Source organism: Mercenaria mercenaria, chromosome 15 (assembly GCF_021730395.1).
Source record: "Mercenaria mercenaria strain notata chromosome 15, MADL_Memer_1, whole genome shotgun sequence".
Lineage (NCBI taxonomy): Eukaryota > Metazoa > Mollusca > Bivalvia > Venerida > Veneridae > Mercenaria > Mercenaria mercenaria.
This window is the reverse complement of record NC_069375.1, coordinates 42,355,262-42,413,735: the sequence shown is the minus strand read 5'-3', so window position 1 is coordinate 42,413,735 and position 58,474 is coordinate 42,355,262. Positions and strand designations below refer to the sequence as shown.

Below are 58,474 nucleotides of genomic sequence, written 5' to 3'. Positions count from 1 at the left end.
GGTCAGAGGTCACGGACAGGAGTCACCCCGCCTAAATGTATGTGCGTGGATTTCTTTTATTTTTGTGCTAATGGGGTCACTTTTCAGCACTTTGTAACGATTTGAAAATACCTAGGCTTAAGCACGACATGTCAGCGTTTCATCTACGAAAATATATTTGAACTCATAATAAACGCAAATCCCTCAGGGGTCCGTAACGCAGCAAAGGTATATGGTAAGTTTTTGAACTTCGTCACATCGTTCAAAATATCCTTTTTGATGTTGTCTAAAAGTGTCAGTATATGCCTCGAATGTCAGATATTTCCGTATTGAAAAGCTGCAAACCTAGACATTTCAGAAGTAGTTTCAAAATAATTTTCTTATAATATATGTTGATTCTACGGAAGCGTGAATGTGCCACCAGACGCGAATACGTTTTTTTTTACAATTGTTTTAAATTATAATATTCAGAAAGCAGTAAAATAAAACTTTAGAAGAGTGAATGTCACATTTCTCTAAAATATACAGATTTCCTAAAATGCATTGTTATAGCTATTTTTGTCTCTAACGTCTGTTTTCGTACAAACGTGTTAAAATGTTGAAAATACACTCATTTTATGAAAAAATCCTAATATCCTTGATAATGAAATATATTTGAACTCGGAATAAACACAAATCCCTCAGTGGTCCGTAACGAAGCAAATGTATATGAAAATTTTTGGAACTTCGTCACATCGTTCAAAATATTCTTTTTTTTTATATATTTGAACTCGTAATAAACGCAAATCCCTCAGGGGTCCGTAACGCAGCAAAGGTATATGGTAATTTTTGGAACTGTTTTACTAGAGGGGAAACGCTTTCAAATTCTTGTCAGAAGAGTTTAGAAATACAGAAAATACACTGGTCTTTTGTTCTACGTTTAACGGAACTTCTAAGGCTCCTTCGATATACTGGCAATATTTTTTTCATATTATTTTTTTCATATTACTTTTTATCATTTACATTATTACAAGAAATGTATGACATCAGTATCGCGTAAGCTATTCGGTCTGTATTTCGAGAACAGAAGTCGCGAAATTTGGTTCTCTTGTATATTTTTGGTAAAATACTTTTAACAAACTTCTCCCATGGGATATATTATCTCGATATGGATATCTTATACAAGGGTCACATAAGAACAATAGAAAAGTACAAATGTTTCAATAACTATATATTAACGGGAGGGTCATAAGGCCTTTGATTAAAATGTGGCTGTCACGTTTTTTGTTATGAACATAACATATACTATTTTCTTGTTAAGTCCCATGTTCGATAGGTGTTTTCTTATGTATTTGTCAAAGTTTTGACTATTCTTGTATGATTAACTATAAACTGCGTTGCTTTGATTATCTCTATAATGACTTTGACTCCATAATTTCATATGTAGTTTTGATAATTATTGATTTCTCGTCGGAACCCGAACGTCAGTTGTCAGGACCGGTGTTATTTTACAGAACGGTTACATAATCGTTGATTGATACCAGGGATTCATAGGTAGGTGCTAATTTAAAAGCTAAATCGACTATTGTTTTCTAGTGTCAGTTTCACTGTTTCACGTCTTCTTATTTTAATGGTAGAACTGGACTTTTAGGACACGCTGACATTGTTATAAAATGCGTTTTATGATTGTCACCTATGCTCAACACATGTTTAAATGCTAAAAAATACTCGCTAAACTTAACCAGGGACGGAGGAGAGTGGGCTGTGTTGTGGGGAGTGGGGTGTGTATTTGTCCTGACCCCAAGTGTCTGTGGTACTGAAGCAGTATTTCTTTTTTTGGCCTTTGACAAAAATGTTAAGTTATCGAAGTCACTGATATACATTAGGTAATTAATGCGAATAATTTATCTTGAGATATCACACTGAATGTAGCACGTACTCTACGACAATGTTTACTCGTCGCATAAATTAATATCCATGTTGATTCATCCTCAAAAGTTTAATTCTAACTGATTTCTTAAAAGAATAATTATGATTTCTTGGTATTTACTCATCCTCATAACACTGGATTAAAACAAGCAAAAAAATCAATATAAAAGTGTGGAAAGATCGTTCGCTATCACCACTTTATGTATGCCCGTGGCATTTAGAAACCATAGCATCCCTAATGTGGACTAATTTCCCTTTTTGAATTTATGATTTGTGTAATAAAACAATCTATGTTTGAACTACCAGCATTTCACTGGTTTTACGTCTGACTGAACAGACAAGGCTTTAATCGGTACTTAATTACTGCCAATCATTTAAAATATTTTATTTCAAATTTGATATTTCAGTTTAAACTTTTGAATAGTGAGCAAAATTTCTACAGCATAAAATTTGATGATTACTTATTTACAGCATCTGGAAAGTTTCTGTTGAATAGCGAAGTTAAACAACATTAAGTTTCATTTAAGTCCTGTAGAAATTAAAAATAAAATGAAGAAAAAAGCATTACCAAAATAAAATAATGTTCATCTTCATTGTTTATCAAGATATGTTTATTTACAAATATATGATAATCCAAGTATTAAATAATATCTCTATGAGTGGTATTCACCAATGTCTAGTCTCTATATACAATATGTAAACAAATAATTGACTGATGTCAGTTAAGTCTATATAATGTGGTCACTTATTTTAACAGAATGAGATCATAGTTACTATATTATGTCATACACTCTAATTTCATTCTCAGATCTGCCTAAAACCATCCTTGACGTTTGCTGATTGCAACAAATGGCCTGATAACGGGCATCATCATCGAATTTCACAACCTCACCTATCAGTTTACCGTCAAGTCCAAACTGGAGCACATTGTTGGAGTTTCTTCCACACACAAACAGACTTCCACTTCCTGTAAGATAACTGCAATAGGCATAATCTAACTGTGGACCATCAAATAATCCAACAACCTTTCCATTATTGTCCAGTATAATCAGTCCATCATAACTATCAGCAACATAAATCCTTGAACCATCCTCACTGACAGCCAGACTACTGATGTCAGAGAACAGTTCCTTTCCTGATTGGTCCTTACTGAACTGCTTCAGCTTTCTTCCGGATACACTGTATATATAAACTGATGTATGCAAGTCTGAAATATACAGATTGTCATTAGCATATGCTAGACCACTACAGTAAAAATCAGTTGTTATCTTGTTTGTTAATGTCATTCTGTTTGACAGTGAAATAAAGTGAACTTCTAGCTGGTTTGGCAAACATACAGCAGCTTGGTATTTATTGATGGAACAAACTTGCCATGGTCTCACAGGCAGATCACAGTAGTCTATGACTGTGTATGAGGAACTGTCTAAACGTTTAAGCTTGTAGTTTCTGAAATCAGACAGTAGTATCGTTCCATCCTCCAGAGTACAGGCACTGACAATATTACATACAAATGTATCTGATCGAACTTCAACATGATATGTCATGTTGCCTTTTACCTTAAGTAAAGCCTCCTGTTCAGTGTTATTAACATTATAAAAGTTTGAATTTTCATTTTTCTGACCTGAAACTTGTTGTTTAACAGTTGTAGCTTGTTCAATCTTAATAGTTTCTCTCTGTTTAACATTTCCAAGGGCAGGTAATTCCTGTAACAAAGCAGATATTCTTAGATCTGGTCTAAAATCAATATCTTCTGTCGGAAGTTGTGATTTGCTTACTTCAATGCATTCTTCGGCCTTGATAGCTATATTTTTACCTTTAGTATCATTCACAAAGTTTTGTGAAACGTTATTGTCAACAGATACAAGCTTGTCTCTTGCGGATTGTATGTTGGCTCTGTTTATCTCTAATATTTCCATTTCTTCCTCTAACTTGCTTATTAAGGCTTTGTATCTCACTTCTGTGTCAGTTACAGTGTTCTTCTCTAGTTCGTCAAGTCTCTCATTAATTTCCTTTCTAAACTTTAGGATATCTCCTAGTGTTGAAGCTCTTCTTTTCACAAGCTTTTGTTTTCCACGTTGGAATTTTTCATAATGAGCTTTGAGCGTTGTCGCAATTGATTCTAATTTCTTCAATGTAGTCTTCGCAGGAGATATCCTTGTGTTATTTTGAAGAAATTCTGGTATATAAAAGATATCTTGGCATGACCTGAAAAATATATAAAACAAGTGTAGCTATTTGCATTGTATTGATATACTGTATTTGATCTCTGCGTTTTATCAGTCCGTTTCCCTGTCTTTTCATTGAAACATGCATTGTATGCCCTCCTAATATTTGTCAATGCTCAATTTTTCTGAGTAAAAAATGGAATAAATTTTAAAGTTCTGTATTCTCGTCTGACTATGAGATAGATTTTCTTTAAAAGGACCCTTATAAATGATTTACTCACATAAATAATATTTTATGAAATGTACTGAATGTTCAGATTTTATCCTACATCACCTTATATGTACCAAAACCAACATTTTCATGGCTTTGACAGTACATGTCTATATAGTGGTGACTGTATCTTACCTGTGATCTGCTGCAATACATATACCGTACCCATTATTATCATTGTTTTGAAACTACATGTCTACATAGTGGAGTGTATCTTTCCTATGTTTTACTTTCATACGTGTTCCGGATCGATAGTCATCATGGTTTGACAATACATACTCGGGGTGTTGAATTCTTCATGTGAGGAAGCCATCCAGCTGGCGTACGGAAGGTCGGTGGCTACCCAGGTGCCCGCTCCTCTAATTATGCACGGAGGGGCACCTGGGGTCTTCCTCCGACATCAAACCTGGAATGTCGCCATATGACCAATAATTGTGTCGGTGCGAAATTAAACCCAACAAAATAAATAAATAAATTGACAGTACATGTCTATATAGTGGTGACTGTATCTTATCTATGATCTATAGTCATACATGTACCTTACACACTATCATCAAGGTTTTGGCAGTACATGTCTATATAGTGGTGACTGTACTTTACCAGCGATGTACTATCGTACATGTAGCACAAACAACATCATCAAGGTTTTGACAAGACATATCTGTATAGTGGTAACTGTATCTTACCGGTGATCTACTGCGATACACGTACCAAATGCACATGTCTAAAAGTGATGAGTGTATCTTACCTGTGATCTAGTACCACACCCAACCTCATCATGGTTTTGAGAAGACATGTCTACAGAGTGGTGACTGTATCTGAACTGTGATCTACTGCCGTACATTTAGCGCAAACAACATCATCTTCATGGCTTTGACTGTACATGTCATATAATGGTGACTGTATGTTACGTGTGTTCTACTGCAATACAGCTACCACACCAAACCTCATCATGGTTTTGACTGTACATATCTATATAGAGGTGAGTTTATCTTACATGTGATCTACTGCAATACATGTACCATACCCAACGACACCATGGCTTTGACTGCACATGTCTGTAAAGTATCTAGCCAATGATCTACTGCTGTACATGTACCACATCCAATATCATCATGGTTTTGACTGTACATGTCTATATAGTCCAGTCAAAATTTCAAAAAACGTACGAGTATATTGTCATAATCTTGAAATGGTGACGTTGGCCGTCTGACCATGTACTTTCAAAATTGACAGTAACATGGACGGTAAACGCGCAATCCATTTCTTGCTTGGAATACGCTAAAAATAGGTTGCGCGACTTCCGGTGCTGGTGTTTCGCATCAGTTTATACAATATCGGGGTAGGTCGGTTTTTGTTTTCGTTGGTAAAGACATATGTACAAAATGATTTCGAAAAAAGCAAAATACTAAGTGTGAAATATCTGCTTTGTAATTAACGTACCTACAATTCATACAGACATACATTTTTATATAGTAGTTCTGACATTTAGATTGTCAATGAATTGTTTTTTATGATTTGATGTAGTGAGCTGGTTTTTGACCTTCGGTAATCTATTATTTTTTCTCACAAGCTAAAAAAGACAATCTTTCGGAAGACTGCAACGCTTAACTATTAAACAGACAAAAATAAATTAGTGGTTCACAACCTTTTGCGAAACCAGTCAAGCTAGTCAGCCGTAGTTCCGTTATCTAAAATGGCCGAGTGAAATACCTTATATTTATATCTACCCTTAGACTATGATTTTTAAGAATCTTTAAAAAGGGAATTCCCGACATATTGTTTAGTTTTTCATACTCAGAGAGTGCTACATCAGAGGTTAAAAGCAGCAAACATTTAGTACTTGTCCATTAATGTAAAACTACCATCAGTGCAACCAAGTGCCCGTGGAAAGAAACACAACGTAAACAATGTTTTGCGACCGTTGAAGATGGTGTCACGGACACTTTTATTGAAGAAAATAAAAACAAAAACACATCATACAAAACAGGAAGTGATTTGAAAATATTCAGGGACTGGGCTCAAAGTGTTGGAGAACATAGGCCTGTGGAGACCATCCCGATGAAAGAACTTGATAGTCTACTTGGGTAGGATTTTGTATCAAGCATTTCACTGTTTTACAGTACAGTCAAACCTGTCTATAAAGACCACCCGTGGGAGAGCCAAAATGTGGTCTTTATTTGGAGGTGGTCTTTATTCACATGTTAAAATACACTGTAAATGTTAAAATGGGAAAGAAAACATGTGGTCTTTAGAGCCAGGTCGTCTCTCTTCAGAGGTGGTCTTTAACACAGGTTTGACTGTAATATAATTAACTTCATTTGTGAAATGATAGAAGAATATATAAATAGTCTACCTACAAAATCATAAAGAGCATGCATTGCACTACACCTAAAGTGCCAGATGAATTGGACCATCCTTTTCTTTTTGCAGATTTTCGGGTTGGGTGGAATTCATCATACACCTATGTAGTACACCTTGTTACGGTAGTTCTGCACGTTTGAAAAAAAGTATCCGGAAAACGTAAAATAAAGCCTGGACTCGACATACGGAAAGGAACATCATTTTATGAATTAATGGCAATCCGTAGGTAAAGTTATTACTACAACTACGTTACTATCTGTCTAAAGATAGAATATGATATTAAAACGTCTGGCATGTTAAAATCATTCCAAATAATGTCTTAAACTTAGCTTGAAATGTGCAGATGTCATTCATCTTGAGCAAATATCACAAAAAGTAGCACACGGACCTATACATTTTATTTCATCATATTACAGGCCATATGTTTATTTACGACATTGTAGAAAAAAAATTATTCGCGAAAATTTTAACATAATTGTGATTTTCCCATTGATTCCAATTATGAAAACTTGTGTGAAGTCCACAATTTTCAAATAAATCTAGCAAAAAATCAAGCACACGACCCTATCTTTTTTATTTGCGTAATTTTATCAGTATATTCTGAAGTTTTGAAAAACCAGGGATTAATCAAATTCTACATTGTAGATTTTTTTTATTCGAACGTGCAGAACTAACTTAAAATATGAAAGAAATCTGAAAGTATGAGAAAATCAGCTTTTTTCAATATGAACATTGTGACATCATGGTTTTTGTGAGAGACCTTGCCCATTGAATGTGAGTCGTCACATTGCGTGATTAATCTAGCATTATGTGGTAAGAACTATTTAAGAATACTAACCAGAACCACATTTTATAATTAAGATAAAAAAAATGATTTTATTTTACACGGAAACATAAAAATATCCTTTATACATTTATCATTCATGCTTTTTTCAGCTATACGTAAACGTGACGGCTCGGAGTATAAACTCGACACGATTCAGAATAGCCTTGACAGACACTTGAAAGAGAACACGATCAAGTACAGCATCAAGAGAGACGAAGGTTTTAGCCATTAATCGTGTCCTAGAATCGAATAGAAAGGATCTTAAATCACAGGGGAAGGGAAACAAAAACTCCGTGCTGGTCCATTAACCACAGAGGAGATAGAAATGCTACAAAAGCAGAACCTTCTTGGCAGTGGTATGTAAATAATATTTTAAATAACAATATGTCATTTCAGTAAATAGAGGTTGGACTGTTTTAAAATTTAAATTATAGTATCAACTTAATATGTTAAGATTGGTTTTATATAGAGGACATTTTAAAAAAATATCTTTCAATGAGTGATCATAGACTAGACACAATGTTTTCATGATTGATTTAGCTCTCCGATGTAAGAACTTTCTCGAGTGAAATAATTTTACTACTAAGCATTTTAAGCAAACCAATTTTCTTTACAATTCATGTATATTCAATGATTTTGACCAAATGTTACATACTTTTATCTACGAAAATATTAAATGTATTTCAAGTTTTATTTTTAGTTATTCACTGCAAAACATGTAATAAAATGTCGTTCATGGCATATGCATGATTTTAGAGAATTCTAATGTTATTTTAATCAGTCTCAAAAAATAAGTTTATATGTTACAGCTACACCAGAGAGTCTCCTTCATACAGTATGGATAAACAATGGTGTCTTTTTCGGTCTGCGTTGGCGTTAGGACCATACAAATCTGCTCTGGGGAGACATTGAACTAAAAGTAACCAGTAGTGGCAGAGAATACCTAGAATTCAATGGTATTACTTGTTCTAAAATTCCATAATGCCTTTTAGTGTATGTTAAACATTTTCAAAGAGATGAAGTATCTACTCCCACTGTGAGTGATAATAACCGCTACCATAATCAAATACGCCAAAGGATATCAACCAGTAGTTTTGATTACTGGTTGGCAAGTCATTCTTTAGGTGCTTCAATACATAAATCAAACATAAATGTTCTTATCTTTTCTTCCACGTTTTTACTAGCGTTGAACTACTGACAGTGAAAAGATGGACCAGTGATTTGTATAAAGAGTTGTGTAATAATATACACTTATTGAATGGCTTGCTGGTCAATAGTCAAAACTACTGCCCAAGTTTTGAAAGACCGAGGTCAAATAGTTTTGACTTTTGGCCAGTAAACCATTCAATATGTGTTTTATTACATGGCATTAGAAATAAGTTTCATAGGATTGTTTCTCAAAATTTGACTTTAGCATAACAAATGAAGTGTTACTTCCCTCTTCTGAAAAAGAGAACCATGACCAAGTACAATTGAATTCTATAAACAATGAAATGAATTACTGCAATAAGAGAAGTTCAAATCTGTATGCGTTTATATGTGGTGCAACCATATCTGGTGGAACATTTAATTATATCAATATTTTCTCCGGTAAAAGGAAACAGTATTGTTCTTCTGAAGATTCTCAGGAGCACTGATCTTACCCTCTTGAAATAGATTGAACATATATAGATATTGTGATTCTGAATAAAGGCATTATAGTATAACAACTACTGAGAGAGTGAATAGTTGGAAAAACGTTTAAACTGCAGATATTGCCTACAGACAATATAAAGAGTTTTAACAGTAACACATTTTCAAATAGAACATTACATTTTATTTCAGTTGATATGCGGACATTTTTAGACTCGTACTGATATCTTTTTTTACTAAGTTGAATACAAATAAAATTGTTATTGTTACAAGTACATTTATATTCTTGTTTATTCAGCCAATATTGTAAAGTTGAATGATAAAATTATCATTAATCAAGTGATTTCATATTGGCCTTGGGCAAATACGACCATTCTTGGACAAATGACAAGGCCAATATGAAATCACTTGATTAGTAACATTATCATTTTTATATCCATTGAAATAATACAGTTGTAAGTATCTTTGTAGGCGGAAACTGGTTTCGCAGTCTCATACGTGACAAGAAAGTTTAACATTTTGACATTCAAATGTATACGAGCAACTTCATTCCCGAAGCGCAACCCCATTCCCGATGATGTTTTAGTGAATAATGTCTCCACAAGCAGGATTTGAAGCAAATAAATAGAGAATAACAGATTATTGTCGTTTGAGAAAGGGTTTCTCAGACGAGGCTAGATATGGTCCTGGAAGGAGCGAGGCTAGCCGGGCATTTTTTGTTGATTTCATACTTTTTTCACGCTTAGTGTCGCCAGTTTTTGTGATAATAGGGCCGAATCATAAATTACAATCCAGATAATTCACATGCATGATGTTTGACCATATTTGTGTCGAACAGCATTTTACTGTTTTCTAAAACATTTATAATTGTGTCATACTGAGCAAACTATACCTTCACCTACCTAAATTTAGTCCTTCTTACGCGCAACACCAACACTGGACGTCGCGCAACCCATTTCAAGCGTATTCCCAGCGGGAATTGGATTGCAAGTTTACCACCCGTGCAGGAACCTGTACTGTAAATTGCCATGTACATGTACTGGCAAACTAACGAGTACCGTTTACTGTCAGGTACTATGTGCATGTACCATCAAGTCGAAATAAACAGTACCATGGACATTAATCTATAAACTGTGCCACGTAATCAGGAAAGGTAACATGTTCGATGCCAAGTCGAGGTGAATTCTTACAGAAGACAGTGTGTCATTCGTACTCAACCTTTGTATGATGTTGAGAACGTGTCAGTCTTTTGTGAAGAACAGGTCAGTACTGTTGCGAAATCCAAAGCACTTATTAACTGACCTCCGTTGTATAAATATAAAACTCTCCCAATCAAACAAACAACCGATTGAACAGATATAAGGCTTGCCACATTTCCAGAGCGGGCCATATTTTACCGGTGTTTTTTTTTTCGTTCTCTTTTTGTTTATATGTTTAAAAATTGGATGGAATATTGTATTACACCCAATATTCCGAGTGAATTCAAATTTGGATTAATCAGTGTGTATTCACAAAATTGGATTTAAAATATTTTAATTATTCTGAAATTTTCCTTTCACATATCATTTGATAACATTTAAGTTTAAGAAATATGAAATGCTGTGCCAAATTAAAGTTGTAAATTGCTAAGTTTAAATGATTATAAATCACTACTGCATGCACTTGCAATTAAAAGGGTAATGAAATTGGCCTTATTTTTTTTCAAACGTTTTTAACAGAGTTTTAACAGGTCACCATTAAAATTCACCCATTAGTTCTTACTATTTAATAGGATTGTCAGGACCATAGTTTTAGTGCCATACATTAAAAATCCATGAAATATGTATATTACAACCCTGGTAAAATATACCTTGTTAAAATGACTTTGATGGCCATGAAAATCTGCTTAAAATAAACCATTAAAATAAGATAGCAGGCTCCTTAAAACTCCGTGAAAATTTTTAATTGGCATGAAATTTATGTGCCATTAAAAATACCCCTTAATTCCCCATTAATTAGTAAGAACTAATGGGGCCATTAATTCTTTTAATACTCTGTTAACATCTTAAGATAATCAACTTCATATTATCTTTGTCGTATTGATTTAAACTACGTATTACTACACGTGTAATAGTATCTATACATATGTACTGTTTTGTAAAATGCTAGAAGAATTTTTGTTTCTTTTTTTTCTCTCATTATTTTGTAAACACATGTAACAGCCTTGTACATATTATCATGTTGTATCCTTAATCTGTCATATGTTCATATGAACTGAGAAAATAAATGGACTTTGTATTCTATTGTTTTGTACTGAGAAAGGTTTACAGGTTTAATAGATCAAGTGACCATGTGGGTAGTTTTAACTATTCAACATTATAATATTGACCAACATTCTGACCAAGTTTTTATTGGTACAGATATTAGGCATCAGGTGTATTCAAAAAGCAACTGTTGATGACAATATCAGCGCACAATGGGCAATAACAACTTAGCTCTACTGCAGTACTTTGTGCTCAGGTGCATGCACTTAAACAGCTAAGAACAAATGTTTGAGGGATTGCATCACAACTTCCCCCCTCCCAAATCAAGCTTACCACACTCTTTGATTCATCGGAACAAAGAAGCGATTGATCTGCCCATTCCCCAAATGAATTGAAGTCAGACTGTAAATCTTCTCAATTATGTGTACTGTTCACTTCTCTATAAATCTTAGTTTCTACTCAAGGATTGGAAAATTTATTTGAAAATCTAAACGGGTCTGAGCACATTCTATAATGTAAATTCCTTACCCTACCCCTTTTCTTATACAAATGCCAATTATTTGGACAAGAAAAAAAAATCAACAGAAAAGTGGCATGCACCAATACATATTTACCTTTACCAAAATAATATAGATTGATGTTATCAAATAAATTAGTATGTTTTCATCCGACTTTCATTGAAATAAATCCGATTGTTTGTAGGAACACAATTTGGCAAACATTTGAAAAACAATGGCGTAACTGCATCAAGGGGAAATAACTTTAATGCAACTAGATATAACATCATGATATATATATATTATAGACAATGTGTGCATAGTATGTATTTATTGTGATTAAAGTCCATTTAAGAACAATATGGGACTGGAATTATAAGCATTCAATGGGAGTGCAAGCCAAAAACCAAAAACATAAAATATACGAATCACATTTTACAGAATGAAGGATTTAATAGGCATCACATTGCTGTTAAGGGCCATTAAGTTTACTCTTAAATGAAATCGTACAGAACCTGAACATTTAATTGGTATTAAATCAATTTTAAGGGCCATTGATAATCCTGTTAAATTCAAAATATACAAAATTTCACAATTTTTTCAAAGCCATTAACTTTTTTAGCAACAAACTTAATTTTAATGGCATGCTTCATGGTAAAAAATGGGTATTTTAACATGTAACCCATTAATATTATGAAACCTGTTGAATAAAGTGATGCAAGAATTAATGGGGTTAATTAACGGTTTTTCCTATTTTAATGGGTATTTTACAGGGTTTTAAACCATGTTTAATGGTATGTGCACCCAGTAGTGAATATCATGTTCATTTAAACAGAAAATAAAATGGCACCAGGACAAGTGTGTTTGTGAAATCAACAAACTGTAGAGTGTGATTATGTTTAAGGTTTAGGAATATATAGGACTAAAAAGTGTGCAGGATTTCTAGGACTGAGTTATATTCCATAATGGATTATAGTTTTGCAATGGACTTTACATGTATTCTTTTCATAGTGTATTTATTGAATCATTGCAAACATGTGTATTGTTTTCATTGATATAAGTACTAATGAACTGTGAACTGTTTAATGTAATGCTATTGCATGCTGTAAATATATATATTTACTCATATTCATTCTGCACATTCTGCTTGGTTTTGATCAGATAGCATGTTAAATGTAAATTTCATTATATCCTGTTTTTGTGCGCGGAGAGTGTTTCTTGATATCATTAGTGGAAGTTTTGGTAGCATATTACATTGTTACTTAATATAGACCATTAAGCCAAGGGGAGGGGAGTGTTATAATTTTATAAGGAATTCAAATGTTGTCTTATTTTCTTTCCCTTAGAATATTTCTTATCAGAAAATCTCTGCTACTTTCTGCAGAATGCTGGGGTCAGCTAGAGTCAGTGTGTATCTCAACATGTAGCTCAATAAATCTCTAGGGTCTAGGCTACCTAGCTGACAGGGCTAATGCTGTATGAGATAGCATTCCATATTTGGGGGATAGCTTTCAATATTTTGTAGCAGGTATAAAATGGGTTGTTTTCCTGTTTTCTGGACTGATTGGAGAGTTTTTGGTGGTGGAGAAGTTGCAATTATGTGAGAGAAAGAGAATTCATTGTTTTGAAACATTGCTGAATATAGTCGTTATAAATTGACTTTAATAAGTGTAGATTAAACATATAATCGGAGTTTAACTGTTTGTGTTGTGTATATATACATATTGTTTTTACAATAGTCAAAACTATTGGCCGGCAAGCCATTCAGAAAATATAAAATTTAGCATGTGGTCAAAATACATAAAACCTAAGCTCGTCATACTGAATACTGTTTAATTGAAAATATGTTCCTAAGCTTTTCAAAAGAATACTGTTCTTTTCTAATTATACTGCTACATCCAAATCCAATTCAAATATCCCCGATCCAACTGAATGAACCTGAACCGGAGATGAGACTACTTAAATATAGTGCCTTCTCATATGACTAGAGTATTGTCTTTTTCCACGAAGCGGACTCGACAGTGGCTCAAATAAGCTTATCATCACAATCGAGCTAAAATAACTTAGTATAAACTGAATATAGTTTTATAAGAATGGATACATTATCTCGATCGGGTTATTTTACCGCGAGAACAACAGAAAAGCATAACAGTTTCCAGTATGTTTAGAAAAGTGCTAACCTATATATAGTTAATATTTTTGATACAGCTTGGCGATATATTATCTGTATAAACACGTCCATACACATTTTTTTCTGTTTTGCTTTTGTTTAATAAACATCTGAATTTATAACGACCAAACTTCAAAATAAACTCACTATATTGTTGATTCTTTATACGTGTATCTTGCAAAGTTTTCAAGACAGTATGAGCATTAGCACTTTCTTAAAGTTCCATAAGGCATTTAATTTTATGTTTAAAACAGATAATGCTGCTGTCCAAGTAGAGACTATACACAAGTAAATAGTTAGAAAAAACGCTACTTTCAATAGTACACATGAAAGGACCTCGGACATTTTCCTATTCAGATTGCCTATCCGATTAAGGAAAACTTGACATAGGGATAGACTTCTGAAATTGCATAGTTATGATAGTTGAAGACCATTTCTTGATAAATGCGACTTCATTTTACAAGTTTATGAACAAAAAAGAAGACTTTGTAGACATTTCTCATTCTCTTTTCTATTAAAATATGAACATAAATCATTTTTACGTTTTAAACATCTTTCCCACCAGTGACGCAACAAAATAGTTCACATGCCTTTGTAAATAATTATTATATACGTATGCTGCAAAAATGACACTTGGTCACGGGTGGGAAAGTGTTTAAAATTGAAAAAAAACTACGTACAGGGTGTCAGCAAAAAAATTTTAACATAAATATTTGACACTTATTGCATGTGTTTCCTAAACCTTACATATATACACAGTTTATTCATTTTTGTAAATATTTCAAGCACAGAAAACACTAAACTAAATAAATAGGGGACATAGAAAGTGAAGCTAGAAAGCGGACAGATCTTTATAAGTATATCTTATGAATTTTGCAATCAGATCTGTTACCTCTTGACAGTCTAAGTCCATCGATTGAGTGTTATCAGGATTGAGACAGCTGCATCTGTCGTAAGTCAAGAACCAAGCAAGTGGCTTCGACATATTACATATGTGTCTTCAACGTAAAGTAGACAAAGAAATACAGACGAACTTTTATGGGAATAGTGCCACTTAGGTGCAATTTTTTTACCTTTTGTAGGACACAGTTGAAGAGAACATAGAATGCATTTTAAGAGCAACATTTGTTTTTATTTGATCCATCATCCTATACCCTAACAAAAACTACACCAGACACCATCACATTAACTAACCTAATTGCTTCCAGAACTTACACTGACACCCATAGAACTAATACGGACTCGCCCATAACTAACACTGACACCCCCAGAATTAACATCAATTCGCTCACACATCTGAAACGTATTTCGAAGCCAACCGAAATACTAGTAAGGACCTCAAAGAACTAACACAGACACCCCAAGAATATCTATATAGATAAGGTTGATACTAGCTAGTGAAGTTCCACTGATATAAAATGCTAAAAGTAAGGCATCCCTGAACCCGTAGTGGAATAGGCAGTCTCCTGCACCACTCCGTTTCAACTGAAAAAGGCCAACTACGCCAATGTATGGCCAGCTACACCACTGCATGTATTCAATAATAATCCTCCACATAATGACCGGTCAGTATTGTACATGTGTATAAATACAGTATAGCAATTGATGTATAGAAAACAAACAATAGGATATGATCAATGCACAGTGTTATCATGGGCACTCGGGTGGAAATAACTTGCAGTACAGTTAGGGACCAAATGTTTTGTTCCACTCTTATTTTTTCCGTTTCGTTTATTTTGAAAAATGTCAATAAAACTGATAATCTCTATGGTATCAGTTTATTTATTGTGTCAAAATATTTCATAGTAGACATACCTTAAATACCAATGCTTATTTTAACTAAAAATACACATTTAAAATTTTTCAAAAATATGACTCTTAGTTACAAACTGTTCGAATTTCAAGAGAACGAATATGAAATAAAACTATTTTTTGTGACAGTTTGATAGGAATATAACTTATTTATCAGTATTTGAAGCTGTTATATAAAACTATCAGCTACTGAAGTCAAGAAATAGCATTGAACTTAGGGCAAAATCCCTAGCATAATGTCCGATGTCCTTATGAAGTCAAAGTCATAAAGGTAGATAATCAAAACAGTGCATTTTATAGAAATTTCTATTATGTTAATCATATAGTCAAAACTATGACAAATACATGAGAAAACAATTATCAAACATTGGATTTAACAAGAAAATAGTATATTTATGTTCATAACAAAAAACGTGGCAGCCACATTTTAATCAAAGGCATTATGACCCTTTAATAAACAGTTATCGAAACTATTGTACTTTTCTATTGCTCTAATGTTGCCCTTGTATAATATATCCATATCGAGATGATATATCCGATGGGAGTTGGGCCCAGTCTGTTAAAATTATTTTACCAAAAACATACAACAGAACTTGAAATTTCGCGATTTTTGTGCTCGCAATACAGACCAAACAGCTTACGTGATACTGATGTCATACATTTCTTGTAATAACGTAAATGATAAAAAGTAATATGAAAAATATTGCCAGTATGTGTACTGGATATAAGACGAAAACGATCCAATATGTTAAAATACCGGACTGTCCGAAGCGCGTCAGCGCTGAAGACCGTCCAGTATTTTACATATTGGATCGATTGAGGCTTATATCTTACTTAAAACATTGTTTTTATAACATAACCAATAAAGAAGTACGTATAAACCATTGTCGTAAAATATTCATAAATTAATTCGGTTTTATTTACCTTACCGCATTTAATAACAGTTGCTGTATGATTATGAAATACTCTGTAGATCCTCGTGGCCATTTTACGCAAGTTTTTCTCATAATGCACGATTGCGCTTTTCTCGGGTTTCTCACCTTCGTAATATTAGACTTTTGTTAGCCCGGGATTCTCGTGATGCTATAAGTTGCGGAATAAGCAATTTTATTTCATCGAGTGAGCTTCGAAAGTAGTATTCTCACGAGTTGCGGAGCGAGGAAAGAAATTTTGTGACATTTCTGAAACAAATACTGGATTTATTTTAATTCATGTCAAGGGTAAAGTGCTTTTGTCCTTTTTATTTAAGCCTGTACAATGTGTTAAAATTAACAAGGGTATAACGGCGCAAAGCGAGGCGGAAGCTAAAAACTAAGGAAAACTTAGTTTCGATATGAATTTTATTTATACACCCGAAACTACTCTTATTCAAGTTGTTATCGCAATTGGTGACAGTGCCTGAGGCACCTTAAGGGCAAATACATTTAAAGTAGTCCCAACTGGGGTACTGTAAAATATATTTGATATAATTCACTTTAAATTTATTAAATATATTTTCACTTATATCTCAGTATTTCATCCGAAAACATAAAATGAAAGAGAATATACGAGTAAAAAATTCAAAAACATTAAGACACTGTTTTAAACTGGGGCACCTTATTTGCAGATTTTCTTTTTTTCTTTCAAATAGGCAGTCTGTACAAATGTGACCAAATGCTTCACACTAGCTTCTGACACAAGAAATGAAGGCAATTTGCTATACGCCGGGTGCTATAAACGTTTATATTTTGAAAGGAACACCATGTTGTTTTTTTCAATACGGATATCGCCAAGGTTTTCGACGGAAAATTTAGGGTACTGGATAAAATGTGTTGAGGATCTAGAATAGTCACTGAAATTATTAAGCATTTATCGTTTTGAATGGTAAATTAGAAAAATTAGCCTGACATTCCATAGAAAAAGAACAATGCGTTTCACCTTTTCCACACTGGTACACTGAATGTTATACTCCAATAAACATGAAATCTGAGCATAACAACAGATACCGGTAGATAACTCTTATGGTAAATGCTAAAAATTCCTCTCAATATTTACAACAAAAATATTTTTTGCAGGCGTTTACATGAATATTCAAAAACGTGTAGCTTAAGCATTAGTTTAAGTTTTTCTACCATGTACGGATAAATTCGGAAATGAGGATTGTGACATATCAGAAATGGACTATGTATGAGGATGCAATTTTCACTCAACTTTCGTAAATTATTACTATTATTTTTGTGACTGAAATACTGTGAAAAAGGTAGTTAAACGTAAAACAAGCACTACCGAGTTATTATGGTTGATTTGTTTTCAATTAACGGTAGTACTGTGGTTAATGAAAGCAGTAGATAACCGCTTTGTTCAATACAGAGGACTTGGGACTGTATGACTAGTAGGCCCTCCCTCGTCACGAAATCCAGGAATTTACTACAGTAAAGCCTCTCAAAACTATCATCACTGGTCTTATAAAACTGATTTTATGCAGAGAGGGATCACATTTTTGCACAATTGTTAAAACTGGAAACCTAAACAATATTTTTTCAAGGGAAATTGTTGCTCTAGGAAGGTGTCGTTTAGGGGGTAAGACTACGTCGACGCATGCAAAAAATTGTATAATGTTACGTTAAACATTTTGCGATTACTTCCATATTGATTAGGCATTTATACATAAAACTTTGTTTTGATATTAATCTTCTTTTTTTATTATCAGTACTGTGTTATATTATTGGACTGCTTTCAGTGGGTTACAGTAATGTATTTGTATGGAATCCAACTATTGCTAAATATTGGACTTCACGTGGAAAATACAGTACTGAGTCCCATTGAAAGCAGTCCAATGTTAAAATAACAGTACTGCGAGTACAAAGGAATGACAACATTACAATGTTTTAAAGCGTTAGAAGTTCCGTTAAACGTAGAACAAGTGTATTTTCTGTATTTCGAAACTCTTTTGACAAAAATGTGAAACCGTTTCCCCTTTAATGAAACAGTTGGTGCTAAGAACAAGAAACATATAGTTTAGAATGCATGTATGTATGTTGCCAATTATCTATGCAGAACATTATGGTAAAATCGTCTGTTTTTCGGCGACGCCGTCTAAATTCGTTTTCGTTAGCTATGCCACGTGACTTCAGTTTGCAAATCAAATTACTTGATAACGCATTATAGATAATTTATCAAAATGAAAGATTTATGCAACACTCTGCCTGATTGGACGAGAGTGTTAATTTCTTTCACTCTGTTGATTGTGCTACGCTGAGTGAAATGTAGACAAAGCGTTTATCCTAAACGACGCTGTTCACAGTTTTAAAGCTAACTTTGGCTCAGTATATTTAGCAAGAATATTGATATATCTCAAAATGATAAGTAAGTTTAATAAATATGATAAAAACCTGTTCAATACCAACATATATCAAATTAAAGAAAGAGCTGAATACGGTCTGCGTATCACATGAATAAGGGTGTGATAAGAGTCTTTTATGTAGAGAAGTGCTTTTTAAAAGATTTTCCTTGTTACAATTGTCGTCTGCATATGAAAAGGTTTCTTGCTTTTGTGACTTATTCAGGTTGCATATTAAAATGACTACCTGTTTGCTTTGATATATTTGTTATAAAATATTTAACTGATTTATTATATATGAATATTTTTCTTTAGTACGGTATGCAAATATTGAACTCAGTTGAAATCTGTTTTATTATTATATATGCTATATAATGACTGAATCTCGTTACACTGAAATGAAGGTACGCTGCATACAGTTTATCTATGTGATATGACTATGGTCAAACTTTGCTTATGAAACAGAAATATTGAAATAATTACAAATGTATGTTTTGCTTGACCTTCACTTTTTTATAGGTGTGACGTCATTGTCCAAAGATTCATGAATAGCGAATATGCTATTTGTTATAGCGGGATCAGTTGGCCTATTTAAGAAATAAATAAAAATAATAAATAAAAAAATCCTTTAATTGATTTTTTCTCATGTATTCTAATCAAACTTGATTTTTAGCATCTTTATTAGGCCCGCAGCCAACTTTGTTCAGCTGGGACATTTGACCCCTTTTAGGGGCTGCTAGAGCTAAAACTAGAATTGCTTTTATACAGCGTCTCATAAACAGCTTGGTGGATCTTTGTCATACTTGGTCTGGAGCATCATTATAAGGTCCTCTTCCAAATTTATTTATATAGGAACTTGGGCCCTATTAGGGACCACTATAGCTAAAAGTAGATATGCCTTTCTTCGCATTAACCACTAAAATGTAATGGATTTTCATCAAACTCGATGTGTAACAATATCGTAAGGTCTCCTGCTATTTTGTTACAAATGGGGATAGGGACCAATTTAGCTAAAAACATAAACACGTTTAATGACCTCTTCTCAAGAACCGCTTCATGAATCTTCATCAAACTACTGCTAAGGATAAACGAAACAAAATTGCAACCCTACGAAACCTTTGCGAAAACTTAAAAGAGAACCATTTAAATTGTTAATGGGCGGTGTTTAGTTTTGCAATTTGAAAAATGTTAGATGAAAGATGAATGTTAGATGAAAAATTCATAAACTTCTTTCCTTATTACAATTCGCCGACCATCATTTTTAAAGATATTTCTTGTTCATTATTATTTCAATTAATACGCAAAGTTAGTTCGTCAGTCTGCTTGATTGTCTGTTTGTCTGACTGGGTCTTAAGCCGTTTTTTATTATTGTTTCAATTACCTTACCAGTACTTTTGGATTCTGCACGTGTACTGACTTGCTCTCTGCAAGTAACTTCTCCATATGACCCGGAGGTGGAGAACGAAATACTTCAGATGTCAAATTGTTAAGGCGAAGATATATCGTGTCCATGAATCGAAGCCGCGACCCCTGGGTGCAAAGTATTGTGCTCTAACTTCTGAATGAACTTTTCAAATTAAGGTGGCATAAATTATACTGGCACTAAAGCCAGGAGTGAAGTTCCAATAGTATATATTCTGGGTCAAATTATATCCGTGTTAATACAATTTTCCCATTTTTGTAGCTTAACAATTGGTAACTCATAGTAAGTTTTCCAAAGTAATTGCTTTTTTATTATGTCTATATGTATGTGTTAGCCATTATCTTGAACGTACCTTAAGTCTAATGATGTTCGTAAAGGGTAGGTAAGTATTCGTAGCGGATATTTCCTGTATCTATCTAAGACTTAAAGAATTTTATTTTTGGGCCGATTAAAAAAGCAACAAAATAGAGAATATTAGGTTACTGTCTTTCTTAACTTAAGTTTATCCACCGAGTTGGAGAACGTTTTATCCACCCGAGGCTTGCTGAGGCTTTAGTGCCAGTATAATTTATGATCCAATAAAAACAATAAACGACTGCTTAAATCTGGTTATTTGTGTAAATTTCTAACTAAAATGAGTGAACGCCAAATAAACAAAGTCAAGGACGATTCACGCAGTCTTTAAAAACCGTCACCGTACCATTCTGTACGGAGGTTTACTAGGATAGAGTGAACCGTTTTTTAAAAACATTTTTACCGTGGCCGTCCTAATAAAATGAAGAAATGTTTGAGCTTCGATCACAACCCAGTTTACATTGCCTATAGCACATATACGTGAAAAAGTAGTCCGTCAGTTGCATTGACGGTATAAACCTGCATTGACTGTATAAAGCTCAAGTTTACACGGCAGGCAGATATCGGCCTAATAAATGCATAGTGGTAGGATAAAGTATTATATATGGCCATCCCCGTTGTTTCAAGGAGAAGCTTATTTTAAGAGGGTAGGGGTTGAATTTACGAAAAATAACTGCATTTAATTTGTAATGTTGATAGTGTTTCAACTTCCTATGATCTGAAATGGACCCCTTCAAGTAAAACGTAACATATTGTAGTAACTTTAATATATATTTCAGTGTACATCAAGAAATACGTGCTTTGATGCAGAGTTACCTTTTTTTCCTTTTAGATAATATAAAGTCCCTAGTAGCGTTGTATGTACTCGAGTATTATCAAGTACTAAAAACTAGTTATTTTGTATGAAAACAAATATCAGGTATCTTATCAAAAGAAATTAAAATAATTATACTAATTATCTGACATTTTAATGCTGTGTTCAGCCTTAAGACCTGCATTTGAATTTTCAGCGACCAGACCTATATACTCGTAACATATTGTAACAGTATTATAAGAAAGTCTACAGTTAGCTTGCTGTTCATGTTGAATATTCAAGAAGATCTTATGTTTACAATTCATTTTATTGTTTCATTTTAGAAATGATTTTATTACCCCTGCCCCTAATGCATTAACACAAAATAAAAATGGATTTTCAAGTCAATAATTCATTGTTAATTATCTACACTTTTCTTTTATTTCTAGACAATGCATTTTCGGTTTTCAGTTTATAATGCTAAAACATAAATTTCATTTAACGGAATATTCATTATTGGTAAAACCAGAAACTTTAACAACTTTATGTGTCATCAGATATGCTAAAAAGTATCATTTTTTGTCTTAACTATTAGGTACAATAGTTACAAAATCGAAATTTAGTATAATAAGTAATGATTGAAATATAGATATATTAAGCTATAAGGCCTAAAAACAATTCTTTGTTTCCGGTAACATGCTCAAAAAAATAGGGTAGGTAGGTCGGAACATTTTTTCATTTTTTTTTATTTTTTTTTATTAAGGGAGACTTTCTGGAAGTCATTTTTGTGTCAAATAATTATTCCAAATAAGGGGGTTATACCTTTAGAGCATCAGTAAGTTGATTTCTAACATCATTGGCCATGTTTAAAGCAAAAAAAGTGCAGTTTTGCAACTTTTGGTTAAAAAGTTGAAAAATATATTCTCCAAGGCCATAAAAACATTTAGGGTCGGGCCAAAAATTTAGGGTAGGTCGGGATACCGGAAACAAACATTTTTTTACGCCTAATTATTCGAGATATACCTGTATAGAGTGTACTGGGAACGTACTTTTGTAGCACACTGTATATAATGGTGACAGTATCTTACCTGTGATCCATAACAACACATGGGCCACACCAAACATCGTCAGTGCTTTGCCAGTACATGTCTAAATAGTGGTGTCTGTATTTTACCTGGCTGGTTTATAGCGGTGACTGTATTTTACCGGATAGTGCGATCTACTGCTATAATACCGGTACCGCACTCAAGATGTCCATGGTTTTGACAGTACATGTATATGATATTGGAGACTGTATCTTGCGCATGCTTTATCGGTACCGCATCCAACATAGTCATTGCTTTGACAGTAAATATGTACATGAATAATATAATTGTAGACTGTATCTTACCAGTGATCTACTGCTTTACCGGTACCGCACTGAACATCGTCATTGCTTTGACAGTACATGTTTATAATTTGTTAGACTATCTTACCAGTGATATACTGCTTTGCCGATACCGCACTCAACATCGTCATGGCTTTCACAGTACATGTCTATAATAATGGAGATTGTATCTAACCAGTGATCTACTGTCATACGTTTACCGCTGGTTTAGCCATTACATGTTTATATAGTAGTGTGTGTGTGTGTTCGGGTTTAACGTCTTTCTCAACAATTTTTCAGTGGTGAATGATCTGCTACCATACAGGTACCGCATCCAACATCATCATAGTTCTGACAGTACATGAATATATGATAGTGGTTACTGTATCTTACCTGTGATCTACTGCCATACAGGTATCGCACCCAACATCATCATGGTTCTGACAGTACATGTCTATATAGTGATGACTGTGTCGATCACACCTTTCTGTTGGTGCCATAGGTTGAGTCTTGCCGGAACGTGACCGTGCCGTGATTGACCTTGATGGAAACTTTCCTTTGTCAAGTATCTTGTGTCGTTTTAGTGATGGAACCTCGTCATGAACTTGCGCGCAGGACAAACAATAATAATCCCCACATTCTACACAGTATTTTTCTGCTTCTCTATTTCTAACTTTTTGCTCACACATAGTACATAGTAGATCAAATGTATCATCTTGCAGAACGTTAGTATTTATACTGCCTCCAAACGCCATTTTCATTATGATTGTACACACTGACAACAGTAAAACTAGATGATCTAGATATTACCTACAGTACATTGAGAAATTCAATAATAAAGACAAATGCAATACCATAGACATTTAACACAATTATAATATCTCAAATTTAATTCATATAACAAAACTATAGATCTATCCAAAATTCCATTTTTAATCTCCAATTTGTTGAAATAAACTAAATTCTCTTTATGACTTCCGTAACTGCATTTTGTGTAAACTTGTTAAATCCTGTCTATAGTAACCGAGGTATAGGTCGACCACGTTTTCTGAGCCGTGACTAATTTATGCAGGACAGTTGATACGCCAAAAAAAGAAAGGTATGAACATATATGTAACACATAGTAAAGCGGTATAAATTATCGATAGATGTAAACGAATACATGGCCCGAAGGATATGGCGTTGGAATAACAAACGTACTTTTCGATGTTCGAGCCTTGGTAAGTTCACATTTAAAAAAAACGTAAACATTGCACGTTAGATATTGCTATAGATGATCTTCTAGCACCGGTGATCATCGAGCTTAACTGGGATTCCGATACACAGAGACTGATACAGCTCAAGGGTCGTCAACAGAAACAGCAAGTGAAGTTGAAATTATGTAACATAAATTAAATTGAAATAAAAGTAGCAAAATATATTAAATATATAGAAAAACAATAAAATAGAAAAATAAGTCAAACATTATTATTAAAATATATAAAATGGTTTTTAAAAAGACTCTTCAAAGATTCTTGTCTAAAATAAAATAAAAATAATGTATACTAGAGAACACATACGGCCGCAATCTGGGCTTTAACTCGCACCTCACGGTTTGTAATCATTACGCTCTACCAACTGTGCCAGCGATATAATCAAGTTCATGGTAAACAAAACATACATATCAATTTACTCTATAGAGGTTTTTCAACAAGGTATGGACCGAATATCGATATAACTCAATTGAAAAAGTGTATCATTCCGTCACGGCTCAAAACACGCAGTCGAACTGTAATACTACATCTTGTTAACAGTGTCAAGTAAATCGTGAAACATCAGGTATTTCGGTATACTCCGTATAATACACGTAGCATAAACTTTCGTAAATACATAAACACTAACGTTTAACAGGTAAAAAACAGAGTAATATTTGGTACTCCGGACTACATCGTATAGTCGGAGTACCTTTTCCCTAGCGGTATTGATTACAAAACTGGTTTAAGTACGCTTGAATAATTCGAGCTATACATGAGAGATTTTTCTTTATTGAAAACTATTCTCAACCGTCCCATTTTACAGAAGCCATACTATTTTTAGACTTGTGCAACAAATTTCTAAATGAGAGGATGAATTTAAAAATATAAATATAGCCACACATTGTATTTACACAAACTTGAAACAAAGAATGTCAAAGTGTACAAAATATAATAATTAAAAAATTATGTTTGTATTGATTTACCAAATAAGTTGGAAAGTTTAAACCTGTGCAAATTGTGACTGTGAAAATTTTGTAAATTAAATTGACACAAAATGTCATAAACATGTTCATTTCTTAATGTCTTTCAAATAGATCATATAAGACAAAATTTTGAGGTTGGTGGTTTTATCCTATTTTGATTTCTTTCAGTTACAGTATTACTTATTTAACTAAACAACGTCGTTAATTTTGTTGTTGAAAATGCGAAAGCCTCAACATAAGGCTGTTATACAAAAGGCTGTTATACAAGGTAGAGGCGGCTGTTTCCTACATTGTAGAGTTAGAACGAAGTAATATTTCCACTTTCGCTGGATATAGTTTTTCACAATTGTTTTAAATATTACCTTTAAAGATTTGTTTGCTGGGAATATACCAAGAATTTTTCAATTACTGTAAGAGATAGTTTAAACATAATACATCCAGTTTCATTACACAACACAAAATATTCATGTATGGAAATTGATCCGATTTAATAGCTTCATTAGGTCTTCTAAAAAAAGATCAGAGATATGGATCTTTACTGTGAAATCATCAATACTGATAGCAGAATTAATTTCGTGGTTGCTTTCATAGATCTTCACAAATGGATCAGATATATGGATCTTAACAAGAATGGAAGTCATTGTAAAACTATCAATATTGGTGGCAGACTAAATTTCGTGGTTGTTTTAATCAACAGAAATAAATCGTAACTAATAGTGACAAATCCATTTTATTTCATCTTTACAACTTGAAATTCAATGTTATTTTGGCAAATGGCAAAGCATATCAAATAAAATGTTAGCGAGAAGGTTGCAATATGCCTATTCTTAAATATTGAGATATATAATATGCCTATAATCATCTTTGCTTTTCAACAGTTTTGCTTTTCTCGATAGAAGTTTTCGTAGCACTCTGTTAGAGTCTTTGAAACTAATTTTAGTTTCTGATTCATTTCCCTTGTAGAGATCGGGCTGGCATTGGTCCGAAAAAAATATGGTATGTACAAAACGTCCTTGCATAGCCTTAAAAATAATATATAATTTGTTTCAATTAATCTTTTATATAAAACTGACATTCTGTCTTCTTCGTTTTTACTTACCTGAAATTATTAAGGTATCTGCATATATTGGCAAATGTGGTTTTTAACTTTGATAAAGGAAAACACTCGTCGAAGAAAGCACTTTCATAAATAACTGTTTCTGCCAAAATAATTGGTACCATGTTTTGTCAGAAACAAAAACAACAGCAGCATGTACTGTCAAAATTATTACTTTTATGTTTTGTTAAGGTATACAGTATCATGGACTGTGAAATTAAACAATACCATGATTTTTCAGTACCACGAATACCATGTTTTGTCAAGTATAATGTAATTGGCCAAAAACACTGTACAATATACTGTCACCATTACCATGTACTGTCATGTACAATGTACTGGCTATTAATAGTACCGTGTACGGACACAATATACAATGTTATGATTGACTGAATTATCATAACGTTTTGAGTAAAATATAAACCCTGAGCCTTTAATAGTTAAGTATATATCAAATATCATGATGAATTTCAGACGTACACACTACCCGAGTATTTCGAAACAGGGTCAGTTGTTCAGAGGTCAAGGTCTGTAGCATCATGGCAAGGTTCCCAAATGTTGACACTTGGCCCCTTTAGGGGCCGGTAGAGTTAAAAATGGAAAAAGTTTTAAACGACTTCATGCACCTCTGGATGGTTCTTCATCAAACTTAGTCAGTTACATCATTGTAAGGTTCTGTAATCATGGAAACTCATTTTACTAGAATATATTACTTCTGTACATATTGTTGTTTGAATAATAATGAGTACTACTACGGGGAGACTTGAATTGCTGCCACACAGCGCTTAAAGACTGCCTCGGTAATAGTTGATTAAATAAAAAATAAAAATATAAGAAGATAATAATGAAGCATACAATGCAAACAAGTAAAGGTAATAGCATATCTGGTTTGTCTGAGTTTGGTCATGAGACTGCGGTAACGATTGAAAGTAAAATTGATTATTGTAGTATCAGATGCAGATTATTTAAGAAATTTGGAAATACATTTTGGTTGAAAAGTAACTGAGACTTTATATGTCTTTGAAATAAGCGCTGTTACAATGTTTGCTTTAAATATGGAAACCAAAAGATGCATAGTAAACTGTAGCAGGATGAACTGTAAAACTTGAAACTGGAATATGGTTAGAGTTTATTTATGTGGCATGTGGTGCAGCAGTTGTTGAGTTTGCATAATATATGTTGAATGAGTATTATGTACCAATGAGTTGAGCAGCTTTTGGGCAACCGTTTGGGCCAGCCGGGCAACAATAAGGGGGTTGGGGTGGGTGTGTGGGCAACCCTAAACTAGTTCGGACACGAACGGAACCCAGCCTCGTAGAGAACAATAGAGTGGAGTTGAGTCGAAAAAATAAAGGGGAACCCAACCCGAAACAAGTTGGGACGTGAAAGGCCCTACCCTTTTAGAGAACAATAGGGTGCAGTCATTGATCCAGCCTCCTTTTTACTATAAACAATAGGATTATATTTCTAGAGCCGCATATCCAATTTAATAGCAATACCCACAAATTTATTCAATCATGGAACAACCGTTCACAAGATATCAATTACATTCAAAGCTTTTCTTTTTGTTCCACAATTGACTATTAAAGAGATATGAATTACAATCTTTGCAATTGTCGCGTGTGCACATATGGGATTTTGAAGACAGGTAGCTTTTAATATAGTGATCTTCGAGCGAGTATTGAGTTTTGTGTATGCCTGCAAGCTCGAATCTTATCATCTTTGTGACTGTTGTACACCGCTGCGTGGGTTCAACCTCATGTTCAGTTTATGACCAGGGTTCGAAAAATCTTAACACGCCACACGAACTTGTAGCAACCTTCTTGTCAACTTCGGTACTAGATTGGAAATTCATCATCTTTCTGGATAGCGGCCCGGTAAACTCAGTAGTAGAGCGTTTCCCCCGGGTTCGAACTCCCATCGGCGGGTACCGGAGGCTATGGGATCCTAGGTTCGATTGTCATACTGTAGTGAACGGCCAGGTTTCGATCAACGCTAGCATCGGGTGGTTATTTGTTGCAGAATCAAGCTCTGGACCGATCTTGTAGGGTGGAGCGACTTGCCTGGTTTGTATAACGACTGCGACCTGTGGTTGATAGACTTTTCTGTATTCAGCAGTTTTTTTGGTCACTTAGCAAATCAATAGCGAATTGTCTTTCGTTTAAGGCATAATTCTTTACATGAAAAAGAGTTTTGTAGCGCAACGATTTTTGAAAAGTATTTTCATAAATGTGTCTGATTATTCCATTGTTTTAGGTGCGGTCGTGTTACGTGATTTCATTTTAATATCTGGTTATTCTATTGTTTAGACACAGAGTCGTTTGAAGGTACAGCCAGAATTACACTCGCGGCATGTTGCGACACGTTCAAAAAAAGACAATAGATGAGTTATTCTTAATCGCATGTATCATGAAAGTAAAGTTAACCTAAACTTCAGTCAGTATTGAATGAAAACAAATAGAAGGCAAAAAGATAACGTTTGCAGACATTTCAGAGCGCACCCATCCCCGTCTAAACGAGCACCCTTACTAATCTCTGACAAGATGTTGTCACTCGTGATATCTCCGCTTTCTCTCAGTGACGTCACTCAGCCATCTTTTAAATCATCCAATTTTACTATTTTATAAGTAACTAAATGTCGATGTACGATTTCAGCATGATATTTCATTGTTCTCATATTAACCGTTGACAATAATGTGGATTTTATATCGGTTTAAGATTTCACAGCTGTACCCTTCTCTCAGCTTCATTTTAATACAGTATACATTATCAATAATCGCTTATAGCTTATCGGATTACATATCGCTTCCACTCATTATCAAATTTCTATTCAAATGGTTCGCAAAGAAGAATCCATTTCAAATGACTGTATTGTTTATGTTGAAACAATTCTGTTTATTTTTAGTAAAGAGGCCTCCGTGGCCGAGTGGTTAAGGTCCGTTTGAGAGTACAAAACGTCACAACATGTTGATAATAAATATTGATGGAATATAACAAAAATGTTGGCGGGGATGCATGATCGGGTTAGTGGTGGTGACTGGGTGGAGGAGCGAGGTGAGGGGAGGGTACAACTTTGCATGTTGATAAATATTCATGGAAGGTTTAAGATTTTAAAAAAAAAAAGAAAAAAAAACAATTTGGTTGGGGGTTTGGAGGGGTGTGACCAGGGCGGTGGGGTGACCGGGTGTTGATAAGTTGATAATAAATGTTCATGGAAAAAAAATGAAAGTTTAATGAAATTCTACCAATTGGTTAGTTTGTACAAATATGTGGAATTTTGAACAATTAAAGTGTTATAACTCTGAAGTTACCAAAGAGATCCTGACGAAATTATGTGTACACTACCACATAATGGTTATCTAAATTTAATTTGAGTTTCATGATAGTTCTAGGTCAAATATGTCACAAGTTATGAAGCAGAAATTGCCATATTCATAGTACCCTATATAGTTAACACTAGACATTTGTAAGGGCCATAAATCTGGTGTTCCAAGGGCAATCTAACTGAAACTTCATTATAGTGAAATAATTATATGTCCAACAAAATTTAACTGAAATATTCCAAATAGCGTCCTAGATATAGATTCGGACGGACGGAAAGACAGACGGACGACGCCAAAACTATATCCTTCGGCGGGGAATAACAAGCTGCGTCCGACGTCGTATTTGCTAACATCTCTGTGTCAGGATATGATCTATAATGACTGTGGATCGAATATGGCCCGATCTGGTTTCAAAAGATGATGAGATTCAAACTTAGTGCCGAAATTGAATAGGAAACTGCTATAAGTTTGGGTGGCCTGTTAAGATTTTTCGACCTCGTGACCGGGCTGGAGTTTGAACCCGCGCAGCGGTGTACAACATTCACAAAGATGATGAGATTCGAGCTTGCATGCATACACAGAATTTAATACTCGCTCAAAGACAATTATATTAAAAGCTACTTAACTGTGCGCACGCGAACATTGCAAAGAGCGTAATTGATATTCAATTGTCGAACGAAATGGAAAGCTTTAAATTGATAGATGCGATGTAAAGGGTTGTTATAATTATGATTGAACTGACTTTTACGTATTGTTATGAAATCAGATAGATTTGATTGCATTTAATTTTTGTTTATATGAAGCGGAGTCTGGTGTGAGCGCGGCTCTAGAAATACAATCCTATTGTTATCCCCCGACGAAAGTCGGAGGGATATAGTTTTGGCGTTGTCCGTCCGTCCGTCCGTCTTTCCGTCCGTCCGTCCGTCCGTTTTTCCGTCCGTCCGTCCGGAGTCATATCTAGGAAATGGTTGGGGATATTTATTTAAAACTTCATATACATGTTCACCACAATGAGTTCTTGCGGCCCGTCAAGTTTCAGTCAGATTGCCCAAGTAACACCAGAGTTATGGCCCTTAGAAGTTTCTAGTGTTAACTATATAGGGTACTATTAATATGGCAATTTCTGCATCATAACCTTTGATATATTTGACCTAGAACTATGAAACTTAAACAGAATTTAGATCACCATAATGTGGTTGTGTACACACAATTTCATTTGGATTTATTTGTAAATTAAGAGTTATTGCTCTTTAATTGTATAAAAATCCACATATTTGTACATAACAAACTTACCATTTGGTAGAATTTCATTAAATTTCTTTCATTCTTTTCCATGAACATTTATTGTAAACATGCGAAGTTGTGTACCCACACCTGGTCACCCGCTTAGCTTGATCACCCCATGCCCCCCCCCCCCCCCCCCCCCCCCCAAAAAAAAAAAAATTCATTCCTTATTTTAGATTTTTTCCAAACAAACTTCATATACATGTTCACCACTATGAGGTTATGGGGCCCATCAAGTTTCAGACAGATTGCCCAAGTAACACCAGAGTTATGGCCCTTAGAAGTTTCTAGTGTTAACTATATAGGGTACTATAGATCTATAGATATGCCAATTTCTTCATCATAACTTTTGATATATTTGACCTAGAACTATGAAACTTTAACAGAATTTAGAGCACTATAATGTGGTTGTGCACAGACAATTTTGTACGGATTTCTTTTTGTAACTTCAGAGTTATTGCCCTTTAATTGTCCAAAAATCCACATATTTGTACATAAAAAACTTACCATTTGGCAGAATTTCATTAAATTTCTTTCATTCTTTTCTTACATTTATTATAAACATGTGAAGTTGCGCACCCACACCTGGTCACCCACTTGCCTTGGTCACACCCCTCCCCCTCCCAACCCCCTCCCAAATTTTTTTTTTTTTTCATTTGTTATTTTAGATTTTTTTCAAACCTTCCAAGTTGTACCATTCCCCCACCTCACTTCTCCACCCAGTCATGCCCACCATGTCTTCATCATGTTGTGAGTCATGCAGCAGCCTAAAACACGAAGGGCGACACGCGACATGAACTATACAGGATTCCGAGGAATGTGTATAATAATAGGAAATTAACTCCTGTGTATCGTAATAGGAAATGAAATACTAACATTTTTCAAATAGTTTTAATAAAATATTGGTAGCGAGATTATGTTATTTTTGTGCAGTGTTGCATTTTCCATTACTGCTCATGAACAGACTCAATCAAACCGAGTCTGCAATTTTCACTGTTTGCCTTGTTCTCGGTGCTTCCGAGGGATCTACTTTCCAGATTTTATATTAAGATGTACATTAAATTAACTGTATCACTGTTTCTTGTATAATTTCATATCAATATAATAATCTTGTAGATAAAGTTTACCACAATGTTACGATTATCAGTTTAAGTTACTTGTTGATTAGTTTCATGATTTCCTAATATCAGAACTGTGTTACATTTGAAAACGAAACAATATATAAATATCAAAATAATCAGCTAAAGTATAAAGTCATGTTTCAAACCCACCTATGATCTACTGCCATACATGTTCCACACCCAACAACGTCGTGGTTTTGACAGTACATGTCTATCCAGTTGTGAGTGTGTATTTCACATCTCTCGGTTTGGTGCCTGTCCTACAGTCTTCCAAGATCCCGGCATTTTGACTGATCCTGATGAAAACTGGTCTTTGTTCAGAATCTCGTGTCCGGTCAGGGACGGAATGTCCTCGTGAACTTTGACACAGCTTAAACAATAATGATCCTGGCTCAGTATTTTTCTTTTTCTCGATTTTTGCTTTTACGTTTACAAACTCTACACAGTAGATCAAAAGTTTCATCCCCCCCCCCCCCCCCAAAAAAGCCACTATTTTCATAAACAGTATTTAAATTATTTAGCAAACAACTCAGTACAGTATATGCTAACTTGCGAAGGTTACGGAAACACTCGAAGTTTTCAACTTATCTCTTTCCGAGGTATCGGGTACTTGTAAAGGGAACTAAACAAATGTATTGACTATGAGTTGTAACGTAAGAGTTGTTGTTACTCCTACCGGGTCTTATGTCTGGAGATACAAAGTTACATTGTGTCCATTATTTGTAACAAAGTGGAATAAATACTGCGTATAAACAGTTACATATTGACAGATACAATCAATATTATCATTTCCTGTGTCACGGGTGAACAAAACCAAACCCGTTATAAATATGCTTTTTTAGATTTAATTCGCATTAACTTTGATAATTTGGTCAAGCTAAGCCTCTTATAATGCCAGGACGAACTTCATGAAATAAACGAAAAAAGTTCAGCTGGTAGAAATACCTACTCTTGATAGTTTCAAGCATGTTTTATGCCACGAAATTCGGTATATTAAATTTATGATAGATAGCACTAAGGCGGTTACACTCCGGCCCATCAACATTTTGTTTAGAGGTAAGAGAAATAGTAAAATAATAGTTTGAAGACCGACAGATAGCTTTTTATTCGTGTTTTAACGGTATGTCTCAACATTGACTACAGACAGCAGCCAATATTTCACTCAAGATAACATTATTGATTAGTTTAATATGTAAATAGTGATACGCTACAGTTTAAAGTTTTATCAGATAAAACATGGACTATAAATATGTGACTATCAAAATTACACGCGTTTTTTCCCGATTTATTATTCATGCTGTCTTGAGGGTTGTTATTCACATGCAGACGTTTTCAAGATCATTTTTATTGTTCATCGCGTGCACAATATATCGATATAACAATTAGATTTTGGTATTAACGTTGTTTTTTTGTCTCAGTAAATGCTTGTAGTAAAGATATGGAATATTATTAATTCTTTTTTTTTTCATGATCTATTCCATTTCACTAGCGCCTAAATGATATTACTTGCAGTATATGCATTTATAAGCAGTTTCAACCATATTGTATCGAAACTTGCACTTATAAACCCGAAAGGTACAGCGCATACAAACAATGACACTCAATCCGCTAAGATTCTTGCATGCCGGACAAGATTTTCCAGTGCTTTGACGGTGCTAGGAAAACTCATCTTACAGGCGTGTAAGATGGCTCGCGTGCTATAATTTATGAATGAATGTGTAACTTCATACGCTACTATAACAAAATAGCGCTTTAAAGAAAAACCTTAACTTTTACAATTTGAAGAATAAGGCATTCAAAAAAAGCATCAATCACTGGCAGCTGGTAAAGATGGGAATATGCGGCACTCAAGGTACTGTTTAGGCGGTAACTCGGCAAAAGCCTCGTTACCGGCTAAACAGTTACTCTCGTGCGGATATTCCCATCTTTACCCTCAACAAGTGAAAGATTCTTATATTTTTTTATGTATGAAACCCAACAGCAGTGTTTTATATGGAAACACGCAAATAAATAAACAGTTCGACACCTGCTTTGGGACGGTCATTGGAGCTTAAACCGGCTCTACTTTACAGCAATTTTCACTCTTAATTAAAAACGTGTTCCACACTTACAGATCATAGTAAAAATAGAATTAATCCCATCGAAGAAAATCCCAATACACGTAATAGTTATCTGTTATATATCCACGTTACGATTTTCATCAGATTATCCATTTTTAGTCGGCACATCGAGTCCATCGTTTTGTTGCAGAATACAGCAGTATCAAAGCACATACACACATTTCAATTTCGAACTGAGGCCTTTTTTGGACGTACGCTGTCGGTATCATGAAAATCCGTCAGCAATGTTAAATATACTATAATTACATTCATGCACCCCAAGACCTCCTGAACTTTATGAATAAGTAGCAAGGTTCAAGCCCATTTTTTGACACATATAAAATGACCAAAATTATTAATTCACCCAATTATTTGTCGACACAAACACATAGAATGTTAAAACTGATTTGAAAGTGTACACAAACACGTTCAATTTTCATAATGTGGTCTAATCTGGGCGTCTGGATCTTGAAAATCCGTCGGCAATTTATTATACAGTATCTTAGAGCAATAATACAAGCATCGATATGTTTCAATGCATCCTCAAGCACTCCTGAACAACAGTAACAATTGTTCGAGCCCATTTTTAGACACATGCAAACTGCTCAAAATTTAAATAGGTTTATCTGGTAGCTTTGTCGGCAAATAATGCACAAATTGTTAAAATTGATTACATATTGTATCTTTAAACGACTTCGAAGATGACCTCAAATGACCATATCATGGTTTGATTACATGATTTCGGCAGAATAAAACAGTATCTAAGCATCCATCTTTGAAGGGCCTTTGAGGTCGAGAACTTAAAATTGCAGACTTGGAATTACTGGTCTTCCTCCACCGTTAAAGTGTAGATTTTCAGCAGCTTTGTTTTACCGTATGCAGGGACTTCCATGGCTGAGTGGTTAAGGTCGCTGGCTTTGAAACACTTGTTTCTCACTAATGTGGGTTCGAAACTTCACTTGTGCCTGAAATAAAGCAGGAAGGGGCAAGTGGGGTCTCCTTTATAAGTCATACGCTAGAAAGTCACCGTATCACCTATAATTGTCTGTGTGACATTAAACCCAACAAAAAAGCAAAGTAATTGCAATATGCTTGTATCATGAATGAAACTATTTCATAAAAAGGATGAATTCATCTATTTAGTTATTTTTATTATCTTTATCATTAACTTTGTGCAATGATGTTTTTGTGCCAGTGCCACATGGTTGTGTGTTTGCAGGCTGTGAAAGATCTGAACAAATTATACCAGTGTCAGAAAGAGGCATTGACTGACCCGATACAGTTTGTGGACTAGTTGCAGAGAAGGCAGGACTTGAAAATTCCTAAACCTCAAAATATAAAGTATAGAAAGATTGCAGTAGTTGTGATTAAAGGGGTTAAATTAAAGGCCCTGTTTGGTGTTGTTGTTTGAGAGTGGTGGGGGGGGGGGGCGGGGGGGGGGGATTTTAGGGAGATTTCCCCCTGCTGTAATGGTCTGGACAAAAACTCTGGCTGCTTTTCCTGTGGTAAATGGGGGGACATCCAGACTGCCCACTACTTTTCAGCTTCCACCCTCTACTTAGTTGATAAAACTATTGTATCAGCATTTCAAATGGGTTTTCTTAGATGACACTACCGGTATAAATAGCTGATGCTGTCCAGTTCCCATAATTTCTTTGACTCCTATAGAAAAATAGCATTTCAGATGTAACAATATTCAACAGGCTATGATAGTTTACATATATGTCGCATTATCGAACAAGACATTAAAAAATGGGCAATTTACTACAAAAATGTACATGCTTCCCTTGGAATGGTGTGCGTTTGCTTTTCTAGCAGCAGTTGTTAGTCGTGAGTTTTGTCTTGTCAGGGAATTATGGGCATATTTGTTGCTGATAGAAACAGACATTTTGATATTAACAACAATTATTATAACCCTTACCCTGCTAAATTTCTATAATGAACCTGTCTATCTTCTAATTTGAACAGAACCATTAACTGTTAAAAGGGGTGCTTACCAAAAAGATACGGTCTGAATAGGGAACAGTAAAGATTATGATCAGACTGCACGAATGTGCAGGCTGATTATGATCTACACGAGTCGCAAAGGCAAAGCCAGTCGTGTCCAGCATGGTAAGGGCTAAACATTCCCATGCTTCTGAAAAATGCAAATCATATTGATAAAGAGAAAAATAATGCCAGAGAGTGAAATATTAAAAAGTAATAATTTCTCATGTTTTTTTTCCACAGCTTATTTATAGATAAACTTACTGAATACTGTGATATCATAAATATTTATTGATGACTACTTTTGCTGATTTCACAAAAATAAGTAAAAATTCCAATTTACTTCATGTTCAAAACTTGAAATCCACGAATTCATATCGCCACAAAATTTCCATTTGGCCAAATCCTCAAAGTTTAATGCCCACATGATTTCACAGTTCCCTGTTTTACAATCTTGATCATAGTTTACAATTCTATTTATTATGATTGTTGAGCTTCCACAAATAAGCTGGGAGAAATACACAAGTAATTTGGATTTCTCCTCGTTTGATACACACAGACACATGAAGAAACAGATGAAGGAAGGAAATAATATCTCAAATATTATTTTACTTTGGTTTTATTTCAGTTTAATTATAGTCTGATGGGAATGTTCATTCTAACATAACAAACACCTTTTAAAGAAAAAAAAATCCCTTTTTCTTTGTAGCTAAAAAATTGAGCTTCTTCCATGCATGTTATCTTATATGCCTACAGTCTGATTATGTATTTTCCAAATCTTAATGGTTTATCAAGATGTTGTGCAGTGGTCTTGGTTTTTTGCATATAGCCACCGACCTTCTACCAGCTGACTTGATAGCTTCCGCATTTGACAGACTTCGATCCTGTGTCAGGCCCTTCTGTTTTTAGCTCACCTGTCAGGTAGTGACAGGGCGAGCTTTTGTGATTGCCCTTTGTCTGTCGTGCGTCCGTCCACAATTTCCTTGTGAACATGATAGGAACCACATTTTGTATTTGATTTTAATCACACTTGCACTCAACTTGTATGGGCATAATATCTCGGTTCCTTTCGAAAACTGGCTAGATCCCATCATGATTTCCAGAGTTATGGCCCCTTAAAGGCCCAGAATTTGCCATTGTTGGCTTGTGAACATGATAGAGACAACATTTTGCAATCAACTTTAATACAACTTGCACACAACTTGTATTGACATAATATCTTGTTTCCTTTCGAAAATTTGCTATTTTTTGCTTCTGAACACGAAAGAGACAACATTTTGCAATCAACTTTAATCAAACTTGCACACAATTTGTATTGGCATAATATCTCGGTTCTTTGTAAAAACTGGCCAGAACCCATCATGGGTTCTAAAGTTATAGCCCCTCAAAGGTCCAAAACTTGCTATTTTGGCTTTTGCAGCCATATAGATAGTTCATTTATGGTTTGCTTTGATACAAACTTGCAAAATATCATCAACAGCAATAAATCTTGGATTCCATGATGAATCTGTCAGATTGGATCAAAGGTTCTGGAGTTATTTTATATCTGATTACCTCCCCTGATTTTAATCAAAATGGATTTATATCAGTAAGTACTTATAGGACTCATTTGAAATTTCATTATTGTCATTAGTTGGATTCAGACAATCAGGCTAGATAACTATGGATTGATTTTATGTCAAATTACCTCTCTTTATTTCAAATTAAAGTTGGTATATCTCCGTAACTAATGGAGATACTGATCTGAAATTTCATTTATGCCATCAGATGGACTTGGACAATCAGTGAAGATACATATCGACTGAATTTATGACAAATTACCTCCTTTTACTTTTTATGTAAATGAAAATACCTAGCAGCATTTAATGAGATTGGTTTGAAAGGTTATTTATGTCTTCCATGGTAAGAAATTTCTACTTTTACTTACTTTTCCAATATATTGTTGTAAAGGCTTGTACTCTGTATCTTATACTTGCATATAAATGCATGATTACCTCCCCTGATTTTAATAAAAATTGATTTATCTCAGTAAGTATTTATAGGACTCATTTGATATTTCATTATTGTCATTAGTTGGACTGAGACAATCAGAGTAGATAACTATGGACTGATTTTATGTCAAATTACCTCCCTTCGTTTCAAATTAAAATGGGTGCATCTCAGTAACCAATAAAGATACTGATTTGAAATATCATTTATGCCATCAGGTGGACTCGGACAATCAGAGTAGATAACTTTTGACTGAGTTTATGACAAATTACCTCCCTTTATTTTATGTAAATTAATATACTTCAGCAGCATCTAATGAGATTGGTTTTAAATGTTATTTAAGTCTTCCAGGGTAAGGAATAGTCATGCTAGTACAAAAATGCAGCATTGGAGCCTAGGACCCTCAAACTTGGTATGGAGATTGACCCTGACTAGTATGTGACCGATAGGTCAAAAGGGACTGTTACAAGAAAATAGTTATCCTGATGATATTAAATTTGTATGCCTATGTGATCTATGTCAAAACTTGATCTTATGATTAAGAGCAATGGTACTCAGGTGAGTGATATAAGGCCATCATGGCCCTCTTGTTAGTTGTTATTTTTATGTATTAACAATTAATATACATTCTTCTTAACCTTTAGCTTTCAGATTTTGCACTATGATTATTCTTAAAACATTTTAGGTTTAGAAGATCAAAAATTGCCTGTAAAAACTGAATCAGAGGGAGTTATTCGGGGTCGTGTGAAGACAGAAAAGAAATCAGAGACATTCAACCTTTTATGGACACCAGAGGAACAGAAAAGGTAATTGAATAATTCAGACTTATCAATGCATTCCATGTCCATAGTTTCTTATTTTACATTAATATTATCATGAGGGGGAGAGGGTTGGATAGGAGGGTGAGGGGGGAATTTATTGTTTGCTGAAATTGCCGGCAATCTGTCCACCAGTCATTCATTAAGTCAGACCTCAAATGTGATCACTTTAACCCTTACCCTGCTAAATTTCTATAATGAACTTGTCCATCTTTCAATGTAGACAATACCATTAACTGTTAAAACGGGTGCTGACCAAAAAGATACTTACTGAATAGCGAACAATGCAGATTATGATCGGACTGCACGGATGTGCATGCTGATCATTATCTACACTATTCGCAAACTTTTAAGACAAATCAGTCGTGTCCAGCATACAAGTTCAGTATTGTTGATGAGGACAATTTTCAGATAGGCAGTATTTCATGTGTGTTCTGTATCTTTGCATCAGGTTTAATATAGTACACTCTATTAACACACACGTATAGCTAACCACGGTATAAATGTGTTCTCCTGGAAGTTTTTTTAATGATAGACTGTTACTGTATAACATTTAGCTATAAATACTGCTGTAAATGTACAATTAATTGATAAATTTGTTTAAGTTAAATATATTTGATGAGTATTTTCTACATTTCAAGTAAATATCTAACAATAAAATGCTTAAGTGAAAAATTGGCAGTGGATACTAGTATCTTTAATGTATTTTCATGTTAAATGTGGTATAAACTTCTTGCTTTGTAGACTTGAAGAATTGCTCATAGAATATCCACCAGAGGAAGTGGAAGCTAAAAGGTTTCAGAAAATTGCAACAGCACTGGGAAATAGAACTACGAAAGACCCGTGGTGACATTTCAACTTCATTATTTCACGCTTTCTGCTTCATGATTTCACGATTTCCACTTCATGAATTCACGAATTCACGATTTCTGCTCAAGCAGGTATACTAAAAAAGGTCAGAAATATTTATCAGGCTACTGAAACTACTAACTGTGAAAACATCAATATTTGTAGCGGACTAAAATTTGTGTTTGGTTTAATCAGGCCTTCTAAAAAGATCAGAGATAAGGATCTTTATATTAGAATGAAAACTATGGTGAAATTATAAATACTGGTAGCGGAATTAATTTTGTGGTTGCTTTAATGAACGTAAATAAATCTAAATGGATAGACAGATTATTCATTTTATCTTATTTCTATAACTTGAAAATCAAGAGATATTTGCAGCCTAAAGAATTCCGAAAATGAAACAAGTATTACACATATTTTGAAAAATTAAAGATTTCCAGAAACTTGTATAACCTAACATGAGAAAATAATAACTAAAATCTATCAAATAAAAAGTTAATGAAAATGTTGCAATATGCCTATTCTTAAATATAGAAACAGAATTTGACTACTTTTCTTTGACTGAATGTATCTCATTGGTTGTGCCAAATACATACATTTAGTTTTTTTGAGTTAACTGTTAAGTTCCATTTAAGTTTCAGTCCTACAAAACATAAAAATTAAAATAAAGAAAATTAACACAAGTTGATTTTCATTTTTGTAAAATGAACTGACATAAAGGCAGAAATGTTATTGCAAATACATTGTATATAACATTATCAATATGAAATACATTTTTATCTTTAAAAGTAGTATTCAGCAATGTCTTTTCCACATGTACAATATTTGTACTCATAATTGGCTAATGTCAGTAAAGTCTTTATAATTTGGTCATTCACTTCAGCACAATGATGTCTCTATACTATAATATTTATCTATTACTATATTATAAGTCATACACTTCAATTTCATCATCACTCCTGCCTATAATCATCCTTGACATTTGCTGATTGCAACAAATGGCCTGACAATAGGCATTTTCATCATCAAATTTTACAACCTCACCTATCAGTTCACCATCCAATCCAAACTGTAGAACATTTTTGGAGTTTCTTCCACACACAAGCAGACTTCCTCTTCCTGTAAGGTAACTGTCATAGGCACCTTGTAACTGGTCACCATTAAATTTTCCAACAACTTTTCCATGATTGTCCAGTATAATCAGTCCATTATAACAGTCAGCAACATAAATCCTTGAACCATCCTCACTGACAGCTAGACTGCTGATGTTAGAGAACAGTTTCTGTCCTGATTGGTCCTCACTGAACTGCTTCAGCTTTCTTCCTGATACACTGTATTTATATACTGATGTTTGCAAGTCTGAAATTTACAGATTGCCACCAGCATTTGCTAAACCGAAACAGTGAAAGTCAGTTGTTATCTTGTTTGTTAATGTCATTCTGTTTGATAATGAAATGAAGTGAACTTCTTGCTCGCTTGGCAAACATACAGCAGCTTGGTGTTTATTGATGGAACAAACTTGCCATGGTTCTCCAGGCAGATCACAGTAGTCTATGACTGTATATGTGGAACTGTCTAAACGTTTCAGCTTGCTGTTGTTGTAATCAGACAGTAGTATTGTTCCATCCTCCAGAGTACAGGCACTGACAATATCACATCCTTCTATATCAGATTGAACTTTAACACAATATTTCTTGCTGCCTTTGACCTTAAGTAAAGCCTCCTGTTGAGTGCTACTAACATTATAATATTTTGACTTTTCATTTTTCTGACCTGAAACTTGTTTAACAGATGTGACTTGTTTAATCTTCCTAGTTTCTCTCTGTGTAACATTTCCAAGGGCAGGTAACTCCTGTAACAAAGCAGATAATCTTAGATCTGGTCTAAAGTCAATATCTTCTATCGGAAGCTGTGATTTGCTCACTTCAATGCATTTTTCGGCCTTGTTAGCTATATTTCTACCTTTTGTAGCATTTACAAAGTTTTGTGACACATTATTGTCAGCAGAGACAAGCTTGTCTCTTGCGGATTGTATGTTGGCTCTGTTTATCTCTAATATTTCCATTTCTTCTTCTAACTTGCTTATAAAGGCTTTGTATCTCACTTCTGTGTCAGTTACTGTGTTCTTCTCCAGTTCGTCAAGTCTTTCATTGATTTCCTTTCTAAACTTTCGGATATTTTCTAGTGTTGTAGCTTTTCTTTTCACAAGCTCTTGTTTTCCACGTTGGAAACTTTCATAATGAGCTTTGAGTGTTGTCGCAATTGATTCTAATTTCTTCAATGTGGTCTTCGCAGGGGATATCCTTGTGTTGCTTTGAAGAAATTCTGGTATATAAAAGATGTCTTGGCATGACCTGAAAAATAAAGAAAGCAAGTGTTACACTAGCTGTTTGTCGGAAAACCCTGTATTGTATTCATATACTGAGCCAAAATTAAAAATATGTTTGTTTGCTGTCTCCCTACCTACCCACATAAAATGCTGCGCCCCGAAAGTTTTTACTGGACAATGCTGGTCAATTTTTTTTAAGTTCCGATATGACAAGTGCCACATATATTTCAAGTAAGCAAATTAATAAGTAAGAAAGTTTAAATTGTATTATTTAATTTCATCCTTTTATATGACATACACTGATTTGTTTTATTTTTACAGCAGAAATATTCTGTAAGAACGATCATATACTACCAGTAAATGTATAATCCCCCCACCAAAAAAAAAAAAGATAGAATTGCCTACCTACCTACCCAACTTTAAATACCGGTAGTAGGTTCGGGAGACAGCAAACAAAGACTTTTTTAAATGTGGCCCTGTAGTTTGATCTCTACGTTATATCAGTCAGTTTTTCTGCCTATTCATAGAAATCTGACAATTTAACATTTAAATCTCATAACATCTTGACAACGTATGCCCTGCTAAAATTTGTCAATACTAATGGTTTTGACTGTGTCTATAAAGTGGTGACTTATGATCTATTGTCATGGTGCAGCATACAACATTTTATGGTTTTGACAGTACATGCCCTCATCTTACCTATGATCTACTGCCAAACATGTACCGTAACCTTTATCATTATGGTTTCGACACTAAATGTGATGACTGTTTCTAACATGTGATCTACTGTCATACATGTACCGGACCCATACACGTCATGGATTTGACATTATATATCTATATGGCGTTGACTATATCTTACATGTGAACTATACACAGACATGTACCGTAACCATTATTGTCATGGTTCTGACAGTACATGTCTACAAAGTGGTGTATCCAACCTGTGATCTACTGTCATACATGTACCATACCCATTATTATCATTGTTTAGACAGTACATTTCTATATAGGGGTGACTGTATCTTCCCTATGATATACTGTAATACATGTTACGGATCCATATTCAGCATGGGTTTGACTGTGTATGTCTATAAATTGGTTACTGTATTCCCTATGTTATACTGTAATACATGTTCCGGATTCATATTCAGCATGGGTTTGACTGTGTATGTCTATATAGTGGTGACTGTATCTTACCTATGTTATACTGTAATACATGTTCCGGATCCATATTCATCATGGGTTTCACTGTACTTGTCTATATAGCGGTGATTGTATTTTACCTATGTTATACTGTAATACATGTTCTTGATCCATATTCATCATGGATTTGACTGTGTACGTCTATATAGTGGTGACAGTATCTTACCTATGTTATACTGTAATACATGTTCTGGATCCATATTCATCATGGGTTTGACTGTGGATGTCTATATAGTGGTGACTGTATCTTATATGTTATACTGTAATACATGTTCCGGATCCATATTCATCATGGGTTTGACTGTACATGTCTATATAGCGGTGATTGTATCTCGCCTATGTTATACTGTAATATATGTTCCGGATCCATATTCATCATGGGTTTGACTGTGTATGTCTATATAGTGGTGACAGTATCTTACCTATGTTATACTGTAATACCTGCTCTGGATCCATATTCATCATGTGTTTGACTGTTTAAGTCTATATAGTGCTGACAGTATCTTACCTATGTTATACTGTAATACATGTTCTGTATCCATATTCATCTTGGGTTTGACTGTGGATGTCTTTATAGTGGTGACTGTGTCTTACCTATGTTATACTGTAATGAGTGTTCCGGATCCATATTCATCATGGGTTTGACTGTACATGTCTATATAGTGGTGACAGTATCTTACCTATGTTGCACTGTAATACATGTTCTGGATCCATATTCATCATGGGTTTTACTGTATATGTCTTGATAGTGGTGACTGTATCTTACCTATGTTACACTGTAATACATGTTCCGGATCCATATTCATAATTCATGGGTTTGACTGTGTATGTCTATATAGTGATGTCTGTATCTTACCTATGTTATACTGTAATACATGTTCCGGATCCATATTCATCATGTGTTTGACTATGTATGTCTATATAGTGGTGACTGTATCTTACCTATGTTATACTGTAATACATGTTCCGGATCCATATTCATCATGTGTTTGACTGTGTATGTCTATATAGTAGTGACAGTATCTTACCTATGTTATACTGTAATACATGTTCTGGATCCATATTCATCATGGGTTTGACTGTTTATGTCTATATAGTGGTGACAGTATCTTACCTATGTTATACTGTAATACATGTTCTGTATCCATATTCATCTTTGGTTTGACTGTGTATGTCTTTATAGTGGTGACTGTATCTTACCTATGTTATACTGTAATGAGTGTTCCGGATCCATATTCATCATGGGTTTGACTGTACATGTCTATATAGTGGTGACAGTATCTTACCTATGTTACACTGTAATACATATTCTGGATCCATATTCATCATGGGTTTTACTGTGTATGTCTTTATAGTGGTGACTGTATCTTACCTATGTTACACTGTAATACATGTTCCGGATCCATATTCATCATTCATGGGTTTGACTGTGTATGTCTATATAGTGATGACTGTATCTTACCTATGTTATACTGTAATACATGTTCCGGATCCATATTCATCATGTGTTTGACTGTGTATGTCTATATAGTGGTGACTGTATCTTACCTATGTTATACTGTAATACATGTTCCGGATCCATATTCATCATGGGTTTGACTGTGTATGTCTATATAGTGGTGACTGTATCTTACCTATGTTATACTGTAATACATGTTCCGGATCCATATTCATCATGGGTTTGTCTGTGGATGTCTATACAGTGGTGACTGTATCTTACCTATGTTATACTGTAATACATGTTCCGGTTCCATATTCATCATGGGTTTGACTGTGGATGTCTATATAGTGGTGACTGTATCTTACCTATGTTATACTGTAATACATGTTCCGGATCCATATTCAGCATGGGTTTGACTGTGTATGTCTATATAGTGGTGACTGTATCTTACCTATGTTATACTGTAATACATGTTCCGGATCCATATTCAGCATGGGTTTGACTGTGTATGTCTATATAGTGGTGACTGTATCTTATATATGTTATACTGTAATACATGTTCCGGATCCATATTCATCATGGGTTTGACTGTACATGTCTATATAGCGGTGATTGTATTTTACCTATGTTATACTGTAATACATGTTCCGGATCCATATTCTTCATGGGTTTGACTGTACATGTCTATATAGCGGTGATTGTATCTTACCTATGATCTACTGTCATACATGAACCGGATCCCCATTATCAGCATGGGTTTGGCAGTACATGTCTATATAGTGGTGACTGTCTTTAACCATTGATGTACTGTTTTACATGTAGCGCAAACAACATCATCATGGTTTTGACAGTACATGTCTATATAGTGGTGTGTCTTACTTATGATCTATTACCATACATGTAGCGCAGCCCAATTCATGGTCTTTAAAGAACACGTCCACACAGTGGTGGCTGTAGTTTACCTAAGATCTACTGCCATACGTGTACCGCACCCGTCATCATGGCAGTTATTGGAGACTGTTCTTACATGTGATCTACTGTAATATATGTACCAAACCCAACCGTTTGACTGCACATGTCTATATAGTGGTGGCTGTATCTTGCCTATGATCTACTTTCGTATATGTACCACATCCATTATCAGCGTGGTTTTGAGTACATGACTATATAGTGCAATACATATTTCAACAGATGTGTTAGGTATAAGCATGTTTTCATATTCTTAGTATTCTGAGTAAAACATTATACGTTGGCCGTCTGGCAAATAATTTGTTATTGTCAACCCCCGTATATACTCTCATGTACCATGTACTGTCAAAATAAACAGTAACCTGTATACTAATTATTGCCATGTACATGTACGGTGAAACTAAGGAGTATCGTGTACTGTCGAGTACTATGCACCGTTAATTAAGTCAAAACAAACAATACAACGTACTTAGCTATAGAAAGTACCGTGACTTTTAACTATTAACAGTGTCATGGATTATCAAGTATACTGTAACCAGGAAAGGTCGCATGTTCGATGCTAAGTCGAGGTGAATTTTGACAGAAGACAGAGTGTCATTCGTGCTCAACCTTTGTATGTTGTGGAGAACGTGCTAGTCATTTGCGGAGAATAGGTCAGTCCAGAATAGTGGTAAACTGACCTCCGTTATATATCTGTTAAAGACCCAACACGACTCACAAAAACTTCATGAAAATCATTCTTATAATACAGGTAATACAACTATACTACAAGTCTTCAAGTGGACAATTTAGGCCCTTCCTAAATAAACTTTATCTGCAAACTTTTTCAGTCAATCTCTTTTCAGCATAGTTTTAAGATTATACATGAATAACTATCTTACACTGTTGAAACAAAACGAGATTGAAATTTAACTAAATACACTGATTTATGTACATATTACTACATTGATTTCAATAAAATGTTCTGACATTAAACACATGGCCTTGGCCGAATATATATCACTGTCAATTTGAAACAAAATTCTTGTATATCTCATATTTTTCATGCAAATCATGTATAATTACCATCATGGAAATACAAAAGAATACAGTTATTTTGTGGTGCCTCTTTAAACCCATCAAAAAAAATAGAGCTATCACTAAAGCTGATGAATGTACCGCCCGCATGCACTGACACAGTACGTTGCAGTTTGACGCATACAAGATTGCATAATTATGTGGACTGTATGTATACAGTATAGTAACAAAAAAACAAAGTCCCATAACTATGCAGAATATTTATCTAAAATAACGTAACATGCACCGTGCACAACTAGGGTTGGTACTGATCACTTATGTGAAGTTTCATTAAATTGTGTGCAAGGGTTCGGAAGATTAGGCGCGCACAAGATTGCATATGCAGACTGTATGTACATAGTATGTTAACAAGAAACAAAGTCCCATAACTCTGCAATTTTTGTTGTTGAAAGAACCTAACATGCCCCATGCACAACTACTATTGTTACTGATCACTTGTTTCATTAAATTGTGTCAAGGGGATGAGGAGAGATGGTGTGCACAAGATTATGTCTATGTATATAGTAAAGTAACAAAAAACAATGTCCCGTAATTTTTTTTCTGAAAGAACTTAACATGCCCCACGCACAACCACTGTTGTTACTTACTTACTTACTTGTGTGAAGTTTCATTAAATTGTTTCAAGGGGATGAGGAGAGATGGTGCGCACAAGATTGTGTCTACGGACAGACAGACGGACGGACAGACAGACAACCTGAAACCAGTATACCCCCCTCCCCCTTACAACTTTGTTGTCGGGGGGTACAACAAACAGCCGATCAAACAGATATAACACTTGGCACATTTCAGTGCGGGCCTAATCTCACCGGAAGTTTTTTACAATGGGAAGGATCTTGCGTTTCCTGGGAATCGGGTTTTCCTTCCTTTGAAAAAGCTTTGACTGTACGATTTTTTGCTTTGAAGAGATGAATAGATAACTTACAGAACGCTGAAGATGTCTATTATAATTACCATACCTGTCCTATGCTATTGTTTGCAGTACAATAATAGCATATCCGTGCATATCGTTAATGACAAACCACAACCTAGTTACATACATTTTCTCCCGCATGACATTCGTAAACGTACCTTAAATCTAATGTTTGTAAACGGTAGTAAGGTATGCTTAAAGAATTTCATTTTGGACAGATTAAAAAAAAAAAAGAGCAGAAAAATAGCATGTATGGCCAAAGTTTTAAAGAGAAGCATATTTTAAGAGGGTTGGGATTGAATTTACGAAAAATGCATGCAGTTTGTAATGTTGATGTTCATATTGCATACATTTTAATAGATATCTCAGTGTACATCAAGAATTTTGTGCTTCGATTTTATTTAGAGTTACCCTTTTCCAAATTATGTAACATTAAGTCCCTAGTAGCGTTGTATGTACTCTAGTATTATCAAGTATTAGAAACTAGTTATCTTGTATGAAAACAAATCTCAGCTATCTTATCAAACAAATAAAGTTGTTAAACTAATTATCTGACATTTTAATGCTATGTTTAGTCTAAAGATCTAAGTCTGAATTTTTAGCAACCAGTCATATATACTCGCAGGACATTGTAACAGTATTATAAGAAAGTCGACTGTGAGCTTTGGTTTCTATATTTGCTGTTCATGTTACATATTGGAGATCTTGTGTTTACAATTCATTTTATTGTTTCATTTTAGAAAGGATTTTATTACCCCTGCCCCTAGTACATTAACACAAAATAAAAATGGATTTTCAAGTCAACAGTTCATTGAATAAAACTATCTACACTTTTCTTTTAATTCTAAACAATGCATTGTTCGGTTTACAGTTGTAGGTTATATAGCAGTAGTTCGGTAAAAAATATGCTTCCGTGGTGTAGGGTGTAGTCGAAAGAAGACCCTAATAGATAGATCCTATTCTTTCCATTTTTCGCGTAAACCGGGAGCCAAATGGGCATTATTTCACTAGCGGAATAGATTTTACATAAGATAAGACACTTTTCATGCTTATATTCTCTCGAGTTGTTTACTTGAAAACGAAAGTAGGGTGTTTATTCTACGGACCGCTTTCTGAAATGCAGCTATATGAGGGTACCTCACTTCAGTTGACTTGCATTTCAGTGCATACTATTCAACGTCCCTTTTTCTTTTCGTTTTCTTGAAGCAAATGCATGGATATCTTGTGGAAAAAAGGTCTACGACGGAGTGAAAATGTAGAAACTGTATCAAAATTGATCTAAAGTAGCTGAATTTTATAAGAAACAAAGAACAATTTCTTTTATTGGTCTATAGCCTATTTATAACATAGTACATTGTAGAATAAGGATATTTTGCTGAAATTTCTTTTGTTTGACAAAGAATAAATAGATTCTTATTTGCCCTTGAAGACCATTGCAAACGACTTAGTAATTTATAATCATTTAACTATTGTTTAAATTAATATTAACTTCAGTTTTCTAGGTGAAGAAGAAAATGGTCTTTTTTAAGCATTTTGCAGATGGTTTCTTTCGCTATCGGAAAGACTCGAACATTCTTGTATATTTCCTTCAATTCTTACGGAATTTAAGTTTCTTAACGGTAAAGACTGATTTCTACGAAAGACCCGTGGTGACATTGCAACTTCATTATTTCACGCTTTCTGCTTCATGATTTCACGATTTCCAATTTATGAATTCACGAATTCACGATTTCTTCTTCCTGATTTCACGATTTCCACTTCATGAATTCACGATTTCATGATAAAATTTCACGATTTCCACTTCACGAATTCACGATTTCCACTTCACGAATTCACGATTTCACAATTTCCACTTCATGAATTCACGATTTCAAAATTTCCACTTCATGAATTCACGATTTCACGATTTCCACTTCATGATTTCACGAATTCACAATTTCACGATTTCACAATTTCACAATTTCCACTTCATGAATTCACGATTTCACCATTAAACTTCACGAATTAACGATTTCACCATTAAACTTCACGATTTCACGAATTCACGATTTCCACTTCAAGAATTAACGATTTCTCGATTTCACGATTTCATAATTATTGTACAATTTCACTTTATCGTGATTTTATTAGTCACATGACTAATGTATGACGTAGAAAACCGCGGGGGATATTCGCTACATGTAAGATGGCGTGTTATATAATTGTACAACCAGGTTTAGGTACTGAAAGTGAAAACTGGCCGAAAATGCCTCAACTGATGAAGAAATAGACTTACAAACAATACATTTAGAATGCATTATTGCTTAAAATGTGAAATTGTTCCAGTCCCTTTTTTCGGTTTTAGTAAGCTCCTTATCTTTGTGCTATTAAATGAAAAGCGATGCATCTTATTCACATGTAAGCTATTGCCACCTGCTGTGTAAATGGTATGCAAACTGAGTTGATCAAGAGTACGGCCTTACCACGAGGGCCGTTTAAAACGTAAAAAAGCGGCCTAGACGTTACAGGCGTGGAAAGGATATACATACAAAATATAAATTCAATCCATGCAAGCATTCTCTTTTAAATGAACAGAAACCAATGTGTCTATGGACGGAAAGACGGATTCCAAAATAACGGACTGACGGACGGACAACTGCAAGGCTTAATGCTCCGTCGCCATAAATGGCGTGGGCATAATAAACATACTTATATATTTTGGAATTGTCTAAAACAGGAAAGCTACTTGGGCATCTTAATTTGTTCATACATGTTTTAGTGTTGAAAGTACCCAATACTGTGTTGGTACAGGCACCAATATCCCTCCCCAACCTCCACACAGACGTATGCAGGAGTATAAACACATCCTCTGTAACCCAGACCATTCATTACGTTTACACTTCATTAAATGGAGAGTAACGGAATGGATAGGCCAAATAGAACAAGTGAAATCAAGAAATCATGAAATCGTGAAGTTTAAGGGTGAAATCGTGAATTCAAGAAGTGGAAATCGTGAAATCAAGAAATCGTAAAATCAAGAAATGGTGAAATCATGAAATCGTGAAATCAAGAAATCGTGAAGTTTTTTTTCGTGAAATCGTGAATTCATGAAATCGTGAATTCATGAAGTGGAAATCGTGAATTCAGGAAGCAGAAATCGTGAAATCATGAAGTGGAAATCGTGAAATCAAGAAATCGTGAAGTTTTTTTTCGTGAATTCATGAAATCGTGAATTCGTGAAATCGTGAATTCATGAAGTGGAAATCGTGAAATCAGGAAGCAGAATTCGTGAATTCGTGAATTCATGAAGTGGAAATCGTGAAATCATGAAGCAGAAATCGTGAAATAATGAAGTTGAAATGTCACCACGGGTCTTTCGTAGATTTCTTCTCACCTGATAAACTTCACACTGTACGGATTTATAAATTAGTGGACGCTCCATAATATGTTTTTGTTTACAGCCATTAGTCAATTTTAGACAGCTTGAGGATCGAAAATCAAAATTTCAAAAAGAAGAATTTCGAGTTCGCACCGAATCTGGATCTTGCTCGAAGCTCGAAACTGAAATGTTCAGTGTTTTATTCGAGTTAGCATTGAACATCGAGTCTGTCGAAAATGGAGATCTTAAGAAACTGATTTCGAGCTTGAATTAAATTTCGAGCGTGTAAGAAGAAACAACTTCAAAGTTTCAAAACGTTGAAATTTGAGGCAGCATATTTTCGGCAAGTTAGAAGTAGAAGATCGAAATTCAAATTTTCGAAAGGATGACGTTGAATTTCGTTGACACTGAATTTCGCACAACCTGGGAAACAGAAATTAAAATAAAAAAAAATCTAGTCAATCGGCATTTTAAAAATTTGAATTGCGATCTTTAAATTGGCTCTTAATTCAATACCTGCTCGATATTCAGATTGAAAATTTGACTTTCGTTTTCGAACTTGTTCGACATGCAGTGCTAGATTTTCGAAACGTCGAGCGAGCTTGTAAATAAAATCAATGCAAGATCGAAATTCAGCTGTTTCAAAAGTTAGTTTCACATTCAATCCTAGCTTTCAATTCGATTGCTTTGAAAATTCGAGCAGGCTTGAAATATAATTATACTGGAAATAATCTATTTAGATTTTTTAAAACTTGAATTTCGATATATCCGATCTTGCACGATTTTTAATCTTTGAATTATGATCTAGAGCAGATCGCAGTTTCAGTATTACATTGCAATTCAGCTTTACAAAATTTGTACGATTTTCGAGCTGGCTCGACACTAATTGCTTGCTCGATATTTGACTGTAAAAAATCAGTCCCAATCTTTGAACAGGCTAGATCGAAATTCTACTTTTGGAATATCATGAATTTCAATCATTTAGCTGGCCCGAAATTAAAAGCTATTTTGAAATTACGCTCCGTTTCCCTCCCTATCGGTTTCTTTTTCAATAACGTAGAACAGTCTCGCTAAACTTATTATCGGATTTTGTGGTGATTTTCACGATAGGTTTAATTTCCCATATTAAATGCAAAACTGAAATATAGTATAATAAGTAGCACTTTACTTGATTGAAATATAGATATATAAAGCTATAATTATTCGAGATATACCTGTATAGAATGTAATGAGAATGTACTTTTGTAACACACTGTATATATAATGGTGACAGTATCTTACCTGTGATCCATAACCGCACGTAGGTCATACCAAACATCGTCATTTCTATGACAGTACATGTCTACATAGTGGTGACTGTATTTTACCTGACAGTGCGATCTACTGCCATACCGGTACCGCACACAAGGTGTTCATGGTTTTGAAAGTACATGTATATAATATTGTAGACTGCATCTTGCTTTACCGGTACCGCATCCAACATCGTCATTGCCTTAACAGTACATGTGTATAATTTGTTAGACTATATCTTACCTGTGATCTACTGCCATACAAGTACAACAGCCGACATCATCGTGGTTCTGACAGTACATGAATAAACATGTATTATAGTGGTAACTATTTTTACCTGTGATCTACTGCCATACAAGTACCGCACCCAACATCATCATGGTTCTGACAGTACATGAATATAGTGGTAACTGTATCTTACCTGTGATCAATTGTCATACAGGTACCGCACCCAACATCATCATGGTCCTGACAGTACATGAATATAGTGGTAACTGTATCTTACCTGTGATCTACTGTCATACAGGTACCACATCCAACATCATCATGGTTCTGACAGTACATGAATAAACATGCATTATAGTGGTAACTGTTTTTACCTGTGATCTACTGCCATACAAGTACCGCACCCAACATCATCATGGTTCTGACAGTACATGAATATAGTGGTATCTGTATCTTACCTGTGATCTACTGTCATACAGGTACCACACCCAACATCATCATGGTTCTGACAGTACATGAATATACATGTATTATAGTGGTAACTGTTTTTACCTGTGATCTACTGCCATACAGGTACCACACCCAACATCATCATGGTTCTGACAGTACATGAATATAGTGGTAACTGTATCTTACCTGTGATCTACTGCCATACAGGTACCACACCCAACATCATCGTGGTTCTGACAGTACATGAATATAAATGTATTAAAGTGGTAACTGTATTCTACATGTGATCTACTGCCATACAGGTACCGCACCCAAAATCATCATGGTTCTGACAGTGCATGAATATACATGTATTATAGTGGTAACTGTATTTTACCTGTGATCTACTGCCATACAGGTACCACACCCAACATCATCGTGGTTCTGACAGTACATGAATATACATGTATTATAGTGGTAACTGTATTTTACCTGTGATCTACTGCCATACAGGTACCACGCCCAACATCGATCATCATGGTTCTGACAGTACATGAATATACATGTATTATAGTGGTAACTGTATTCTACCTGTGATCTACTGCCATACAGGTACCACACCCAACATCATCGTGGTTCTGACAATACATGTAATATACATGTATTATAGTGGTAACTGTATTTTACCTGTGATCTACTGCCATACAGGTACCACACCCAACATCGATCATCATGGTTCTGACAGTACATGAATATACATGTATTACAGTGGTAACTGTATATTAACTGTGATTTACTGCTATACAGGTACCGCACCCAACATCATCATGGTTCGGACAGTACATGAATATATTATAGTGGTAACTGTATCTTACCTGTGATCTACCGCCATACAGGTACCGCACCCAACATCATCGTGGTTCTGACAGTACATGTCTATATAGTGATGACTATGTCGATCACATCTTTCTGTCGGTGCCATAGGTTGATTCTTGCCGGAACGTGACCGTGCCTTGATTGATCTTGATGGAAACTTTCCTTTGCCAAATATCTTGTGTCGTTTTAGTAATGGAACCTCGTCATGAACATTCACGCAGGTCAAACAATAATAGTCCCCACATTCCACACAGTATTTTTCTGCTTCTCTATTTCTACCTTTTTGCTCACACATAGTACATAGTAGATCAAACGTTTCATCATGCAGCACGTCAGTATTTATACTTCCTCCAAACGCCATTTTATTATGATTTTACACTTTTTGTTTTCGAACTTAATATTTTTAACAACTATATTCAATTTTCATTGTTCGTTTCCAATTATCTTAATAACCACCATGTGTATGGATATCATATGAACATGTTAGATAGGGTCTATGATAATCAAACTTATACTGCTGACCTATTGATAAGCGTTTAAGCATAGATAAAATGAGGATTTAAAGCGACTAACTCACACATTGTGATTTGTGATTTTTAAAATAATTTATCACCGAAAGGCACAATGCCGCCACTGTTTCATACATTTACTTGAAACTTAATGGTTGATCAGTTTCTAGTTTCCAGAATTACGGGGGTTTTCGCAGTTTTTCTCATTCACATTTATAAACCACTGCAACGATTTACTTTTGTTAACATTGATAAATACAGAACAAGACGCGACAGTATTTTTAGACACTATCATCATGTGGGCTGCAAACCAAAACTGCGCATGCTCATATTTTACTTCCGTCACTCATAAGAGCGCTTATGTATAGATATCGCACAGTATTATGGCGTTTTGAAATGTAAACAAATAGAACTATTCGTATTATACTTTTTCGCCGGGAGTTCGATTCCCAGACCCTTGAAAAATTTGTTTTTGAAACTGTATTTAAAAAATATTTTCCGACGAAGTTTTAGTTTGAAAACCAACAAAGCGGGAAGAAAACAACACTTCTAACCCCTTTTCCTGGCATGTTTTCATTTTTAGCCAAAATTCATTCTTATCCCTGATTCCAATCATCATTACTAACTGAATAAATAACAATATACCATTTTGTTGTAAAAGCATTTTTGACGTATCCTGATTTGAATATGTGCGATGCGATATTCTATTATTTCTGTAGAAAATTGATGTGCTCTTTTTGTGTTCTATGCATGAACCAAAAAAAATATAGGTGAGTGGGTGACTTTCCTCGGGTACTGAGAAGTGCTCACGACATGACATATCATATATTGCAGAAAACCGTTTTGCCATGCATAAAAGCACATTTGCTATTCAGAAATATTTTTCTTTTTTATAATGTTTCATTTTGTCGCGTAAACTAGTGTACACGCGGCTAGGTAGCACATATCGTATTGTCTTTCTGGCGACCGCTCTTACACGATACAATGAATCATTTTATTTTATCTTGCAGCGCGCGCCAATAGCCAAAATCAACATTTTTGTTAATGGCGTGATTTGGATATGTGCGAAATGAATTATTCCATACTGACAAAACTTACGCCATGAAATATGCATCAAGTTTTAACGCCGACGGCTAAATCGTAAACATTGGCAGTAACTTTATGTTTAGCATCAGTTCACGAGATTTCCACAATAATTATACACATCAAGTTGTCTATCCAAACGCTGAACGGAACGGAAGAAACGGGGAGAAGGATTTATACAGGTTCTAAACGTAAAGGCAATTGCTTCGTTCTTTCATTATCACCGTTTATTATTATCAAACTATTTGAAAGAAAAAATGGAATGCAATGTATTTACTTCCTTGTCAGTGACAGATCAATGTATAAAGGGAACTAACCCGGAATATTATATTGTAGTTATAAAGAAAGAGATACTCTAACTAGCATACTAAACAATTTTAACAAAATTGCAATTAGTTTACAGTGTTGCATACTTTTCTAAATTCCAATGTTCAGTCTTCTGTAAAGACCACAATGGGAAATGAAAAAGTGGTATTTGTTAACAGGTGGTTTCATAACACTGGTAAGCTTACACTACTAATATATCAACGGGAACTGTACGAGAAAATAGTGGCATATACTAACAGGATTTTCAGTTATGGCATTTATTCAGAGATGGTCTTTAACATGCATTTGACTGAACATTTTGAACATATTTTTCTCTTTTCAAAATACTGCGAATAAGTCGGTAGTAGAAATAGTTGAAACAAAACAAAGCTTTAGCGTTTAACTCGGGGAAGGTATTATATATTTATTTGCGTCATTTAGACACATGTTCGTCTCAGCTTACTGTCTAATCCAACAGAAAATAATATCAGGGTAGATTTCCCAGTGTTTTCGTGGGTGGAGTTTCAGAAGCATGTGCAATATTTTTCAATATTAAATTTTAATGGAAGATTTGTGCATTGACCTTTTATATATTCCTTTAACGATTACAACAGCAATTTGTCAGGGCCGTAAATACTCTGTACTTGTAGTCGTCGTCAGTGTTGGTTTTATTTCTGGTCCTAAGTAACGTGTAGTTAGACAAAGGATATCTTATTATTATACAGAGTTCAGTTTATGTCCCCGATGTACATTATTGATCCTAAAGTTCTTCGACTATAACAAGAACCTGTTTCTTAGCCAATGATGTCCCTTTTGATGGTTCCAGACCACTTATTACCAAAATCATATAACTTCATTGATGGAAAAAACAGTGCCTGCCTTTTAACACTTTATTGCGTCCAGCGAACCAATCCTAGGATTTTGGCACGAGTTCTCTGATATTGCGTCCCGCGAACCAATCCCAGGATTTTGGCACGAGTTCTCCAATATTGCGTCCCGCGAACCAATCCCAGGATTTTGGCACGAGTTCTCCAATATTGCGTCCCGCGAACCAATCCCAGGATTTTGGCACGAGTTCTCTGATATTGCTTTGCAACATATGTCTAATTGATTTTAACGCAGAAACCTGATTTGTGTGAAGATTGTCTCGACCTCTGTTCTGTTCACAAATTTGTTATAATTAATTTAAACAAACTTTCAAATAAAGCATAATAGCTTTAGCAATGTGTGAATGGTCTTCCAGTATACATGTATCTATAATATGCTTGAATAAAACTAGGTACAGGGACTAAATATTTCAACCTTGCATTGATTTACCTGAATTGTGGTATAATATTAGAACATGTTCTACATTTGTTACAAACAGACTGAGGGTCAACATTATAAATTATGGTGATGTTTTTACTATTTTCAGAATTCGATCTTATTTGTTATCCAGCGCTACGTAAAATGAGGAGTACTTCAGTCGCGGCAGTCTGCTAAGTTAACCATATTAGTCCAAGATTTCAGTTGACGCGGGAACTACATTCACCCGTCCCATTTCACAGAGACCTTGCTTTTATTACACTTATTATATTTACACAAGCTTGAAACAAAAACAAAAAATCTAAGTGTTTAAATATAGAATAGTTTACAATTTAAGTAATATTGATTTAAGTTTGACAGTTTAAACCTGTGCAATTGTGACTATGAAAACGTTTTGTAAATTGATTTTCAATTGACACAAAAAGTCAAAAACATGTTTTTTTTCTTATTATCTTCAAATCAGGTTGAATTCATTCAGTTACACTATTGCATACATTTGTAATGAAACAATATCGTTTATTTTGTTGTTGAAAATGCTGAAGCTTTAATATATTCAGGCTGTTATACACAAGGCTGATATTCAAGGTAGAGGCGGCTGTTTTCTTAGATTATAGTGTGAGAACTAAGTGATATTTCCACTTACACCGGATATAGTTTTTCACAATTGTTTTAAAGATTACCTTTAAAGATTTATTTGCTGGGAATAACCCAAGAATTTTTCCAATTACTGTAAGTTAGAGATAGTTTAAACATCATTTATCTAAACAATGTTTACAATACATACAGTATCATTTCACAACACAAAATATACATGTATGAAAATGGATTCGATTGAAAAGCTTCATTAGGTCTTCTAAAAAATATCAGAGATATGGATCTTTACAAGAATGAAAATTGGTGTGAAAACAGTGGTAGTGGAATTATTTCGTGGTTGCTTTCATAGATATTCACAAATGGATCAGAGATATGGATATAGAATGTAGGTTAAACGCTGTTTTTATACAGTTTTTATACGCCCGTTTGAAAACGGGACGTATTATGGGAACGCCCCTGGCGGGCGGATGGACAGATGGGCGGGCGGGCGGGCGGCGACTTTGTCCGGAGCATATCTTCTACATGCATGAAGGGATTTTGATGAAACTTGGCACAGTTGTTCACCATCATAAGACGGAGTGTCATGCGCAAGAACCAGGTCCCTAGGTCTAAGGTCAAGGTCACACTTAGAGGTCAAAGGTCAAATTCAAGAATGACTTTGT

General features: G+C 34.6%; 2 protein-coding genes across 3 annotated transcripts; both read right to left on the bottom strand.

The window, feature by feature from the left end:
* Positions 1–1,342: 1,342 nt before the first annotated feature.
* On the bottom strand, positions 1,343–24,166 carry LOC123561306 (uncharacterized). The gene is made up of 2 exons (XM_053525100.1): positions 23,516–24,166; positions 1,343–4,092 (listed from the first exon to the last, which is right to left on the bottom strand). The coding sequence occupies exons 1-2, from the start codon at positions 23,881–23,883 to the stop codon at positions 2,661–2,663; spliced, it is 1,800 nt and encodes a 599-aa protein (XP_053381075.1). The 5' UTR covers positions 23,884–24,166; the 3' UTR covers positions 1,343–2,660.
* A 17,065-nt stretch (positions 24,167–41,231) lies between these two features.
* Positions 41,232–54,401, bottom strand: LOC128549051 (uncharacterized). 2 transcript variants are annotated; one of them, XM_053525104.1, is made up of 2 exons: positions 54,015–54,401; positions 41,232–42,259 (listed from the first exon to the last, which is right to left on the bottom strand). In XM_053525104.1, the coding sequence occupies exons 1-2, from the start codon at positions 54,374–54,376 to the stop codon at positions 41,272–41,274; spliced, it is 1,350 nt and encodes a 449-aa protein (XP_053381079.1). In that variant the 5' UTR covers positions 54,377–54,401; the 3' UTR covers positions 41,232–41,271. The 2 variants fall into 2 exon arrangements, with proteins under 2 accessions (XP_053381079.1, XP_053381080.1); XM_053525105.1 differs by lacking the exon at positions 54,015–54,401 and adding an exon at positions 53,347–53,408 and having other exon boundaries at positions 41,257–42,259.
* Positions 54,402–58,474: the final 4,073 nt, after the last annotated feature.

Excerpts from the sequence above, each read along its gene's own strand:
- LOC123561306 (XM_053525100.1), bottom strand. The coding sequence starts at position 23,883 with ATGAAAATGGCGTTTGGAGGCAGTATAAATACTAACGTTCTGCAAGAT. Across the intron at positions 4,093-23,515 it reads TGTATGGCAGTAGATCACAG|GTCATGCCAAGATATCTTTT; the intron begins GTAAGATACAGT and ends TATATTTTTCAG.
- LOC128549051 (XM_053525104.1), bottom strand. The coding sequence starts at position 54,376 with ATGGCGTTTGGAGGAAGTATAAATACTGACGTGCTGCATGATGAAACG. Across the intron at positions 42,260-54,014 it reads TGTATGGCGGTAGATCACAG|GTCATGCCAAGACATCTTTT; the intron begins GTAAGATACAGT and ends TTTATTTTTCAG.